The 55,365-nt window shown below is 36.5% G+C and overlaps 3 protein-coding genes across 11 annotated transcripts in view; 2 read left to right on the plus strand and 1 right to left on the minus strand.

The window, feature by feature from the left end:
* Positions 1–12,379: 12,379 nt before the first annotated feature.
* On the minus strand, positions 12,380–29,898 carry LOC124630358. 7 transcript variants are annotated; one of them, XM_047164228.1, is made up of 30 exons: positions 29,766–29,898; positions 28,033–28,178; positions 27,625–27,873; positions 27,325–27,435; positions 25,846–25,959; positions 25,075–25,311; positions 24,562–24,726; positions 23,901–24,026; positions 23,250–23,357; positions 22,521–23,140; positions 22,212–22,318; positions 21,986–22,134; positions 21,541–21,675; positions 21,353–21,455; positions 21,086–21,203; positions 20,898–21,002; positions 20,752–20,818; positions 20,557–20,679; positions 20,374–20,464; positions 16,040–16,140; positions 15,693–15,894; positions 15,184–15,415; positions 14,633–15,102; positions 14,433–14,551; positions 14,096–14,205; positions 13,861–13,911; positions 13,659–13,755; positions 13,450–13,572; positions 13,198–13,369; positions 12,380–13,119 (listed from the first exon to the last, which is right to left on the minus strand). In XM_047164228.1, the coding sequence occupies exons 2-30, from the start codon at positions 28,162–28,164 to the stop codon at positions 12,587–12,589; spliced, it is 5,070 nt and encodes a 1,689-aa protein (XP_047020184.1). In that variant the 5' UTR covers positions 28,165–28,178; positions 29,766–29,898; the 3' UTR covers positions 12,380–12,586. The 7 variants fall into 7 exon arrangements, with proteins under 7 accessions (XP_047020184.1, XP_047020187.1, XP_047020185.1 ...); XM_047164231.1 differs by having other exon boundaries at positions 25,108–25,311; positions 25,846–25,962; XM_047164229.1 differs by having other exon boundaries at positions 21,541–21,663; positions 25,846–25,962.
* Positions 29,899–30,826: 928 nt separating this feature from the next.
* On the plus strand, positions 30,827–36,948 carry LOC124630463 (coiled-coil domain-containing protein 6). 3 transcript variants are annotated; one of them, XM_047164377.1, is made up of 10 exons: positions 30,827–31,049; positions 31,129–31,258; positions 31,538–31,628; positions 31,712–31,861; positions 32,288–32,431; positions 33,619–33,758; positions 34,080–34,157; positions 34,701–34,908; positions 35,300–35,422; positions 35,822–36,948. In XM_047164377.1, exons 1-10 carry the CDS (start codon positions 31,025–31,027, stop codon positions 36,002–36,004), a joined length of 1,272 nt encoding a protein of 423 aa, XP_047020333.1. In that variant the 5' UTR covers positions 30,827–31,024; the 3' UTR covers positions 36,005–36,948. The 3 variants fall into 3 exon arrangements, with proteins under 3 accessions (XP_047020333.1, XP_047020334.1, XP_047020335.1); XM_047164378.1 differs by having other exon boundaries at positions 34,089–34,157; XM_047164379.1 differs by lacking the exon at positions 34,080–34,157.
* A 9,831-nt stretch (positions 36,949–46,779) lies between these two features.
* The window catches only part of LOC124630507 (T-related protein), a 17,930-nt gene continuing 9,344 nt past the window's right edge, over positions 46,780–55,365 (plus strand). The window contains exons 1-2 of the mRNA XM_047164445.1: positions 46,780–47,038; positions 55,334–55,365. The exon at positions 55,334–55,365 is cut by the window's right edge and continues 130 nt beyond it. Coding sequence (XP_047020401.1) covers positions 55,335–55,365 — 31 coding nt within the window. The 5' untranslated portion in view covers positions 46,780–47,038; position 55,334. The remainder of the gene's footprint in view (positions 47,039–55,333) is intronic.

Consider the following 55,365-nt stretch of genomic DNA (forward strand, 5'->3'; position numbering starts at 1 on the left):
AACATCCTGTCTGAATTTAACCATATTCTCTCCACCATTCCCAGCCCTTCGGTGGTGCTAGGCGATTTTAATTGCCGTCACACGCTCTGGGGTTCTCATACTAATGATCCCTCATCTAGCTTTCTACTAGACCTACTAGATGATATGAACCTCTGTGTCCTGAATGATGGATCTGCTACCCGTAGGGTCTCCCCTACACAAAATGCTAGTGTCCCTGACCTTTCTTTTGCCTCTCCCACTCTAGTCTCAATTCTCTCTTGGTCTGTCCTGCCTAATTCATATGGCAGTGACCATTTCCCCATCTTAATTACTTTTCATAATTCCTTCTCCCCTAACCCTCCCATTCAACCTCTCCAGAAATATCGCCTCCTTCAAGCTGACTGGGGTAAATTTTCTTCCTTGGTAGATTCAGAACTTCACACCCTTCCCCAGGTAAACTCCTCTAATTCCCATGACGTCTATGAAAATTTTGTCTCCTCTTTAAAACGTGCGGCTGACGCGTCTATCCCCCTAAAAAACTCTGCCCGGAAATTTATTTCCTCCCCTCCATGGTGGGACGCCGAGTGCACCGATAGCGTTCGAAAACGGAGAGAAGCAGAAATCCGATACGCATCCTCTATTAATATGACCAATTATCTCGATCTTAAGAAAACTTCGGCACGCACCTGCAGATTATTGGCGAAAAAGAAAAAATCTGGTTGGCATAACTTCTGCGAATCGTTGTCTCCCCGTTCACCAGTATCGATAGTCTGGAAAAGAATTAAGGCATATCGCAGAGTCTTAGACGCCCATTCCTCAGACATTTCTTCCAATGACTCCAGTTGCTGGCTAGAAGACTTCATAAGTAAGCTAGCCCCTCCCTCTGTCCCTAGTTTTGAATGCCTTTCCTTGTCAGACTCTCCTCCCCCCTCTTCTGATAAATTCGATGAACCTTTTTCTCTTTCTGAATTATCTTGTGCTTTGGACCATCTGCGGGATTCCGCCCCGGGTGTAGATGGTATCCCATATTCTTTCATCTGTAAATCCTCTTCTCTTTGTAAACAAATACTCCTCAACCTTTTCAACTCTTTCTTCCTCTCTGGGGTAGTCCCCGAGTCTTGGAAATGCCAAATTATCATTCCAATATTAAAGCCTGGTAAAAATCCAAAAGATTCCTCCTCATACAGACCCATTGCTCTGTCCTCTGTTCTGGCTAAAATCATGGAGAACCTTATCAAGAACCGGCTTGAATGGTTTTTGGAAAGTAAAGGCATCTTATCTCCTTCTCAGTTTGGCTTCCGAAGAGGAATGGGTACTCTGGACAGCCTTAGCATTTTCGTTTCGGATGTTCGAATCGCTTTTTCAAAAAATGAAAGCGTAGTTGGTGTCTTTCTTGATGTTGCATCAGCTTACGATAACGTCCAACTTCCACTACTCAGGCAGAAGATGCATCAGCTGAGTGTTCCTGTGAGGTTGGTTAACATAATCTGCAACATGCTAATGTCTCGAACGATCACTATCCGTCATCAACATTCCGTTTCCCCATCCCGTTTAGTCTGGAAAGGCCTGCCCCAGGGCTCGGTCTTAAGCCCTATCCTGTATAACTTATATACTCACGATTTAGAGTCTTCGGTTAACTGCTTCTGCAAAATTCTACAGTACGCGGATGATATTGCCCTCTATTATAGTTTCTCCTCCCCTCAAGATGCCTCTTCTCGCTTAAACTCTGCTCTATACTACCTCAATCAGTGGCTATGCGACCATGGCCTTAGCCTATCAGTGCCTAAATGCAATGCGGTTGTCTTTTCTCGCAAACGTAATATCCCCCCTATTAACCTATCTATTGATAATGTTCCCATTTCTACTCTTGACAAAATTAAATTTCTCGGTATAATTCTTGACTCTAAATTATCTGGCCTTCACCATCTAGAATACATTAGCAAAAAATGTGAAAAAGGTGTGAACGCCCTACGTGCCCTTTCTGGGGTTCGGTGGGGTGCTCACCCATCAACCCAAAGAATCCTTTATAATGCCATAATCCGGAGCCACTTTGACTACGGCAGCTTTCTGTTGGAGCCATGTAACAAAATTGCCTTAGCCAAATTGGATAAGATCCAAGCCAAATGTTTGCGAATTATTACAGGAGCTATGAAATGTTCCCCTATAAACGCTCTGCAGGTGGAATGTTTGGATCCTCCTCTTAACTTACGCAGACAATACCTCTCGGATAGATTCTTTTTCAAAGCTCTCCAAATTAAATCCCACCCCCTTCTTCCTCTTTTAAAAACACTGCATGAGCTTATTGCCTCTTCCCGTTACTGGTCACACAAACTTCCTCCTCCCCTTATTAACAGCTACAGTAAAGTCAATGATCCTCACATATCCCTAGTCCAGTCCAATACTAACCCTCTTTTTGAAGTTAGTTTCGAAACGTTACTCTTTCAACCGAAAGTCATTCTCAGCCTCGGTATTTCCAAACATGACCCTGGTGCTAATAATAAATTAAATAAGATTTTAACCGAAGACTGGCAAGACTGGCTCACTATGTACACTGATGCTTCCAAAATTTCAGAAGATGGCATTGTGGGAACTGCGGTGTGGATCCCTAAATATAAAATTATTCTGAGCAATAAAGTTTCTCCACACTCCTCTATCTATACAGGGGAATCAATAGCCCTTTTAGAAGCTGTTAAATACGTCGATTCTCATAGTCTAAACAAAACTTTAATTCTTTCTGACTCTCTAAGCTGCCTTCAAGATTTGATAAAATTTCCTTTTCGTGCTCGTCATAACTTCCCCATTATTCTTCAGATCAAGCAACTTCTGTTTAAATGTCACTCTTCAGGTATTCAAGTTACTTTGGCCTGGATCCCCAGTCACTCGGGCATCGTGGGTAACGATAATGCAGATTCACTTGCCAAGGTAGCAATTCGAAATGGAGATGATTCTTACCTCAGGACTTGTTTCCCTCGAGATCTGTGCTGCACCGCCAAACCTTCTATGATGAAGAGCTGGGATTCCCTTTGGCAGAAAACCCGTAAAGTCAAAGGTAAATTCTTCGGATCCATTCAACCTTCTATTCCTCACAAAGCTTGGTTTAGTAAACACAAGAATTTTAAGAAATTGGCTACATCGGTCATCATTCGATTGCGGCTTGGTTTTGTCTGTACTCCAGTTTTTTTGGCTAAGATCAGAGTCAGAGATCATTCTATCTGTGAATGTGGCCTGGAGGAGGGTACCCTGGAACACTTATTCTTTTCCTGCCCCCGTCTTATTACGCCCCTTTATGACCTCCTTCCTAATGACATCCCACGTCCTATTAACATTCCTTTTTTACTAACCCTAGTCCATTCTCCCATTATTAAAACGTTATATAAGTTTATTAGTATTAATCAGATATATATATAACATAATTCACCGCCTATACTCACAATAGTTATTATTGTTTCGATGTTTCGATGTTACTTTTTCGCTCTTACTTCAAATATGTATGACATTGACAATACTGACAATTAATCATTTATGTTCTAACAGCTGTGCCGTCTCGTGTTTGTCACAAATACTAACAAATGTTTTGTCCCCCTTTTTCAGCTCTACAATCGCTGTAGTCACTAGAGAATAATAAGTATTATTTTATTTTTAATTAAAAACCGATCAGTGTCATTTCCTACCTTGACGTTGGCAAAATCTTCGATACAAATGAAGGAGCCATAAACAAAAAGAAGAAGAAGGGTGAGTTTTCAAGTCTATGGCAATCTGCAATTAAATCCGAGCAATAGTACACGCACCATTTCAGCCACACACACACAACACGAACCTCCGTCACCTGCAGATTAGATTCCTAAAAAATTACGACAAAGTATTGGTGAAAATATATCATGCATGAATCTGTAGTCTGTGTAATATTGTCTTGCAAGTTGCCAGCTTATTGCGCTATAATTATTTCTATTTTTCTTTTTCATATTTTCCTAGCTGATGCCTATATAGCGCTGATCTTGGCATGTTACTGGAAGGAATGGAACGTCATATCTAGCCACGGAGTAAGAAAAGATACAAAGAGAATTCAAAAGTTAAGCGGAGACACCTCAGGATGGACACCGCACGCAGGCGGGGTAGGCCCCGGAAGAGATGGCGTGACGAACTAGACGCCTATCGTCCGGATTGGTGAACACGGTCGAAAGATCGGGAAAAGTAGAAGCGAGATGGGGAGGCCTTTACCCAGCAGTGGGAGGACACTACAGGCTAGATATGGGTGTTTTTCAGAAAACTTGACCCTAGCAAAATCGGCCTGTCCCACACCTTCAAACATTTTTATTTTGATTTTTTTATATGGCACGTGTGAAAGTGAGTTTTTGATAAATTTAGGTATATATTTTAATGTACAATTAAATCAATACGTAGCATAAAAAGTGGATAGTTATTTTTATATTTAAAATAAACCTAAAGAGGACGTATAAATATCGTGTGTCCCATGGCGCTCTTGGAGATTTCAAATACATCTTACTTCTAAAATATTCGTTTTTGGGTATGTTTAAGTTTTTGAACTTAGTCTCTGTATTTCTAAAAACGTATTTTTAATTTTTATGCCATAAATTTATTGTTATTTTAAGAAATATCATTATTTTAATGTTGTCCTACGAAAATCATTGTTCCGGAAGATCCGGTTTCATCACGGTGAATTTGATATCGTACTCAAGACAAAATCTACTAATTTGTGTTTTTTCTACCTTCTTGGCAACTTTATGACCGTATTAGGATTCCGCCTTTGCCGTTTTAAAGTCAGTTAAGGCTAAAACTGTGACGACAATGTTGGTGTCATCGGCGCGCAAAATTTTTAAAAAGTATTTAAAAGGTTAATAAATTGTTTTCTTAACTCTATAACACTGTATATAACATAAACAACTCATCATTATTAGATTAGTAAGGCTAAAAACAAGGTTTTTTAAATAAATATTAGTTATTTTCAATTTTAAGTCTCGTGAGATGAAAACGTCACCTCCTGTGCGTCACGTTACATACTACCGGAACAAAATCGTAACGATCTTGAATTGTAAAGCTTAGTGTACAATTAAATAATTTATGGGAGCGTCCTGTCCGCGTGTGTGGTAGGTATCAAACGAAAAGGCTTACATTTAATCGGTTTTGTTTAGGGTATAATTTAGGCGGTCACCAAAAATATTTTTAAAACTCTAAGCTAAGGCACCAAATAAAATAAACAACTCCAAAAAAATAAACTGACTTTATTAAAAGGGCACTAAAGTTATAATGTTATGATCCAAAAAAAATAAAATAACATCAGAAAAATCGCAAATCTCGCACAAATATTATTTTTGGTTCCCAAAATGGATTAATGGTCACCAAATTCTATCCAACTAAAAGATTAATATTACTACCAAAAATCAAAGTTAGTGACGAAAACGAATCGCTGCAAAACCGACTCCACGTAGTCTTGTCTGCCCTACTCCTAGAGTGCAATTCAAAACCGCGTAGGCGCGGAGGGGCGAGGCGGCCTGCGAGCTGAGGCGCAGGTGGTTTTAAAGCTCGCCGCTGCAGCTGAGGCTGGCCGGCGCAGCCGGCCAGCAAGCCGAAGCTGCGGTGGTGAGCGTGAAAACCATCTGCGACGATAACCTCGCATGGGACCGCCGGAGCCCCGCAGCGCCGGAGCCGTGACAGAAGCCATGCTTGCTGCATGTTGCGTGCTTACATTTTAAACGCACTGAGTTACACACAAATTCATATAACAATAAATAAGCGACGTACGTTTGGGAACCCTAGTATATTAATTGGTATTTGGGAAATATTCTAGCGATCGTTAGCTTTTTTAGTCTAACAAGAATGACCAAATTAGGAGTCATGGTATTACATAATTGGTAACATCTAAGTAGTGACAATATATAATATTTGGTCTAAAGTGTATTTTAAAGGCGTACATATATTTTTTTAGTAGTCAATAATACGAAAAAATGGTTTTATCTAATAATATTTTTGGAAACGTTATTTCGTGACCATTTATCCATTTTGGTAACCGTTTAGAATTTTTTTGGTAGTAAAATAGGTACTTTTTTGGGTGGCGCTTAAACACAAGCCTTTTGTTTATATATGTGTGTGTAAAGGTTTATATCTAAAAATTTAGTGAGTTAATACTTTATTCTTTGTAATTGTGTTTTGAAATCGGCAGTGTGGACATTGCTCAAATTATTCTTATCCATCACGAAATTTTCATAATAGTCACTGTCCCATATTCTGGATGTTACAATAAACCGGCCAAGTGCGAGTCGGACTCGCGCACCGAGGGTTCCGTACAAATGCTGTATAGATAAAAAGTGAGTTTCGCGCCAACCGTTCAGTTTAGAACAATCATAGTTATGGTAATTTCGTGAGAGTCAAAATAGTTAATATTTTTTATTTTATAATATAACTAAAATAGTAGGCCAGTACCTTGTAAAAGTTATTTTATTGAAGTTATTTATATACAACATTTTATAGTCATCATTCAGAAATCTGATTGAAAATAACTAATTATGTCTTAAAGGTCATGGGGCATATCTGACCCGCTTTGTAAAAAGTGGCGGACATGAATCAAAGTAGTTTTAAACCGTGGAGAATGGTATGACGTTTCTTTGAATATAAATATTTTATTAGAATTCCATGGAGACGAATGTCCAGGATCGTTTGAAAAATATAAAAGACAAGCAGTTTCAGAGGATTGTACAGGTTGCAATGCTAGTTTTTATTGTTAAAGACATTTCATAAAGAAGGAAGGTGCCAATCCGGATGACCAGGATCTGATGAGGATCTGGAAACCCTGAGAAATCGAGGGCAACTCTTGAATATTGTAGGCACGCATCGAGTCATAACCAGACATGTGAGTGTATTTTTGAGGGTACTGGTAAACAGTGAAGGTTTGGAGCTGATTTGATTATGGAGACTACAGAGAGTCAAGGGAACTCCCGAACGGTATGTTGCAACTACCACGTGTTTGGGCTTATTTTATTCGTATTGGCGAAAACTTTCCACAAAGATAGGTTTGACTGCCATTGTGGGATCGACAGCTAAGATCAGATAATAGTTATGGGAACTCCTTTACAATTTATAACGTAACCTTGTGTTGGAGCTTATTTTATTTTAGGTGATGAGAATTCACTACTAACTTGGGTTAAAGCAGCCATTGCAGGAATGGGATCTTTTATTTTTGAGGGATTAATCACCTAAAGAGCCCCAGTTTCAGGTTTTTTTCGAAACCGCCTGACGACTTGTAGCTGTCGAATTGTAACAACGACTTCTAGAGAGTAGGATTCGGGGCTGCTGGCTTTACGTTTCTAGAGCCTTGACAAAAGTGTAATTCTGTCCCTTTCTTTGTTTTATAAAGTCGGCATTATTTTATTTTGTAGCATTTTACAAACAAATCCAACTTCAAACATATAAAAAAGCAACAAGAAAACAAAAGCAAGAAAGAAATTAAAAAGATGTTAGGTGCATCGGTCTAGAAGTCGGTGTCTAGAGGATGCATCTATATTTATTTAACCACCGAGATCTAGACCGATGCATATAAACAGTTTTCTTGTTGTTTTAGAAGTGGTTTTTTTTTTGTAAAAAGTTTTTATTTTTAACTTTTGTGAAAAGTTCTCGTCAATACGAATAATATAAGCCCAAACACGACGTAACTAAAACATACCGAGTTCTCTCGACTTTCTCACGGCTCCATCATCAGATAAGCTCTAAACCTTCACTGTTTGATAGTATCACCAGACATACATCTGAGAATCAAGTTTTAATCCTATGGATGCCTACAATTTCTGATAGTTGCCCTCGATTTCTCAGGATTTCCATCATCAGATCCTGACCTGATGACAATGGAAATAAACGGCGAGTATACTCTTTCACTACAAAGAAATGATTTCTCAAATCCGTCAAACTTGGTCGTTTAAATTCCCCATTGAAATGAGGAAAATATTTGATGTTTACACCTGATTTTCTCTAGATTCCCATGGTTCACATTGATGCGACTAATGCCATAGTAAATCAGAGCCTTTATCATTATACTGTGCTATATTTCGTTCGTATCCGCCGTGGGTATGGTTTTCATACTAAGGTGCCCAATGACCTTTGAATGATTTAAAATTTTTCGCAGTTTAGATGCCATTATATTTAAGAAGTGTTTGATATAAATTTCACTTTTTATTCAAAACTTTAATATCTCTACGCATTCATGTGAAAAAGGGTAGGTAGTAAGTTTATAATTATTAAAAAAATATTTTATGTCATGTAAGCAAAAATAATATTTTAATATTTTATGTAACTTCAAATTTATCATTTTCGCAATTTTTCCTTTATCTGTACTATATAACGTTGCTTCGTGCCGAATTTTAAGATTCTGAGTTCACGGGAAGTACCTTGTAGGTTTTGATTCCCTAGCGTGTGACGGAAATTCGTCTAAGGTGTCGGTAAAACTGCTGTATCTTTTGATCGCGTTAACTTAGAAGTTTGATTTTTTCATTGCTTAAAGGGACAATAGACCTAGGTATTTGGTATAAATTTCAATTTGGTACCTTTATTCGTTCGTGAGAAATAAGGTAGTAAGTTTCATTTTATTAAAATATTTTTATTATATTATATAACAAAAAAAATGAGATTTTCGCAATTTTTCCTATATTTGCATTATATAACAATGCTTCATGCCAAATTTCAAGATTCTGAGTTTACGGGAAGTACCCTGTAGGTTTTGATTCCTTTGCGAGTGTCGAGAATTTGTTGAAAATATCGACATAATCGGTTGTATCTTTTGATTGGCTTGGTTTAGAAGCTTGATATTTTCACAGCCTAAAGAGACAATAGACCCGAGTATTTCATGTGAATTTCAGCTTGATACGTCCACGCGTTCTTAAGATAAAGGGTCTTGACAGACAGACAGACAGACAGACAGACAGACAGACAGACAGACAGACGGACAACAAAGTGATCCTATAAGGGTTCCGTTTTTTCCTTTAGAGGTACGGAACCCTAAAAATGGTTTAAAAATATATATTTTTCATTTTATAGCGTTTATTTTGGCATTATAGTATTTTGTTAGTATCTAAAATTTCTCACTAGGCTTGATTTTGGAAATTGTAGCGGGTATCATTAGTAATGACAACTTTTCTAGTGAGATGTGTCCAAGAAGTGACGAAAGTGAAATTATTTAGCTGATTATTTAATAATCTTATAGAATTATGCTATCGTTTTGTTTATTTTTAAAAGATTTTAAGTATATCTTTATGCCACCATAAGTTGATTTCGTTTTAATACTTGTTTGTTTTATTTCTAATTAATTATATTTTGTGACGTTCAGGAATACTATGCATCATACGCTGACAGAAAAACTTTAATATTTCTTAAAATCATATTATAATTTTAATTTAAAATGCAGATTTAGCTAGTTAACAATATATTCTTTAATATTAGAGTAAATAAAATAGAATTCACGAAATAAAAAAAAATATTTCCTGTGCGTCACAGGGTATTCTTTTCTGAAAATCACCCATATAATAATAATAAAGCGGAGACGCCCATGTAGGTAGGTCAGGCGCCTTTCATCCTCAGAGCCTGTTTCCCAAACTATGTTGGGGTCGGCTTCCAGTCTAATCGGATGTAGCTGAGTACCAGTGCTTTATAAGGAGCGATTGCACTATCTGACCCCCTCGACCCAGTTACCCGGGCAACCAAATACCCCGTGGAGACTGTTGTGAGACTTACTGGGGCCCGATTCTCCTAAGTTAATAATGTCAAAATCGAATCGCAATAGCAGTTTTAACCATATCGGGCATTCTGCTACTAATATAAGACCAATCGTATTACAACGACATTCGATTGGTTTGCGATTGAGTTGGTCAGCTATTTTGGTGATTTTGGTCTATACGGTAGTTTGTTTACAATCATAAATTATTTGCAGACAAAATGATTCATTATTGAATGACAGAAAAGGATAAAAACGGTTACTTCAAAGAAAAAATAGCGGAATGCCACATACGCTTCAATCGTAATCGAGTCGGGATTGGATCGTAGTCGAACGTGAATCGAATGTTGCTTAAGTAAAATTAGGAGAATCGGGCCCCTGTTCTAGGTACACCCAACCCATCGATATATATGTACTACGTACTAGATAGAACGTTCCGAACAAAAAGCTTACCACACTGAACTGCAGTGCAGACTATGCAGTGCCCAAAATGGCAAATCAGAGCGATTTTGACACCTGCGTCAGATGGATGTCTATGAAACGACAATTATAAAATACATATCAAGGTATAAACTTACACATATAAACTAATTCGAGAGTCAAGTTAGTAAAATTACACGCTGTTCATGCTATTACAACGCTTGTATATCATACTTTTCATTTATAATTCAATTTTACAAATATGCATTAATTTGTTCCCGCCCGCCATCTTAAATTATGGATTAAGAAAATCGTGCAGAAACAGATGTGCCATAAAACTGGCAGTAGGTAAAATATCAATGAAAACAGACTTCACTTTGTCATGGTATGTTCTTACTTTCAAGAAAAAATAATTAAATTCGCGAAAATTTGTGATAGCCCTCTTAAGAAAAAAAAACATCGTAATTAATATTAAAAACCCTAAAAATAAGTTCCTGGTTTTAATATATTACATGATTTTGCATTCAGTTAGATATAAATAAACTTTTTGATATATTACATGATTTTGAATTCACTTAGATATAAACTTTTTGAGTAATGAAAAATGTAGGCAAAATACGAGCGACACTTCTGCAATTAACATCAATGAGGATGACTACATGTCACAATACGTCATCGAGATGTCAACAGACGACATAAGCGGGTAAATTATTTGTATGGATGTTCTTGTCTATCGCTAGAATATATGTCAATGACCCAACCCAACCATTTTTTTGTAAACTATAAAATATGTTCAATACTTCAATCATGACATATATAAAGAACCCTTTTTATGGTTTGTTTACCTTTTGGCTCACGGTTCGTTGAATAGGGTATACGTTTTCTCGTCCCCCGCACACCCGCATTTTATTATATATACTTTTTTACGTGATTTTCCGCTATGGCAGCTACGCTAGTCATTTTGTTCTCCATAGTCAGACCTTACCAGCGTCATGTAATTTTGAGGACGTGTAACAAAACGTATCAACAATTAAAAAAAATAGGGAATAAGAATGGAGTAAACACAATAAAGATGTCAGTCCGATTATTATTCGAATATCTAGACAAATTTTGAAAACAATTTATCCAGAAATGTCTTTCTTGATCCAAGCCACTTGAAAAAAAGAAATTACTGCCAGCGACATTTATATAACGCCTTTTATATAATCCTAGTATAGTCTAGTGTGTAAGAGGAGTTGACTATCACTTGACTAGCGGAAAGTTTGAGACATACCGTCAGTTGCACAAACGTACATTAAAGTTAAAGCTTCATTAAATCTATTCCTAATAGATCGAGAGCCAGCGACTGCCAGACCTTCGTTATTTTATAAAGGCTGAAACTTTGTGTGTGCATCTGCCTTACAGTAAGTGTGAAACGAAAGACTACTACGGAGTTTGACTGACGGTTGCTTTAGGAGATATTCAAAAATAACCTAACCTATCCCAACTTTTATCTTTTTACTGTAATGTCTTAGTTTATATTTAAAATGACATCATTATAGACCACGTTTTTTATGCCAACAATTGTTTATTTCATGCGGGAGAAAAGATATGACCTAATCTTTAAACAGACTTTGATGTCCTAAGTCTTTTCTCTTGTACGAAATCAACGATTGCTGTCATATAAAAAGTGATCCTTATTGATGTAATCTTTAATATAAGGGAGGATACGACTGTAAAAAAAAATGCTAAGTAGGTACCTAATGTATTTTTTAATATCTTCCAAAGCAACCGTCAGTCAAACTTCGTAATAGTCTATCGTTTATACACACTGTAAGGCAGATGCACACACAAAGTTTCAGCCTTTATATAATAACGAAGGTCTGGCAGTCACTGGCTCTTGGGCTATAACTTTCTTTGTCAACAAGATAAAAAGTGACAGCAATGATTAATGTAGCTTTAACTTTTGGACGTTTGTGCAACTGATGGTTAACTGATTAGCAGTTTTAATTGAACGCACAATTTTATTTAAATTGAATTTTTCTGAGTAAAGCCATTACAAGATATTGTAGCAGGAATGACTATTTTTGCATTAAAAAAAAAAGAAAATAGTACTCGGCAGTTTTAAGACTTAAAAATTATTTACACTTAACGTAAATATGATATATGGGCACAGTACTAATAAACATGGCATCATTCAATAGATTTTTTTAATTTTTTCGTCTAAGATCTTATCAACAGCATATTTTATTTATAAACAAAATCACAAAACTAAAAATAAAGTCACAGTTAAATTTTCTTATTTTTTATTTTAAGCTAATATGATACACAAGTAAAATTTTAAATCTTTACATTTTATTTTTATAAAATAGTTAGTATTAAATACATATTGTTAATGGTTTAATTGCTAAATATTTACAACTCCATAAAACAACTATACAATTTATTAAATGAATAATAATTTAATAGACATGGTAAATGGACAGGCAACAAGTTTCAACATTCATTCTTTTTGAATTTTTTACTCGTTTCATTCATCACATCATCGAGTTTGTTTACCCTTCTCGACTTCAGGAATGAGTGACTGTCACTTTCACCAATGTTTTGCCGAATACAATTCATATTGGATACGTTCTGATTATGTACACCATGCTTTTTATCACCCAATGTTTTATTATTCTTATTAACTATTAAAGTATTTTGAATGTCTTTAACCAAGTCACTTGTGTGTAACTTAATAGGAATCAAAATTTGATTTTCGCTATCACCTTTCTTGATAAATTCCGACTTTAAGACCATAGATCTATTTTCTGCATCACTTGAAACTCTTATAGCTTTCCGCAAATGTATAGTATCAGAAGAGTCTGCATAGTTTCGCTTCACCACTATGTCACCAGTAGGCATTTGTTTGACAAATGTGAGGGTTGCTGTTTCATTGTCCTTGCCATCGGATTTTAGTAATTTGCTTGAATTGCCTTTATCACTTTCAGATCCATCTTCTTTTTGGTCTTCAGTTTCAATCAATTTACCTAATAGATCATAAAAAAATATTCAATACATTTTAAAAGAGGTATTTTTAGTAAAAGTCTATAATAAGTAATACATACCATTTAAAGTAGGGAATGTAATATCAGGCAAAGTCAAATGCGAGTCTGGGTTATATTTGTTCATCAATGATTTCAATAAAATGGAGATCTCTTCACGTTTTCTAGTCACGACTATTTCGTCGAACCAACTGGCTAGTTGTTTTATAGGCAAAGTGTAGTCTAATATAGGATCCTGCAATAAGAAATTCATGTTAAAATATGCAATTAAATTTTCTGAATTAATAACAGTCTTTGTATGGTACCAAATATTACCTTAAAGAATTGCTCAACATACTGCAGCAAATACAATCCACAGTCAGTAAAATTATTTTGCTGTGGTATTTTAGGGCAACTACCTTTAATATTATCCTTGTTGAAAATTTTATTTTGGGAGACCTGTAAACATTTGTAAGAATTAAAGTATATGACAACTAAGAATTAGATTGGATATTTATTTACATGTGTACATTTACTTTACTCACTTTAGCTTGATATTCACAAGTGAGATAATCTCTTAATGTGGCAACCACTCTAGATCGTGATGCCCCAGCTAACGAATCAAATATTAATATGCATGGTCTGAAAAGAAAAATATTATCAGTATCACTAAGTGGATAATTTAATGTTTTTTGGAGATTATATTTAGTCAACAGACTGCTATTGATGGCAGATGCATTAACACACCTAATAATAGAATCTTTCCCATGTTGGTATACAGATGTTTCCAAGGCTGATCTGGGAATGGAAGAAAACTAGACTGTAACATGTGCTTTGGGATATGAATGAAGACCATTCAATTCACAAAATGCTTCAGTACTATAGAGAAAACCACACCTGCTAGGGTTGATTAACATGCTATATTGAACATTTGTTCAAAAGATCTGAAACTGCTTAATTTCTCTAAGAGTTATGTACTTACTGTTTTATAGGTTCACTTTTTCTGTGTGGTTGAATTTCAATTTTCTTTTCAATAGGACTTTTGTCAGTTTCATCTTCATCAGAATCACATTGCATGTCCAAATCACTTTCCTAAAACAAGTTAAGTGAAAATTTACGACTTTCTAGATCTGTACTAACTTCGCAAACTACATATAAAAGTTTCTCCAACAAATCTAAAAACTTCATTACATTCAGAGATATATGTATAGTACCTAACTACTACTTTTCTCTGATAGATATCTTTATTATGTATTGTCTCTAAGAGAGCATTTATGAGACATTCAAACAGTTGAACTAAAAAAAGAACCTGGGTATACCTCAGCTTCAGCCTCATCACGCTCACTAAGATTGTCCGAGTCACAACTTAATGTAAGTTGTTCCTGCTTGTTGAGTGGTGTGATTGTCGTGTTTCCTATCTGCATAGAAGATCTACGTTCTGAAATTACAACAAACATGTTATAAAAGACACTAAAAACTTGTGTTCTTTTGAAGTTGACTATGGTAGGTTGCATGTTACCTTTTTTTCTAATCTCTTGTGGGGTAACAAGGCGGTTATCTATAGTACTCCGGCATCCATCTAAGCTTGGGTAGCAGATAATAGCAACAAACCAGTGACAATTTTCATTAATAGGAACTACAATAAAATCTTTGTCGAAAATGTTCACATTTTTTGTCCATGTCTTGACTCTCGCATGACGCTTTTGCGCCGGAGTTAAATTACTGTCCCATTCATGAGGATTCGAACTTCTGTTCACTTTACTTGGTTTAGTAGTAAGCCTTTTGTAGAAAAATGTGCTAAAAATATGAGTCTTTTCTCTCTGACTGTGTGTTAAAACATCATGAACTAAATGTTTCAAATAAAAATCTATGATGACATCATTTAAAAACTGATCTTGGGCTAGGCACATGTAGTCTTCAGTATTAATAGGTATACCACCTTTCCCAGGTGGATAAATTAGAATTTGCCTTATCTCAGCAGGATTGGAACTGTGGACATATAAACACAACAACATCAGGATGATGACAAATTTGAGGAAATACAAGTTGTAATCGTGGCTTTCTACACACCTCTTAGCTCCAGAAGAAATGGAAGCACTTCTTGTTGTCATTTTCGTTACATTATTGCTTTCTTTAGGACAGGTTCTCACTAATATATCATTGGCTTCTCGAGCAGTCAATTCATCCATTACTTTCCCAAATAAAACTTTAAGTATAATTTTAGCTTCATCTGATATTGTTTCTGGTAGCAATGTTATCCTTTTGAAAGGATCAATCTTGGACATTGGATTATAAAAAGGACCTGCAAAGATTTAACATGTAACCACATAGTTTTATAGCACAACTATGCAAGAATCTTTAGGTGAAAACCAGTCAAATTTCTGCCAAGCAAGAATTTAAAGAAAATTTATAGAATGACAAGAACAAAGGGACCACTTTATGTTGTCACAGGGCACATGATGAAACATTAATAAAAAAAAAAAACAAAACCTTGGCAAGTTATTACTGTAATCTAATGGTCTAAAGTGTAAACTGTGAAGTTGTTTGAACCACCAATTTCATCAATGTTATGACCTTACCTGACTCTTCCGTCATATCCAATACTTTCCGAATATAGTTACCACATTTGCTCATGGTGTATAAAAAAATCACAGGTAAACCTTTACCAAAGTGTACCAATATTCTAACAACTTCTTTCAATTGTATTTGTAAAGCCACATCTCGTGATTCATTTTTGAGTGAAGGTGCAACAATTTTTATGCCCTTTGATGATATGTAAACCTGATGAATGAAAACAATTACTTTATAGTTATGTTTTAAAATAAAACATAATTTGTATTACTTGCTCATAACAACCACCAGGTTATTCTATAATTTTATATAATAAAATATACTTAATTGAACCAAATATTGGTAATAATCAAACCTTTTCTTTTGGGGTGTATCTGTAGGAACCAATGCGAATGGTCCGACAGTTGAGTGATGTGACTTGTATGCAACTCTGGCTGATTTCTTCTCTGCTGCCATCTGTTATTAAAAAATATATGTTTAAACTCAGATCTATTGATACAATGGCATCTGAAGTATATCTAAGCATTTCCATCTCTAGTGATAAAAAGCGAAGTCTGATTTATTGAAAGGTGAGCTGTTGAGCCTGATTAATTAAATAATAGATAGATAATAATAATTTGTAGAAATATAAAGTGGTATTGTTACATATTTACAAGACAAATTATTGAACTTGAACAAAAATAAAACTTTTGTAAGGTAGTTATTATAAAGCAAACTTAAACTGTAACAAAGCAAACTTTTTTTGCATTAAATTAAAAGTAGAATTATATAGGATCAGACAATAGTCTAAGGTGGACTGTGCAATTACTCAGTTATGTTGCCTAAAAATGATTTACACTATTTGAATATGTTAGTAATACTAGTACCTATAAAAATTGATTTTATAGTTGTTTTGTGTTCTTTTTTATCTTTGAGACGAAGAAGTAACAACAAAGGCTAGCATGGTGTAAGAAATTATCTTTATTCTTAGCAGTGTCTTTATTTCGACAGTGTTTTTATGATTTTATACTTTCATTGCTCTGAAGAAATAGGGTGTAGTTGTGTTTCTATCTCAGTAGACATGCGATTCTTTATATTTTATAAGCTACGTTGTGTGAGAAAAGGGCGAGAAGAAATAATCACTTACAAGATTAGAAAAAGGCAAATAACAAGTATTGATCAAAAATCATAGGAGTAAATTAGTAAGGGAAAAATCGACAGTGTCCACTTGTCATGTTCGCAGTTAGCAACCGATGAGGCGAGTTTTACGTATATATAACAGAAAAGCTTTAAAATAAAGGTTTGTACCTGTATCACGTTTGAAAAAATTCCTGGACATTTTGTCAAGCCCGTGAATAATATTCACAAATAATAAAATGTATGCGCTAAACAAGACGCATTGCGACCGATCCACACCTCCACAGATTCAAAATAATTTCATTTCATTACGAAAATGGCATGCCGCTTGCACAGATAATTATCATCGACTTCACTGAATAATGTTGCCAGAGCGGAATTATTTACCGGTTTTTAATACATTACCGGTTTTTGTTACAGTTTCGGTTTTTAAGCTTAACCCCTCTGCTCGACAAGGTTTTGACATATGACTTTACCGTTGATTCGGCGGGATATTTTGAATCGCGACATGGAACTCAAAAATTTGTACTAACTTTCAACACATAAATTCTAAGTCCGTAATGCCTGATCAGAAGTATTTTAACTATAACTTTAGAGCTCACTTATTTGACAACAACGTGCGAAGGTCAAATGGGGTCAGTTAATTCAGAAATAGATAATAATTACGGTGTTTCTAAGTCTATCGAAAAGTTAGGCATTTCAAATTTGGTGAAAACTTACCAATAAATAATCGCATCACTTTCTCAAACACAACACAAACGTCATATTTATAACATTTTCAATCCGTTGCAATACATTTCGTGCACTTATTTATGATTCATAACTAAAAAATCAGCACATAAAATACACAATAAAAATGAACAATTTACAAGATCAAAGTCAAGTAGAGTTTGGAACAGAGTACATTTTTTTTTTTCAATCAGCGGTGTGCATTCGATACCTAAATCGGATGTTTATTATAAATAATCGAATACCAATTTTATATATATTTTTTAATAGAAACTTATTTCAATTTTATTTCTTAATTTTAAATTATAGGTTCAATTTGTTTTTGTTGTGAAGAAAAAATATTAAAGTTTTATGAAAGTTTTTAGCATAGGTAAAATTTTTATACTGGGTGTCCCATAAGTCCTTTGAATTTTAAATTTCGAATAAAATTCAGATGGCGCGCCGGAATGGCGCGCGGGGTGCGGGGATAGCATCAACGGTCTTTCAGGAAAGTTTTATCGGAGCAGACCGTGGTTTTTGTGTGCGTGAGTCACAACAATGATTCGGCCACCATTGCGCGGCGTAAAGGACATTGGGCGAGATGTTTGAATGTTGGTCTACTCCCCCTCTAGTAATGAGTCATACATCATTTGAAAGGTCTTTTTAAGCGTTACATTTTGTACTTACATACTACTTACCAATTCTTAGTACTTTAGATGTTAGAACATGTTTAAGGTTTTTTATCGATAGTTAGTTTCAAGTCCTTAGATTCCTTCTCTAGTAATTAATTATATGTCACTGGAAAGGCCTTTTTAAATCGAACATTTCGTACTTAAATACCTCTAACAAATTGTCAGTACCTAAGAAGCTACAGTAGATTTTAGACATAGTTATTATTTCACTAAACATGGTCCAACTCCCTAAATACTAACAAATGACAATCGCCGCCGTACAAGAAAATACTTTATATAACATAAGCTTTCTATTGATGTATTACTTAATGCTAGAGGAGAGGTAGATCAAAACGCTCATTGTCCTTTGGTGGCGAAAAAAAATTGCTTCATTCCTCTAGGCATCGACTTAATATTTTTGATCCTAATGATCCCGCAGGACTTCTGAGGATCTGAGGCGGATGACGGGGAGTAGCGACCCCGCGCTTCTTTATAGCTTGTCGGTCAAAAATAATCTTTCTTGTTCTACTAGTCAATGCAATTTATTTGATACCCGTATTGACAGATTTGTGAAAAGAAAAATAAGTCAGCGGCGGCCATCTTTCTTCCATCTTGGACCAGCTTTCGATGAACAGCGAGTAGCAGTTCCGACTACCTATTTGCCCTTTCAAACAATAAAATCGTCATAAAATTTTGCGATAACTACACCTAACTACAGCTCTCGTCAAATAGCTTTGCCGCTCAGTTAAAAAGTCGGAAGTAACGAACCGCCATTAAGTTTGGCAGGACTACAGGAATTCTGTACATAAAACACCCGAAAAAATAAATAAGTCTTCAAAATTTGCGGTCTTCAGAAATCCTAAAAACCGAAAAAAAAAAAATATTCCGGCTACAACGTATTTTCTACCACTGATTTTCTAGCATTTTTTCAAAATAAATTAAGTCATTTTACTTTTCCTAATTTATTTTCAGATTATAGTATACAAAAGTGCAATTTAGTAATATTATAATATCAAATAATATAAAATTATTAAATCGATTCTTTATTTTAACGAATCGGATCATTCGATGCAAAACTTCTATCACCGTCGCCATCTTGTCTATGCGTCTTCAAATTAAAAAAAACAACAAATGTAAACAAACATGGCGAGTTCGATCAGAATTCCCGGTAATTACGATTGGATTTTCAAAAGGTATATTACTAAAGGGATGCTAAATATGAAAGGTTTGAATGCGTCAAAATAGTTTAAATTTATTTAGTTATTTTATTTAGTACTCACAAATACGGTTTGATTGGAAAGAAAATAAATATGAGCGTAAATAATTAGGAAAGTGTATGACTCATTCGCAGACCCCGATTGGGGTCTAAACCGAGCTTACGGTGACATTGATGTTCAGACCCCAATCGGGGTCCGCTACGGATTTGACGGTTAATATTTTTCTATCAATACATTTGTCAAGTCTATATAAATATATATAAATGGAATGGTCAATCTGTTTGGTAGTATTTTTTTTTTCAAGGATGGACAATGTTTTGTATTTCTTGTAGTATAAAAAATATGAAACTGGCTATAGTGTAAATTGGGAGACGAGACGATCGGGAATACACATTTTTCTTGCAAATATCATGTGCCTTATTACCGACTATAATACTCGCGACGTTTTCTAATCTTTAATTTTCTATTTACGGTCGAATCTGGTGATAAACTGAATAGAGGAATTCCAATCAAGCTTTCTCACAGCACTCGATTATTGAAGTTGTTAAAAAGTCGCACGAGAAATCTTGTTCTCAATACCGTTTGGCATACTAGGCGCATTTTTATTCTTTGCTAGCTTTTGCCCGCGGCTTCGTTCGCGTGGAATAGTGACTTCCGGCAGATTTCTGGTTTGACCAATAGATGGCGCTGTATGTCCGGAATAAGTTTTATTTTTATTTTTTTGTTGTAATAAAAACTATCCTATGACCTTTCTCAAGTTCCAAGCTATGTCTGTACCAAATTTCACACAAATCGGTTTAGTAGTTTAGGCGTGAAGAAAAGACAGATAGTTTCTTTCGCATTTATAATATAGTTTGGATTATTTAGGGGATTTTTTATGCACACGTCAACTCTTACATAAAAATATTTTCGTTTAAGGGGCGTTCTAACGAGCCTAGTATATTTTGATTACGTTATTATAAGAAAATAACACTTACCATCCATGTGGTCTATTCCAATGCCGCTATCTGGAGTCCCCCCTTCTATTTCACTGAGTGATGGTTCCTTCATACTTATTGATTGTTCATGCTAAAACAACATTTCATGATTAGGATTCTTCTTGCTAAAGCTGTTACTTTTGCATTTTAATGATTTAGGTTGTCTTTCTATCTCAATCTTACCAGACTCATCATGGAACTATTTGAATCCTCTTCATCCGAACTTAGAGTTAATATGACGGGCTCTGGATCCGGCTGCTTGCCACGAGGCTTTCTAACTCTAGGCGGCTTTTTCTCTTGTGCAGGCTGCAAAAAGCATATAGTCACACAAGAACTCAATTTATATCATACTTGGCGAAATTGGCTATTGATACTTACAGTTTTATTATTTAGCGTCTTCATTGTAGTCTTTAATAAATTTAACTTAATTCCTTCCCCACATGTACTGTAACAAGAAAATAATTAGTTTTTGGTGCCTAGTAAAATCAATTCTGAATAAGGCTATTTTGCATTTCTGTGCTTACCTTTGTTTTTCCAAAACCGAAATTGTTTTCTCTGGTTCTTTTTTCTTTTGATCTACTTTTTTGCTTGGTACACCTTTAGGCTCCTCAGTGAATACGCGTTTACACCTAAGAAAGCATAATCATAATGTCAATGAACAATGTAAATGTGTAATGTAGCTGAGTAGCATGCAAGTTGAGACTTCTCGTACCGTTCACAGCGACTGAAGTCGTATCCAGTGTATCCACATGATTTACAAACAGCTAGCATGCCGTCTACCAACCGCGGCGGCGGCGACCGCGGCCCTGGAGATTCTGGACTGTTGTTCACTACAACATATTCAAATATAATTATTGTGTTTACCTTTTTAATTTCAATCTGACTAAAGAATTCATTGTGGAAGCTACCATATACTATTAATAATGTAGCAGATAGACGAAAAGCGCATCTGCCGTTGTGACTCTTGTCATATACATACCATTATCTGGACACTGGGATTTTTCAGGTGTAGACATTTCACTATTTTGAGGTTGGGACGTATTGGGGGAATTTCTACTACTCATATCTCCTCCTATTAAAATCTGCAACAATATGTGTCCAGTTAATACAACTGCGACTAAAGTTATTATTATTATATTACAGACAAAAACTGCATGATTAACGTACCGGGTGATTTTCTAACATTTCTTCAATTCTAGTTGTTGAGCCCACTGACACAAAATAGTCAATTTCACTACTTGTGTTTTGCATACATTGTATGTGAGTATCCGCCGAAAAAGGAATGTTAATCTGAAACAAAAGCTGTTGACCTTTAATAAATAGATAAAATGAATAAATAAGAAAGTAGCTAGAAGATAGTGCAATTCTGTCTAAACGTATTCTTGTTTCTCTGATATCCTGTTTCTACGTCTAATAACGTACATTACAGTCCACACATCGAAACCGTTCAAAAACCAGCTACCAGCGGGGTGTCAACGTCTCGAGGCCATAGCCCATAGTTTTCTGCTACGAGCTACGTCCATCCCGTTTACTGTTTGTTTCTTATAAACAATTCACCAAGCAGCATCTAAATTATTAAATTTAGGTTAGAAATATTTTAACAGCTACATACCTGTTCAAGCACTTCTTGAAGTGTGCAGCTTTCTTTTGGCACTGTGAAAGTGATTAATCTCTGTTCACCACTTTGGAGGAATATTAACATTTTTGCAGACACTGTTTCTGACATTAGCTCCGAGGGACCCGACATGTTTTCGTTGTTTTCTAGAAAATAAATTATTATTAAGTCATAGTTGCATCTAGTATTGTATTGAATGCGACATGAATAATGACCACTATACCTTGTGGAGCTATTGTCAGATTGAGTTGTTGCGCCTGCATCGGCGGAACTCTTTGCACAGGCCGCTGCTGCTCTTTACTACGTACCACGGTCTGTCTACCGGCATCCCTGTATTTCATTTCAAATTATAAACATGTAATTGACCCCTCAAACTATTCAAACTCTGACTTAGTTTATCTGAATGTTTGGTGAATTGACTACATTTGTTTGTTCTATCTGGTTAAAACTAGTTCAGAAAATCTATATTCTACCGTAATTATTTTTCGTCTACTGTATTGTTAAGGGATTCAAGACTAGCAGTAAATAATACCGTGCTTGCTGTTGTTGTTGTAGAGGCGTGCGTAGCGGCTGCTGCAGTCGCTTGTAGTCGGCGAGAGTTATCCTCTGGCCGTTGGTTAGGGTTAATACTTGTCGTTCTTCCTCCATGTCTGGTTCCATCAGCAGCTGTGTGAGGGTTTGCGGGTGTTGCTGTACATGGGGCTGCTCGTACGACAACTGCTGCGGCTGGAAGGCATGCGGCGAGTTGAAGGTGAGCTGCTGCTGCACGGTCCCGGCCACGTGGTTCGGCCGCATCGCCGGCGGCGGCGTGTGGAACTGCTGCGGCGACGGGTTCATGTTGTCATTCACAGAGTGTTTAGTGAGTATCGCGGCTGTAATACTCTCTTCGAGATCATCCATATCGCTAGCATTGTTCGGTTGAACTACCACCTTCTTAACTTGCTGCACTTGTTGAACTTGTTGTGGATGGGGTGAAGATCTTTGCGGAATGGTAGTGAGGGCGTTCTGTTGAGGTAGAGGTCCATTGTTCTGATTTGTCGGAACTACCGTATGTTGGGCCATTTGTGAAGGTAAGTTCTGCGTTACTATTGTCCCTTGCGGTGTTATTATTCGAGTTGTCTGTGAGTGAGCCTGGTTCTGTTGATTGAGGAGCTGGGAAAGACAAAACAATAGTTTAGTTACAATCATTAACATAAAGTGTATATCAGATGTGATAGCGATAGAACAAATCAATGACTTATGAGTTAAAGTGTATGCTCACTTGATGAGTGGAGATCTTGAGTTGGTTGAGTTGTTGTGGATGAACTTGCTGTCCTAAGACATGCTGTGCGAGTTGATGCTGCTGATGCTGTTGGGCGTGTTGGTGTTGCTAAAACGTCATACACATCACAAATAAGATAGATAGATAGATATTCTTTATTACGTACACCAATTTTACATTTTTGATCTTAAACTAGGTATTTAAAGTAGGTGACAATGGAATAAGCTCACAGAATTTAGGAAGGTGCGTTTCAGAAATATCAGTTTTACTACAACTACCAAAGTTTTTCCTCGAGCCTAAATCGCAACTCATTAGCGCCCCTCATGCGTACAGTTCTGACCGCGGGAAACAGCACGCGTCGTTCTATTGTACGTACGTGTAGATGTGTCGTGCAGTCCGATCTGGCATCGATGCGAGGGCATATCTCACAGTTTAATGCTCGCATCACGTGTAAACATAATTTAAAATCTTCTGGATGACCCTTTTTGTCTGTATTCCTTTACCCAGTCGTCGTTTTTTTCTTCTGTTTAAACTAACTACAAAACCAGCTAACGCGATGACCAAACAATAGTCCTTTTCTTTACACATACCCACAAACTTCCACATTTATAACATTAGTAGGAAATGTAGTGTTTATGTGATGTTAAGTACCTGTAGTGTGTGGTGTAGCGGAGTCCTGGGCCGCGGCGGGCGGTGCTGCGCGTGCTGCGCCTGCGGGTTGAGCACCCGCGGCGACGCCGCCCGCGCCACGCCGCCCGGGGGGACGGCCTGACCCTGCTAAATTGTTATACAATTATTTATACAATAAACCACAATTTACACTATTATTGAAGAAGGTTGAAGAAAGTTATGTGTGTTTGACTCTGATTATTTTGTGCTTGTAGTGAAGATATGTGATGCTTGCAATTGCAACTGTACAAAAAATATAATGTCTTCAGTGAGAGCATACAGAGAGACATACAAATTATCAGAGTTTGCTTAGCCTTCTGCAAACTATGTTTGGGGTCAGCATTCAGTCTAACCAGATGCAGCTGATTACCAGTGTTTTACAAAGAACAACCTAGTTACCCGGGTAACTCATACTTGTAAGCTTTGAGAAGCATTCAGCGCAAGAAATCAGTGTTTTTTTTATAATTTAAAGTTCTGAGGGTAGGTCATGCACCTTCTTATAGGTTAAATCCTTGTCAAATGACAATCAATCTGTCAATCTGCTAAAGGCAAAGTAAAGGTCCCCCGAACACCAGCTTTTTCGCGCGCTAGTAATTTTGTTGTTCACGGGTGGAATACTATAGAAGCTGTATTGAATACATACGGGCTGCATAGAGTTGAGCATCCGCTGGGCATGCGGCGCGGGCGCTGCTCGCTGCGCGGGGCGACGCGGCCGCACGGGCCGCACGGGCGCCCGCACCAGCGTCACGCCCGCGCCGCCCAGCGTCGGGTTCAACAGCCGCGGAGCACTTGGCCGACCACCGCCACCCTGTGTCATATTAACCGAACGTTGAATTTCTGAAGTTAGCCATTGCTGTAGTGCTGTAGTGTTTCGTTCGTACATTTTGATTTGGGAAATTGTTCATAAACTAAGTATTTATTTTATTCACACAGGTAAAATGTTCAAAATTAGAGTAATGTATGCTTTATACTGTTGAGGTATTTCCATTACACGAAATAGACAATAATGAACTACTATCAGTAAGCAAAAGGAGTTTGTTATAGAAACCGAATACTGACAATTTCATATTTTTTCTTATGTAAACGAAATAGGAACAAATCAGATAAAACCACAAAATTCATCATCAGCTACTACCAAATGAAACACCGAACTTACAGCTTGATTTATGTATGCTGCATGCATAACAACCTGCTGGTGAGAGATTTGTTGTGATTGCAAGTGTTGTTGGTGTTGTTGCTGCTGCTGCTGTTGTTGTTGCAACTGGTGCTGGTGCTGCAACTGTTGCTGTTGTTGCTGTAGCTGCTGCAGGTGAATCTGTTGTTGATGTTGTTGTTGGAAGTGCTGTATGAGTTGGGGTGACGCTCGCGACAACTGTTGCTGTTGTTGCGGGGGCTGAAATACATTATATGATGCTGTAGTTACTGTTACAGCCTTTTTGTCGTCCCACTGCTGGGCTCAGGCCTCCTCTCTCACGGAGAAGGATTGAGCATTAATCATGTTGCTATAGTTACATAGTTGCAAAATAAATGCATTATCTTATGTGAAATCTGATTTATGTATTAAATCAGTTCGTAAATAAACACTGTTTGTTGTTTTGTCAATGCTACATGCATTAAAGACCATGAAACATAAAAGCTGTTTTACAGATACTCTTTTATAATAATGGTGTCTACGGACGATTTCAGCCACGGCGGCTGTTCAGCTGCGCAGGACATATTATATTAGTGCACGAGCATTTGCGCAGACACAAGTGCACTCATTATTCCTTCTCTCTCATAGCCCGAAGGGACGGCAATCCGACACGACCGGAGAGAGATCAGGCGCAAGACCGACATTTGCGTGCTCTCCGATGCACGGGTGAATCAATCACCAACTTCCAGACTACGGGCATATTCTTTTAATGATTAAATGACTTGATTTCCATACCGTCTGTTGGGGGGCATGTTGCGGCGGCGGCGGCGGGGGCGGGGGCTGCGGCGGCGGCTGCTGCGCGGGATGTATCACAGTTGGTTGCGAGAGCACGTGCGCCGGACTGACGAGCTGCTGTCGCCAACAAACAACAGAATAACTACCCAAACTCATTACATACTCATCCCAGAAACTTTTAGCCACTGCTTCATGTTAGTCAGATAACAGGACTTGCTTTAGGTGTCATTATCATAAGCGTGAACCGTTCTGTACAGGAGTTTGAAGTATTACAGAAAGACTTCTATAAGCATTGTAGTTAGTTCTCGCAAAACTCAATGGCGGTACGTAACTGAATTCCGCGCACATGTGGCCCACTGTCGTGCCCCTGGTCTGAAATGTTAGGCATCAATGGGTTTGCCTAAGATATACAGTGCAGGGTCTCGATCATATTTCGTAACTAAAAAAAGTTTGGCGAAACCTAAAGTAGTGCTTGGACAGTTCCGTAAGTAAAGGGGGTGACATTTATACAATGGTTATATCTTTCTAATTGTAGAACAACAAAAATATAATTTTGACTTTTAATATGTTGTTATACCTCTACCGTTACCGGTGTAAATGTAAACATTAATTGAACCAATACAGTATTGTGTATCAATTAAATAATTCAGATTAAGTAATTTCAGGTTAAAGGTATCTCCCAACTAGCGCCACAGTACCTAATGTTTAGACTAAATGCTGCTCTCTGACAAAAAAAGAAATTTACAGTGTTTAAGACTTAAATCTATTTGTTATTGAAATTAAAATATTAGATGCACCATTTTAAAGATAAAGCATAGCATTCATTTTAGAGTTGTAAATGAGGACTAAATTATTTACATCTAAATAACCACATCCACATACTTATTACTATGTGTAACTAAAAAATAACTGAAATAAACTAACATAATAAGCTATTATTATGATGCCTGTTTTAATGTACGACATTGATAAATTAAAATTAAATACATAAAATTCATGAAACTTTGTTAATATTAAGACTCCCTGTTAATGATGCACATAATCAATTATGATATTTTAAGTTTCACATTTGCGTTTTGCCCATGCTCCATTATTAGTAAAATGGATCCAGAAAAAGACATTATTTACCTATGTTAGTTTCTTAACTATGTTATTTTGCTACTTATGTACAAGACATATGAATGACCTTGATGATAAAGTGACACACAAAATGGGGTAAGTTTCATCCCTCCCAGACATATAGCTGATCTATTTAGTAAGAATTACAGGTATTATCACCAACAATAATGCAGAACTAAATTAAATTATTAAACTTGTATCTTATTCTACTGTGTACTGGTTAACCAAATGAAATTAAAGTAATGTAACCAAATGAAAAGTCACATGCTAAGCATATTACACCAAGGAGTTCTAAAACCATAATGCAAGTTTTATTCAGTGCATAAATGTAATACACAATGATCTAGTCAGGAGACATACATGTTGTGGTCGCTGTGGAGATGACTGTTGCATCAAAGATGCATCAATGATCTGTTGAGCCTGTTGTAACACAACCTGAGCATCCACAGGTAAATCGGATGTGTAGTAAACCTACAAATAAATTATGTGTCACAATTATTCCACATTTGTTATCAACTAAACATATTTTGGTCACATACATTATTGTCTTTGCATAACCCAAAAAATTATATAATACATAACACTTTCATAAGTTTTGTCACTTGGGTTTCCTGAATAATCAATTGAGTAAATTAAAAAGATGATATCAACAATACCCACTTGGTGCCTGTGTAATGCCTGCTGCTGTTGCTGTTGTTGCTGCTGCTGCTGTTGTTGCTGTTGTTGTTGTTGCTGCTGCTGCTGTTGTTGTTGTTGAAAGTCGGCACGTGTCGGTGGTGGAGGGGGAGGGGGTTCATGTCGAATAATGTACTGGGGCTGATATTGCAAGCCATCACTCACAACCAGCTGAGACTGAACACCTTCACTTACTATAATATCATTAGGCTGGTCTGCTTGCTGTACCACAACCTAGCAAATAAACAAACAAAACAGTCAGTTACAACTGGAAAACATTTGCATAGTAACATGACCTTTCAGAGAAGACTTAATCATTGTTTGTGGCAAAAAAACATTGGATATGAAGAGATCAGTTGATAACATTTTTCTTTACCTTAACATACAACTTACCTGTTGTTGTGCATACTGTTGTTCATCTTGATTGACTATTATTCTGTCCAAGCATAAGTTTGGACAATATCTTTGTAGATCTTCAAGAGTCAATGACTGTCCTTGTCCAACTATTTGGTAATATTGAGCCATTGCAAATGCTTAGCCTAAAAATACATACAGTGTTTAAACCAAGTTTGTGTGGCATTACTGTGTTAAACTTTCTCATTATTATGATATTGAATTAACAGAACAAAAGTTATATAGAACAATGAGAATTTACAAGACATACTTAAAACAGTCTATAAATATACCTATTGTTACCTAAATGACCAAAAGAGGGTCAGATATCTCAATAGATTAGTGCCGGGCCAATTTAGACATAAGGAATAGTGAAAAAAGGCTGTCCCAATGAATAGCTCAAATCCTCACTTTTCAATAAAGAATCTGGATGGTGTACATATCACAAGTATCATAACCAAGTCTTGCATAGTATAAGTACAAATGAAAAGTTTCTAACTTACAAAAACCATACAATTGAATTTTATTGTCAAGTAAGTGGTTGCCAAGAGTTGTATTTTTTTGGACTGTTGTATTATTTTGTTGATTTTTTAATAAATTTTGAAAAGAAATGATGATTATGTTAATAATCCTGCAATATAAATTCACAATGTTGTAAAAGAGATATGTTGTTTTTCCTAATGATAAAGAATGGTATGGTTAATATATGAATTGGAATAAGGTTATTGTGTGATTTTTAACAAAAAAAAAACTGTTCATAAAAGTTGTGAAACATCTGGTTGAAATATGTTAAAATATACCATGTTTATACTATCCATATTCTGGCTTTTATATGCATGATGAAGTCTTTCTAAAAATCATATTAAACTTGGTCACAAGTAAGATGCCTTAAACAGTATTTAAAAAAATGCTTAAAAAAACATTAAGTTAGATTTAGGTTTTATCCCTGCTGCTGTAAATAAGACCATTGTTTTGTGGTTATCCAATTACACAATTTCGATAATTCAATAAAGATATAGGCTCAAAAGAGACTTTCAACATTTTAATTGTGTTTATCATCATTTTACACCACAGATGTGCCATATTTTAATCACCAATTTCAACAATACAATCTAAGTCAAAGTCATTGCCCAATAAAAACAAAACCTAAATGGACCATACTTTGCCATACACAGGTAAAAATATACACTGATAAATACACCAGTCTAAAATGCGAGATTAGTCTTGAGGAGTTAAGATAATTTCATTTCTCAAGACATTACAACATGCAGAGCACGATTTGTTTACAAGTAATACCTGGTAAAAAAAAACCTCAGTAGCTTGCTTTTGAACTGAAGATATAACTACATTGCACTCATATTTCTTATGATTATCACTTATATTCCAGATAGGAGATGTAAAATTGCGAGGGACACCTATTTCTCGATGACAGTTATTATGCCATACACCCTGAACACTACATACGGTGCAATAACAGCAGCAATGACTTCTGAAATCGTACCAACACCTCAACTATGGCGACGACACAGCAATCACTATTTCAACTAAACTTTTCGTCTGTCTTGTAAACATCACCACTTGCGATTATAACATTAGGAACAATAAGAAATGTATCTTGAATACCGTTTACACGAAAAGAACGAAATGGCTTCGATTCCTTTGATCCAACCTAAATACTTCGAAAGGAGAATGTTTAACACAGATTTTTGCAAAGCTATAGATTCACTTCTTACCAATAATTACTAAGGACATTTTAAATGTCTTATTTATACATTATAAAGGAATTTTTAACATCAAAATGTAATTTTTTTAACGTAAACGCCAAATCGAGAAGCAATTTACATTATGGCGTGTGTGTCATTTTTTATAAATGTTTTTTTTTCAACCAGTGTTACTACCCACTAAAAAAATCATACTTATAGGTCGGTGCCAAAGGTGGATACTCTCGTTATCCACACAGATGAACATTTATTTTTTGGCAAAAATTGCCTAAGCAAATAACATGACCTTAATTACAATAGCATTAATTAAGAATATTTATTTAACGCCGTACAATAACATAATAACAAAAAACATTATTATACGAAAAACCGTAAATATAGTCAATTTTAATTTTATCTATCCAGCACGCACATCTCTATACAAAGAGTAAAATAATACTATGGAAAAAGAGAGCCCTCTCGCGCAGTTTTTATGCAAGCAACTTTGAAGCGCCATCTGGAGTTTGCGACCAGAAGTATATGACGTGTGCTATACATACGTATACGTACCTATATATATTTATAAACATAAGCATAGTTCCCAATATACCCGTTCGCCGGTAACAAGTTATGTTTAATTTTCTTGTTGTTATGCTTTGAAATACATTACAACAGGAAAATTAAACAAAATACTTTTACTGGAAAGCGGGTCTACTAGAATCAAATATTTATTTGCTAGGAATTACACAAAAATGACCAAAATACACAGACAAGCGTACGCGCAAGTTATGATGGCGGTCATCTTGTGAAGTATATTGTGTTACTATTACCAATTAACAAAAAGGTCAGATAGGTTCTCAGATTGAGAATTTTTAAAAACAAAGTAGAATTCGTAATTTAAATCATCTTCTAATTATTGAAATACTCTCGTATTTTTGTATAAAAAGGTAAAATAATTAATTTTCAATCTACTTACAGAGACATCTATCGTGAAATAGTTAGCAATATGGCATGTTTTCACGTTTCATTTATAAGATGGCGCTACTTTCTTTACGACAACGCTCAGTCAAGGAAACTGTCCCCCCCCTGTCTCTATATTTGAGCCTGCAACAACGATACGGTTTTCGTGTTTTAATTTATTACATTGCACTTTAATTCGTTTGCTTTTGCCTTTAGACTGTAGTATTTTTATGGAAATCTAATAAAAAAAGATAATTCTTGGATAAAATTAGGAGAACGTAGTATATTTGAACTTATATGACATTTTGTTGCCGTCCTCAACACTCGTGCAAATGGATGATACAGTGATTTCACCAGGTACACTGCAGATAAAATACGTAAAAAAGTTAAATATCTTTGATATTTACTTTTCTTTACCTGTCCGTATTGATTCTAGGTAATAAGATGGGAGATTCTGCTTCTGAAAGCGACTCCAGCTCGCTGGATGGCGGAGCTATGTTGCCTCCTAGCACAGTTTCTCGTGATCAGCTTCAGAAAAGAATCGAATCTCTGCAGCAACAAAATAGGTATGTTGTGATGCAAATATGTAAGATTCTGATGAGAATCTCATAAATTGACATATACAAGTTTTGTTGCATTGGTTTATAATTTGTTTTATACTTTTTCTTCAAATGTGTTTATATTCTAGCTAACTATGCCTACATACACAATATCTATTATTGCTGTTGAATTAGGGACTAATTAATATAACTAAGTATTACTTATGACAAAGTAAAAATTTTCATGTCACATTCATAACAGCTGATGACAATAAAAATGTATTGAGATTTGTTTGTGTTTTCAAGGGTTTTGAAAGTGGAGCTAGATACATATAAACTCCGAGTAAAGGCTCTTCAAGAAGAGAATCGTGCCTTGAGACAAGCATCAGTTTCTATTGTAAGTTACATGACAAGCATATTTTTATAATATGTCCTTTTTTAGTTTATTTTGTGCTCATTTTAGTTTTTATTTATTTACAGCAAGCTAAGGCAGAGCAAGAAGAAGAATATATATCCAACACATTATTGAAAAAAATTCAAGCACTGAAAAAAGAAAAAGAAACCCTCGCACATCATTATGAACGTGAAGAAGAATGTCTTACTAATGATCTCTCCAGAAAACTGAACCAGGTACGTCAAACTAAATTGATGGCACTTTGAAGTGTATTGAATTTAATAAAAATTGATTTCCTTTATTTGTAATAGAACCTTGTTATTTAGTTATTTAAATAAAGGGTTCAGTTTATAATACTATCTTATCTCTACCATATCTTTGTTATGTGCAAAAGATACAATGAGCAAGCAAATATGTCTTGAATAAGTATTAATGGGATTAGATGACAGTTAAACAGAAACAAATATAGTTGAAATATAATCTACTAGTTTTGAAATATAATCGATTTTGATTTATAGAGGTTTTGACAACCAGATGTACCTAGGGGTATTGGGATGCCCCAGTAAGGTCAGATAGGTACTCGCATGTAAAACACTGTCACTTTTTATATTTCCTGACTGTTAAATCTTTAACTTGGTCATAATTTATCAATTCCTTTACAGTTACGCCAAGAGAAGTGTCGGCTGGAGCAAACTCTAGAGCAAGAACAGGAATGTCTGGTGAATAAATTGATGAGAAAAATAGAAAAACTAGAAGCTGAAACACTTGCCAAGCAAATGAATTTAGAAAGACTTCGCAGAGAAAAGGTAATATTGTGGCTAGCAAGTTTTTTTTTCTAAGTTCAAAGGACCATGAGTCAAATTGGGCTCATTGTCCAACAGAGTTATAGCATATGCCGTTGTGAAGGTTTTTGTTTGTACTAAAATTGTTACTATGGGCACTACCTTCAATTCCATGGCAAAAAAAAGATATACACCTAAATAGGTTTACATATTACGTAGGTATACATTCTGGTTAACAGAAACGAAATGGGTCGAGATGCCATCGCTCAGTATTACTGCTCGTATCTAACAGGTAGACGCTCAGTAGGAAGTTGTGCTCATATCATTTCAATAATATGGTATCTAGGGTTAGGCAGGCACTCACAATTTAATCCACCGGCAGGATACTTAGACGACATTATTATTGATATTGATTGAAATGTTAACAAAAATAATTTTAACTGTTAGCAGCTGTTTTATTTTTTATGTATACATTAAACCTGGAATTAAAACTAGTTAAAGGTGTTCAATAACAAAACCTACACTGCCATAACAGCACTACTTTTTGCAGAATATTAGTTTATTTATGGTCGGAGAAAAATATTTATAGCAAAATAACCCAATGGATTCTTCGCAAAAATGAGTTTAAATCTTTATATTTAGTGCTTTACAAGTATATTCAAAGTGGTCTCATCTCTGTTGGTGGGTGAGCCCAGGCTTCATACATTTTTGCCCATGGTCCTTTTAGCAACCTTACGTTATTTAACCTGCATTATTTCACAAACTGTAAATTCAAATTGCTATATTGAAAAAGCTTTGGTTTAATCAGACCTTGTACTTGACCTACTGACCTATTTCTTCTGTTCAGTGTATCTGACAAGACAACCCTGACCTACCGTTCCTTTGCTTTTCTTACTGGAACAGAAAAGCAACATGCTCAATTCTGCTTATTTTACTTAAGCCACATATGGTTGATATCCAACTGAGATTCGATCACTACTCAATTACTTTAACTCAGTATGATTGTAGAGCACAATACCCTGTATACCAATGACAGTTCAATATTTCTAAGATCTTGTAGTATTAACAGAATGCCCACTAAGGTTGAAACTGCTATTGAGATTCAATTGATATCCAATTGACATATTACATTCGCAGAATTGAGCCCCTGGTAAGAAATAAACTGTAGGTCAGCCTAAATCTGAAATGAAAATTCAACTGTAAATTTTCAGGTGGAACTAGAGAACACATTGGAACAAGAGCAAGAGGCTCTAGTAAACAGACTGTGGAAGCGTATGGACAAATTGGAGGCAGAAAAGAGATCACTGCAAATTAGGCTCGACCAACCAGTGTCCGATCCAGCCAGTCCTAGGTGAAAATCATATTTTTTCACACAAATACAATATTGTGTTGTTTTGAAATTGGTTTATTTATTCATCTAATCTTTTTTACTTTTTTGGGGACCATAACATATTGTTGCTTTTGTTTTACTTGGTGCATAGTAATTTGAAACTCCTTTAGTAAGATATTTTAATTCCAGGATCGAAATTTAAATCCTAAAATTGTATCATACTGCCCAGTAAATGCATGATTAACATTGTAAGGCATGTAACTCACCTAATTAAGTAATAATTTTGAATGCATCTTGCTATATTTTCATTGTTTTATTATTAATGGAGTTTTTTCTTGCTAGGGACATTAGTAATGGTGATACAGCATCCAATTTAAGCAATCACATTCAGACCCTGCGTTCTGAGGTCGTAAAGTTAAGGTGAGTATAAATATTATTTTTTAAATACGTATATCCTGGGGCAGTTACAGCAGTGTTGTTTGTGAAGATTTTGTGATCACTAAGATTGCTGCTTAAAAAACTGACCATCATCAACTTCTAAACTCAGTAAGGATAACTAGGATTGGTTGCACACTTTCATGTTTTTAATCTGCATAATGATACATTAAAGTGATCTTGATTTCCAGGGCATAAACAATGTGCAGGTATAAATATTAAATTCTTTTGTATCGTTCATGTAGGCCTTGAATATGGATCACTTTAATATCAAGATACAGCAGGCTTCTACATACTAATTTTGCTTTAACTAAAAATGTTTTGTGTGATTTTAAAAATCTAATAAAAAAAGTAAAAATGTCAGTAAAGATTACGTCTCATATCCTTGTAGGTACGAAAAATAATTTTTATTATAGTTACAACAACATTCCAATGCACTTTTGTTGTTGGAGAAGAAGTAAAAGTAAGCCCAGATTTTTTAAGAAAGAATTTTATGCAAAATAGTAAATGTTGTTATGTTTGCAATAGAAATCAGCTAGCAGTCTCTCAGAACGAGAACAAGGAGAAGATGCATCGTTTTGCACTTGAAGAGAAGCACATTAGGGAAGAGAATGTTCGTCTGCAGCGGAAACTGCAACAAGAGGTGGAACGTCGCGAAGCTCTCTGCCGACATCTGTCCGAGAGCGAGTCCTCGCTCGAAATGGAGGAAGAAAGGCAATTCAATGAGGCTTTGAGCGTGAGTTTGTTAAATATTTAGCTTTTTTATTATCTTGTTTAAATCTATTGTTAATTTAGCAATGCAATCATTAGGCCCAGTGTAAGCAGCGTCTGCCTATCCTTTTGTCAACTATGTTGAGGTCGGCTTCCAGTCGAACTAGAGCGATTGCTCATCTGACCTTCACCCAGTTACTTGGGCAAGCCGATATTTTTTGTAGGACCGGTTGTCAGACTTAAAAAATGAGAAAATATTAAAATAATGTTATGTTAAAAAAGTTTTAACTACGTAAAATTATTAAACAATATAATTGTGCTGTAATAGATGTTGATATAAAATGTATTGTGCTAGAAATGAGTAGGTATGTACGTACGTAGCAATACTGAAATGCTAAGTAACGGTATATTCACAGGCGCGGTCGCGGAGCGTGTCGTCGCCGGGCGGCTCGCGGCCTCTCTCGCCGTACGCGTCGCCGCTGTTGCCTAACGCCGCCGGGATACCGCTGTCAAGGCCCTCACTTCATCTCAATTCTCAGGTAAATCAACAATACTATTGCAATTGGACATTGATTTTTGTTTTACAGACCTATGTATTGTTTGTTTTGTTTGAATCAGAATCTCGAGTGCAATTACTGAAGTTTTCATTAATGTGGATATGACTGACCCTGACGATACCGCCCCTGATCTCGCTCCAGTCTTGATAGATGGCTATCCTATCTGACTATGAGTGTGAAGGAACAGCGAGTCTGTGCGCAAGATTGTGCATTATAATATGACCAGTGCATATGCCCAGAAAGACAAAGCCATTCGGCCACCGCGACCGAATATAGCTCTCAACCCAGATATTAATAATACTGATATTATTACTAATCGATTGGTACATAGTACCAAATTCCGTGCTGGTTGCATCATGTTAATATGTATTTTTTGTCCAGACGCGGCGCACAAGCGACAGGTTCGTGAAGCCGGCCATCCCGGGCGGCGCGGGGCTGCGCGTGGGCCCGCTGGAGCCGCCGCTGGCCCCGCTGGCGCCGCCCGCCGCGCCGCAGCCGCACCCCGCGCCCTCGCCCGCGCTCATGCAGCCCGCCAGCCCCATGGACACCTCCTCCAAGGACTAAGTCCTGCGTCCGTCCCTCGACCGCACCGCCATGTAAGAGCAGCTTACGATTAGAGCACCCAATAGTAGTGAGCCCGCATTTCGATATAATATTTGGAAATTCAAAAGGGCGAAACATATTTATTGTGTACGGCTCCGCAATATGTATAGTGTGCTGTAGCCGCGACCGCATCGATTCAGTGTGGGACACCGTCAATTTGCTCTTACGTCGGTGCATTCGAAGCTGTAAGATTAAATAATAACTGTCTGCGTACGGTTATGCTATTGTGACGGCAGGCTGTCCACGATTCGATCTGTTATTGATGTGCAAACGATTTGAATCGGCTGCTTCGGGCAATGTTATTGTTTAATCTTATACTTGGTACTGTGCACTGTGCTCACTGCCCTGTCGACTCGGCACGCTCCTAGAATTACATCATTATTTCTGCTCGGTCGTGATTCATTTACTGATATGATTAGTAATGAACGAGATTATGGAATACAGTAGTATTCATATAGATATGTTTATCGAAAATGTAAGAGAGGAAAGGCAGAGATTGCGAAGACGTTGTATCTTTCGATTAGGATAGTAATAGCTAGTTCTGATTAAAAATCAATTTTGGAAATATATCCGGGCTTAAATTATGCGGCAGTGGGTTTTATTTTATCATAAGGCTGTGTATAAAATTCACTTGTGAGTAAAGTTAATAAAGGAGAAGGAGATAAAGATTGTAAGCTATTTGATATATCACTCTCGGGGTTTTAGCAATACTACTCCTACGCAATGTGTTTGTGGAGGAATGTAATATATGTTAGGAATGTTGTGTTGTGCCCTCAGGGCAAATTGTTGTGTTCGATATGTGCTCGTAGGAGTAGTCAGTTATTGTCCTCGGACTTAATTCAATTATGCAAATTGTCACATTTTTTTTCATGTTATAATAAAACAAAATATATGCATTACTATTATGAAGCCTTTTATTTGTATCAACTGTCTACCGCCTACCCTAACTGAGTGCGACATTTGGATTACAAGAAGCCACAAGTTTTATCACTATTGAAGATGGAAGCTACATAGGACAAGCATACAAAAAAAATACATGAGCATAACAACAATTACACAATATCTCCATATAGACCTTACTGACATTAAAGGTTATTTTGTTTAAATTTGTTTGTTACGCTAAAACGGCTGTAACTTCTGAATCGATTGAGACGTTTACGAAATAGGCTATCTCTATTAATACAGGTGCCCATTTCCTGGGGTTGCTGATAAAATAGTGGTTGAAATCTGGTCCATGGAGTCCATGTTTATTTTTACGCACAAAAAATACCTATAAGTTGGACTGGTCTTTGCGTAAATTACGAGTTCCTTCAAAACGGCTTTCCTAATTTTGATGCAATTTTTTTTGATAGTTCATATAGTCTGAAAGGTTGTTGGCGAATACCAATACTTCATTGCTAAATGAAATAGTTGTTTGGATTCATAGGAATTTTGAATACGCATGCATCGCCATACGCAATAGAAAAGTGAAAATAATACAATTTTCCGTCCTTAAACCAAAAAGAAGTCTTTTAAGATTCTTGCCTTGTCCAGTCTTGTAAGATTAAATGGATCGCAAGGACAAGTGTGGGCGAACGATTTGTTCCTGCCGACAAGAGCAAGAGAAATTACTAAAGACTTGCCTATGTAGCTAGTTTGCGGGCCGCGCGCACATAGTGACGTCACTCGGCGCGTCGGCTTGTTTGTGAGGGTCCTCCCACTTTGTGCAGCTTGAGATTGTCAGACTGTTACTGACTAAGACCCTTCATGTTTCTTCTTTAGCCCTTTGTGTACCAGGGCCACGTTACCCCTTTCGAAAAATTCCCACAGCCGTGTGTCGGCATTGCGACTTTGCTTATCATGCATTTGTACCACGATTTGTACCTTCAGGGGCACGATTCTGCTAATTTTACTTGAGTGTCATACGATTCACATCCGACTGAAATCCAATCACGACTCAATTACGATTGAAGCCTATGTTGCATTCCTCTATTTTTTCTTTTAAATAAACGTTTTTATCCGTTTCTGTGATTTAGTAATGAATCATACTGTCTCTGCAGGGGCCCGATTCTCCTAATTTTACTTAAGCAACATTCGATTGACGTTCGACTCGATTCGACTGAGATCCGATCCCGACTCGATTACGATTGAAGCGTATGTGGCATTCCGCTATTTTTTCTTTGAAATAAACGTTTTTATCCTTTTCTGTCATTCAATAATGAATCATTTTGTCTGCAAATTAAAATAATAATAAATTAAAATTAAATGATTTACGATTGCAAAATGATTGTACAGCAAACTACCGTATAGACCAAAATTACCAAAATAGCAGACCAATCGCACACCAATCAAATGTCAATCGAATACGATTGGTCTTTTATTAGTAGCAGAATGCCCGATATGGTTAAAACTGCTATTGCGATCATATTGCGATTCGATTTCTATTCGATTTTGACATTATTAACTTAGGAGAATCGGGCCCCAGATTATTATTTACTACTAGCTTCTGCCCGCGACTTCGTACGCGGATCCTGTCCCTTATGCCAGCGACTACGGGGTCAGCAAAATCAAAGATCTGAATAGTCGCAATAGACGTGAACATAGGGATAAAAGTAGTAATTCTAATTAGTCCGCATTTAAGTTGTGTGTGGCAAAAATATTACGTAAAAAAACATTAAATAGATGACAAAGTCGTGGTGACTTAGTGGAATTCGTGGTGGTTTAGTAGGTAGAGAACCAATCTCTTAAGTATGAGCGTGCGTCTTTAATTCCAGGTCTGGCAAGTGCCTGCCAATGCAACTTTTCTAAGTTCGTATGTACTTTCTACGTGTATTTTGGATACCAACGACCGTTATTTGGAGGGGATGTTAAACTGTAGGTTCCGACTGTCATTGAACATTCCATTCTTGGCAGACGTTATGGGTAGTCAGAAGCCAGTAAGTCTTACCAAGGGGTGTTGGGTTGAGCGGGTAACCGGGTTGTGGAGGTCAGATAGGCAGTCGCTCCTTGTAAAACACTGATACTCAGTTGCATCGTGACTGGAAGTCGACCATAACATAATTAGGACAAAGGCTCTTGAGATAATAACGACAATAATAATGAGATATAGGCACCGCAGGACATCTGAGGCTGATGACGGGGAGTAGCGACCCCGCGGGGCTATATATACTGAGTTCTCCAGGGAGTGTATACTGTCCCCCATCTCCGGCCGGTCGGAGTGAACCATGACGGGGGTAGGTCTCACGCCTCTGGCTTGGCTTGACCGTCCAGAGTGGAGTCGCTAAAGCAGGATTAGTAGCCCTGCTCGGAGGATAGGTGCCTCATGGTAAGCACAGGGAGCGCGTAATCTGCGTTTAAAGTCCGCCGAGGTATTCTCACCCTTCAGCCGCTCATGTCCCTGTTGCCCTCTTGTTGCTATTCAGTGACTGGTTCCCGGGGGCCCAGTAAGTGAGGTGGCGAGTCTCCACCTGCCGTTTTTACATGTACCTAATACATTGTCATCCACTAACATCCCATCACAATAGCCCAAGTAGTTTTCCTCCATAGTTAGCAATAGTTTAGCACAGAACCGGGGATTGTCTTTTTTTTAACGACGTCCACCGGGGATTGTCCTTGGATTCATTTCTATAGTGTATAAAGGGATAATCGTCGGTTTTGTGTCACCATTTCATTAAAGTTGTCTCAAAAGGACTTCAGCGTGTTGGCTTCGGCCCCACGTTTACCTCCCAAAAATTCGGAACTCTGTAGTCCCGAGGTCTGGAAGAGACATACAAAATAATAATGAGATATAATGCAACAAAGTTAGAGAGTGGGGGCTCGTGACGCCACGTCTAGGTATGTAAAATTTGTACTAAGCAGTGACTTAACCCGAAAATCAAGCGTTGTTGTATCTTCGTTATTATTTGTTTGTGTGAGAGAGAAAAGAAAAATGCGTCAATAGAGAGTGCTTATCAGATTGAACCACTTTTGCTAAAACGTCATATCTTCATATGCTTCATATAGTCTAGCAGGGCTCCTGGAGTTCCACATCAGGTGTTTTACATCTTCAATTTTTATAAGTCAACAGAGAGTGCTTATCAGATTGAACAACTTTTGCTAAAACGTCATACCTCTATATGCTATAGTCTGGCTGGGCCCTGGAGTTCCACATCAGATGTTTTAGATCTTCAATTTGTATAAGTCAATAGAAAGTGCTTATCAAATTGAACAACTTTTGCTAAAACGTCATACCTGTATATGGTACAGAGAAGCTGGGCTCTTGGGGTTCCACATCAGGTGTTCCAGATCTTAAAATTTATTATCTCAGCTGAAAATGCTCATCAAATGAAACAATTTTTGCCACGGCACCATATTTGTATCTCTTATAGTTTTATTGGTCTGTTGGAGTTCTGTATCAGGTCTTCAAGTTTCGAAGATAAATTATAGCCTATATGTTGACCAGGCTTAATACTAATACAACAAAGAAAAAATCATTGAAATCCGTTCAGTAGTTCGGAAGATTAGCGTGTACAAACAAACAGACATACAGACATACAGACAGAATTTTTTTTTTGGATTTGTGCTCCATTACTGTTCCTAAACCCTACCCAATTATTATTTTTTTAATATATTCAATGTACAGACACAGTTTTTTTACAGATTTATTATATGTATAGATTGTATTTTTGTGAGCTGACTCAAAAAAACTACTGTTGTATCTATACCGGCTGTCTATTGTTCTATCCAGTGCTGATTGCGATTTAGGATATTTGGGCACCTCATTCTGAAAGACTTGCCTGTTGCCTAGCTTCCGTTTAGTTTTAGAACTCAATGTGGAGCCTACACTGTAACTATAGAGCCAACTAATTTGCATCTTGTTTTTAAAATGTCGCGTAAACCACAGGGAGGTGATTATTTAATTCAAAAATTAGGTAAACAAGAGTTGTCGGCATGGTCGCAGTAAGCTTTGGTCATTCGGCACAAAATGGTCAAAGAAATAATAGCGTTTTACACACGCATCGTAAACCTAAGCAAACCAGGATAAGGCGTATTTCTATTTGTCTTGGACGAGCTAGGGTTACAGGTAAAATAATTTGCATAATGCCTCCCACGGTGATTTTTTTTCGCTTTAATAAAATTATATTTGGCCAAAGTGGGAAAAACTAAAGTGTCTATTTATTTTACCCGGCTGTTTACTACGAATTTCACATTAGTGCTATCATTAGTCTGGTTTTCGCCCCAAGGTGATGCCTTAGGTAAGATTTCAGGTTTCTTACACAGGCCCATCATAAAGATAAATAAGTATCTACATCAGTACGCAAATTAATCAATTTACTGTGCTTACAAGAGAACTAAGTATCTACTTACAATAATAATAATTTCCGAGAACAGTAGAGCTTACTTTGCACGCTATCTTTTGTTTGCTACCTCTGTGGTTTGCCGGCGGTAAGAAGGTAGTTTGAAGAAACTACTGAAACTATTAAACGTACTGAAATTAAATTGCTGAACTTAGATTTTCGTTTTCAGGAAATTTTAGGTACGTGAGAATTTATCAGCTTAAACTATTCCGTCCTCATCAAGTAAATATTATTGAGAATGAGTTAGTTAAAATAAACCAACTTTGAAATGAACATTCAAATAGAAACGTAGGTCTAGCGTCCGACTCGCTCATAAAACATGTTGACAGAGAGACGAATACTTGCGTAGCGTTATTGATCCTTCCAATAATTATCGAACACGTTTCATGTCACCACGAACAAACAGTAAAGTGGACGAGTATGGCGGATACTCGGTGCGACGTTGTTTGTAAGTTTACGTACGGAATCGTAAAGTAGAGGCAGGCAGTAGGTAGAACTAACAGAAAATCTGAGACAGTGAGAGCGACGTGTTTGGTTCAATAAACTTAGCGAATGGTGGATTCTTGTAAGGGCCTGTAGCTGCTTATTTATTTTATCCATAAATTTTTGTTCACAAAATACAAACAGGAAAGAATAAAAGGAAAACAGAAGTGTTATACAAAATCTCTCCCAGATTAACAGCCTTTTGAAATAGATTCGATTCTGTTACCGTCCCTGCTTCTTTGTTAACACCAAGTTCATATAATTGTAGAGTCATTAAAGTGCTGTTAACTTATGTAGGTAATACACAATTGCACGATTATTTAAATTTAATTGTAGATTGTTAGGATTGTGGAACTGTTGTAAAAACCAACCGCGCTACTGGTAGGTTCATGAAGGGTGCATATATTATTAAGAACTCATAAATGATTAAGATAGATAATCTCAAACAATGCTACAGGCTTTTCAAACTATTTTGTACCTTCATCTAACTGCCATAAGGCAAGAACCATGTATCATAAAGATCTGACTACATTTCTACGGAACCCTAAGTATCGACTGTATGTATCTATGTGTTGTAGACACATCTGGGAAGTTGAAGAATTCAAAATGGAGGTATGTAAATGTTGATTTTCTATCATGACAGTCCGAAACTGCTATCTTTAGCGTTTTGTTAACGCTTTAAATGACATTAAAATATTAGGTGTTTCTAGCGTTAAACGAGCAAATATAAAAAATATTTTATTGCGTTTTTAAATTGTATTTATATAACTGAAGTGACTTGCATACATTATTTGAACATATTAAACTAACGGATTTCTAATATGCTGATTGTAGGCACCAGACCACCGTGAAAAACAGTTTTCTTGGTAACAGGAGATATTTTCAAAGAACGTCACAGATTTTGACGGTTTTTATCTAAACATGACCACGATTTTGTTTTACTTAGCAAGCATAACTAACTCATTTTCATCGGGTGTCATTTTCACAAGGGAGAAGGGTCTTTTAAGAACTTTTAGGTATATGAGGATTAGCAGTTTATCTACTCTATTACTTTAGTTTCGGTCAATTTGGCCAACAATGAAAGGTAAATACTTGGTAGCACATAACATATAATATGTTAGTTGATGATGATATTTTCCGGGCGGGCTCTTCGAAGAGATTTTACCACAATATAGTAGCTACAACTAAAAATAAAAACAAACAAGTTTATTACATTAATTAATTAAAAAACCCATAATGATACAGAACGACAACAAAATAATAAAGTAGCTCGCGCGGTCACAGCTACGCTTGTCGAATAGGTGTCTAATTGGCCTTATACGTATTTGCTGGCAATTAAACACGACTACCAACGTAATCTCGTGAACCATAAATGATACGGCCATTCAACAATCCTCAGAAGACAGACATGGCACGAGATGACGAGACTAAATAGTATTTACGCCAAGGTGTTAATTTCAGGAGGTTAGAGTAGCGTGAATTTTATTTATATGAAAAGTTAATTCATGCCCTCCTAGCGCACAGTGTTTAAACGGTGGAGTTAGCATGGGGCTCCGAATAAACACTGCGCTTGAGTTGCGTGTAGCTGCGGCGTGCGCGCGCGCCTTCTTGCACTGATTTCCACGAGTATCCTTCGGCAATCTTGTTTGTTTACCATTTATTGATAGCGTCAAATATTTATAGTCAATATATATTTATTGGCTTGTATCATATATCCGCGTAGCAATATATCACTGACTAAAATCGTCAGTCAATGACAGTAGGAAGAGCAATCGTGAATACATAATAAGGTTTTTCTTAACTATATAAACTTCTTAATTATTAAATTTCTTAATGAAGCAGCTATAAAGTTGACGAAAATAGAAAATATTTGTACAGACTAAGCTTAGAAAAAAGCTTTTCTTTATATTCTAAGCTGAAGCTCAGATTACCAGCTGAAGTTTTATTTAAAAGCACAAACGTCCTTTCAGCATATGAAAGAAAGAAAAACATTTTATTTACGAGTGTGACACATGGACTAAAACAATCACAACATATCAGTAATAAGCATTGCTTTATCTTTACCAAAAGCGTAGTAAGATTTTTGGCCTACCGCTGATATTCCAAGATTGTCGAGTTTGTAGGACCTATCACTGTGTAAACAAACGTTCCAAAGAGTTTTGGTTCAGTAGTTTCTGAGAAGGGACGGGGTTGAACTTGACCACAGCCAGTTTTTAGGAACAGTTTTTTTCTGCATATATACAGTCGTCCATTTTGGTGCCTAACTTTGTACTGTTGGTGATATAATCTGAAAATCATGAAAATTATTTTCAAATCATAATAAAAAGTTCTCCTGAAAATCCTTTACCAAAAATGTATTTTACGAGCTTTTTGGGATCTGAGCCTAGATGTTGAAACAAAGAAAATTTAGAATGCCTGTAAAATAAAGAAAATTTTGGATTTAGATACATATATACTTAACTACTAACAGGTACGACTATCTAAACATCTATTTATTAAACTACAGACAGTTTTTTTATAGAATGCCGACTGCTGATTAGAAACACAAACTCTTTCTCCTAACTAACCTAGATCAGGCATGAGTACTGAGACTGACCGGCCAGCCACCTCTGAGAACTGCAATGAGTTCCTATCTATCGGTTATAACACTTATAACGGTCGAAGATGTTTAAAAATGAAACATTTCTGTGGAGAGCATTGAGCTGGCTCGTTGTTTGAGGTTTCCTTTTCCAATTAGCACTTGGTCGGCCGGCAGACCGTAACTGGGTGAGGCGGGCTCGGTGCATTGGAATGCTGACTAGGTGTCTACGGCAGTTCCTCGCGGGAGGTACATTTTATCTACGTACACATGACTCGCAACTATAGTCTTGTGAAAGCTGGTTTATATTTCATCGATCGCTTTGTACCTATAATGAAGCTTCTGAGTCTGTAAGTTTGGAGCGATTTTGAGAGAAAAATTAAAATGAATGAATATTTTTCTTCTAAATCGCTAAGAGCCGGGGAGGCTCCGGAATATTGAACATTTATGTAGGTGTCTGTAAAATTATGAAAAATTACCTGATTAGTGACGATTAGAAACACATAAAAAATGGATGCCTATTTATTTAATTAGTCGTTGTCGGAAGTCACGATCACTAAACTAACTAAATCACTAAACGTAAAACTTAGATCGAAATAACTCGTGAAAGTTTTCGCAACTTCATAACTTTACTTAGGTACTTTCCTTTTACAGTTGTATTTTTGACGAGCGAGGTAACAACTCTGGTAAAAAAACATATGATATACAAAAATGGTAAATTAATTGGTTGGGGATGGATTTTTAAATTTATTGTAAGTTTGTGTTCCTCTAGATAAGCTTCTGAAAGTTTTGTTCATAGTAAAAGGTAAGTCTTGTTACCACCATTTGCCAAAGTGGTGCTACTTGAAGACATTTCGCAAACAGTTCCAAAATCTCGTTCCTGTAAAAGAAACTTGTCCTGTCCTCGGTAAAATAAAACCCTATATATACTTACCAGATTTATACCTACATCTATCATAATGATGACTAATGGGTTTTTACGATGACTAATTGTTCGAATCTAAGAATAGACTTTGAATAGTGATAGGTATGCCTATGTAGATCGTTGCCTTTTCTACCTATAGATACCTATGTCACCTTTACAATAGACGGATTAATTTTGGATTGGATAAATCAAAGAACAGTTTGTCTATTTAAAAAGGTCATAAGTATCAAGGGTGTAAACTGAAAATTAGTAAAGCCATATTGACGAACAAAAGCATCAATTTCATAGTTGAAACTGATTTGTTTGAAACGTTAATGTACCTATGAGTAGAGTTTTCACTTAAATTGACGTTGTTTTTCAATTTTGAATCGCTAAATAGTAAACCATGTTCCTCATGGTTCCATCACCATAAGTTGTTGTTGGAATAAGGTTTACTGAAAACGTTACGTAGGATATAATCAATGTTGCCGCTGTCGCAGTTGTTAGGGTACTAGAAAGTTTCCTACCGAACTATGTCTTTCATTGCTTTTCATAGACTGTTTATCAATAACCATTTACCTCAGTCTTGGACCATATGTATTATATGACATACCTATGTATGTAGGTACTATAAGAACTTTTATTTAATTTTGTATTTCTCAATTAAATAGAAATCCATCGTGCCACCTTTCTGAAAAGAGCTTTTTTGTATAGGAAGTGATTGAATTTATGTTGTTCTGTCGCTAGAGATAGGGGTAGGAGGACTATGATGATTTGGCGGAACTCTGTTAGCTTCATTGTTACACAGTTTTTGAATGATTTAAGTTTTCCCAGAGCGTTGATATCTATCAAATTAAGCTATAATATAGAGCTAAAACCAAGCCTGTACAACAGTTTGAGAAATGTAATAAATACGAAATGTATGCCTACAGGAAAGAACCTACGACGATATTACGCTGAAAAAAATTATAGTGCCTGTAAAAGTTGGTCCTGCATTACAGACCATAACATAACAATGTAGTTAAATTAAATGCAGTATAAAGTTTTTAGTTCGAATACGTCTTTCAAAAATGTAATTGGTGGTAAAGTTTATGGAAATACAAGTATTATCTAAGTGACCGCCTCAATGTTGCGCAGGATTGCCTCGCTAGCGCGCGCGCCTCGCCGCCAATCGTTTTGTTTGTCAATACGTCAGAGGCGGGGCTTCGCGCAGTAAGCCTGTTGAAGTCATCTAGTCAGCTACAACGTAAAACAGCCTTTATTGTAAGGCTAAAAGGTGCTTTTTCGCTTGTCATGTATAATGAGAGGTTCTAAACATTTTACAGGAAAAGATGTTCTACAGTAAGGCTGTATGATTGGTTTTTGTATGGTGTGGTAAGATTGTAGTGGGTATGTTGTGCTGTGTATGCGCTAATGAAGTGTAGTGCGGGCGAGTTTGCGGTAGTGGCTCATGCAGTTGGCACGCCACCACTGATTTGTGATTTGTGACAAATAAAGGAACTAATTTCAGCACATACGTTACTGAAAGATCTGTTTCAGTGACTAAATTATCCCGTGATTTATTAAAGCGCTTTAGTTACAATGTATATTGTACGAGTTTAATGTGAATAAGACGTGGATTGTGAACTGAAGTGGTTAAAAGGATTATTTATTATTTTGTTTAAATGTGGTTTATGAACCGCCGAAATTGAGGACAAAATTGCAGGGGAAGAAAGGTAAGAAAACATAATTTAAATAAAAATATTAATTTAACTTTCAGCAATGAAGGAATGAATATACATATTTCTTAGTTATTAATTTCTATAAATACATACATCGATGAACATGTTTCCTATATACTTGTCATATTTGAACACCTTTTTTAAGCCTCCTCAGCTTCACCAAAATATGTAGCAATACGAGTATATTAGTCTGTGTTCGATGCCTGGCGGTGCAGTTTTTATTTTGTCATGGACGTTTCATGGTTAGAGCTGTCATTGCGATATCTTTACAGGAGCGTAGATTACTGTCAATCTTGTATTGAAATGTAAAAAGACTATACATCCACTGCTTTTATAATCATCACGATGAGCACCGAGAAAAAGAGAAGCAGAAGTATTGTTGTATTTATCTATAGGTACTAAAATTATAAAGAGGAAAACTTTGTTTGTTTGGTTGTAATGGATAAACTCAAAAACTACCGGACTGATTTTAAATATTCTTTCACCATTAGAAAGCTATATTATCTGCGAGTAATATAGGCTATGTTAAATCCCGGTGCCGGCAGTAGCTCCCACGGGACGCAGGTGAAACCGCGGGAAAACGGCTAGTTTATCTATATAACCACTTATGTACACATAAAACACACCCGAGAAAGAAGAAGTAATAAAATAAAAGAGTGCATAGGTGTTGCTTATATCCATAGAAATTTCTTAAAGCAGACCCGTAGTAGGAGAGTTAATACATTTAGATCCTGCCTTTTAAAAATTCTGAGCAAAAAGCTGAAATAGACCAGTCTATTTGTTAATGCTGCAGGACTTGTGGTGATTTACGAAGAGATAAAGTGCAGTGAAACATAGCTTTGATTCTCATAGACAGATTTCTAGTGGTAGGTATGGTACGTACCTATAGGAATATCTTCACAAATTCTCTGTATTCCAGTAGTCTGTGTTCCTTTTATCATGGTCTTTGTAAACATTTTATCCTTTTTACAGTAGTTCTAGCTTGGTATTTTCCAACATCGTGTAGGTATATAAGTATTTGTCAATCGGTCTCTAGAAATTCAGAGAGTCTCCTCCTATGTATGATTATTAACCAAAATCAAAAAACCCCATCATCATCCTCCGAGCCTTTTTCCCAATCATGTTGGGGTCGGCTTCCAGTCTAACCGGATTCAGCTGAGTACCAGTGCTTTACAAGAAGCGACTGCCTATCTGACCTCCTCAACCCAGTTACCCGGGCAACCCGATACCCCTTGGTTAGACTGGTGTCAGACTTACTGGCTTCTGACTACCCGTAACGACTGCCAAGGATGTTCAATGACAGCCGGGACCTACAGTTTAACGTGCCATCCGAAACACAGCCAATGGTGTCTAAGATATACTTAGAAAGTACATACAGACTTAGAAAAGTTGCATTGGTACTTGCCAGACCTGGGATCGAACCCGCGCCCTCATACTTGAGAGATTGGTCCTTTACCCACTAGGCCACCACGACAAAATCAAAAAACCCCATTTAACAGAATATTTTGAACAATGCAAATTATTTGGGTCGTTATTGAGTTTGTGCCTCTCCTCTCAGAAAGAATTGTTTCATAAATATGAGGCTCCTTTGTTGACTTGACCTGCCCATACCACAAGAATAAGAAAATAAAAGAAAACTGTACAGCATACCACAAGAAAACATCTAAAGTTTCCTCAGACGAAATTAGCTTAAACATTGTTTTCTTTTCGCGTCCTGTTCCTAAGTTATTTGGGGTCGGAAATATATGGATTTCGCTTCCATTTCTCTCCATCAGCGTCTATATTAACATCCACTCCCTTCTTATGCATGTCCTTCTTCTAGGCAGTTAATCAATGTTTTTCTTGGTCTACCTCAGCCTCTCCATCCATCAACACTCATACTTGCTTGATACATTCTTTCTTTTTAACATGCGTTTCACAATTTCTCATCGCATGTCCAATTGTCCATATCACAACAAACTCTGACATCTAGCTTTATCAAATTAAGTATTTAAGCAGTTAATCTCTACAAGCTCCTCAATCTGATAATAGCAGAAACTCGAATAGATGACTACTCGTGAATAAACTAACAAGCTTCCTCCTTTTATTCATGCAATGGAATAAATATATTGTTCAACAGCATTTTGGCTAAACGGGAATGATTTATCAATTCAGATTTGACACTAAATCGAAGTCCAGAATACAGTATTCCTCCAGCACCTCAAGATTTGTTACAATATATTCGTAAAAGTAAGATGCGTCGGCTATCGGCAATATAGACGTGTGATACTAAAATTTTCTCTTAATTGCTGAAGTCCGTAAACCTCATTTTTAATACCCAGCTGATGACGATTTACTGTAAACATTAAACACTCATATTACTCACTTTGAACGTTGTCTTCCAATTGAGATAGACACTACTTTCATTATTTTCATTTATTGTTGGAGTTATTTTACAAATCCAAACGACACAATAGCGGTTAGTTGTGCCAACTTGATCTGCATAAGTAATTAATTAAAGGGATAGCCCAAGGCGGCTATTGATTGATGTTTTCATGATGAACTAACAAAATCAGAATTTGTTTTCTATTTTGCATCAGTTCATGTAAGTGATGTGCATTCCAAATTTATTAACATTTGAGAATATATCCTGAATAAAGATACTGGTGATCCAGTAGAGCGAATTATAAAACCTCATATAAGTGAAGCGCAAAGTGATATAGAGGGTGTTGACGTATAATAAAATATTGTAATCGCGTCAATTTATATGACCTAGGCAATTTCTTCCTCTCTTATTTTATGGTAGAGATTCGCAACTTAATTACATTGCCGCCATCTCGTGCGAGTGGTGTTCGTGTCCAGTTTTGGTTTTAGTTGGAGCTGTAAAAGGTGCAGTATGGGGCGTTAGGTAGCACCTGACGTCGGGTTTATAGAGTGAAGACGCGTGCGGTATTGTGGCGGCGAGGCGCGGGCGCACGCACAAAGGCGGTGCGGCGTCGGCGGAGGTTCCGTCATCGGCTGCGAGGCCTATCGGCGCGTCCGGCTCGCCACAAAGCCCTACAATAAACTTTTACAACGCGCATAAAACCCTGACTTTTTAACCCGAGTTATTTGAATTAATATCAATTCGGAGTTCCTCAATGGGCTTTACTCGTCAAACTTTAAAGTTTTATGACAACCACAGAATTGAGGAATAAAATTTAATTGAAATGTAGCCCGAAAAAAAGTTTGATTGCGGTTATCAGCTTCCGAATTTGAATATTTACACTTAACTCAAACAAAAGAAGACGAAGCAATTGTCTATAATAGGAGAAAAGAGGAGACGTTAAGATTTTTAGTCTTGCCTACTTAAGACAAGTCACTATGATATGGATTATTTATGTTATTTGCTAATGTAAACCTTTGTCGGTACATATAATGATTTATATACCAGAGTTCTATATAAAACTTGTTCTTTCTCATAATTATGGTATTAAACAAATAACATTTTAACGAAATGTCAACTACAATAAACTGAATAAATCAAATTGCTGTCAAACAAGCTTTCATTAGCAAATCAAAATGTGGAATAATAATTTATGAAATCTGTGGAAAAATAATAAAATTTCGGTTTCATTACATGTTCATGTATAATCCAATTTAAAATTCGTTTAAAGTATCTTCTATTTGAATATTATAAACATGAGATAATTATAATGTTGTGTTACTGTAAGTGCAAATGTTGACAATAAGGAAAATACCTAGGGTACGTACCTGTTAACTACATTAGACTGTATACATACACAATGATCGTATTTGAAGGAACACATTATGTTCGTGTTTAGTTATGTACACAGGCATGTACTATACCTGCGTATGTCAGGGAGGTGTCTCTTCAAACTTGTCGCATATCGTGTCAACAGAAGAAAAATATATTTTATTTGTAAGGTCGAATGTTATTGATCATGTGTTGCGGCTATTTGATTTCTGTCTATTGTTTGATTAACATATCAAGGCTGGTGGTAGTAGGTATACACGTAAAGTGATAATGAAAATTCAAGTTTGAAACACCGATGACGCAAGACCATTAAAATACTTACTTGAGTTTTCGGCATCGTTCCATTTGCATAGCCTTCTCGGCCTTCATTACACAGCCATTCCGCAAACTTTGAAATTGGAAAAGACAACACGAGATGTATTGTTTCAATGGTTTCAATATCGGTTTGGTCGGTCTTGCATTTGATAATTAGCACCTCTGAGTTGGGCCGAGGTGCGCGGGCTGGCGGGACAATTGTGCCTCGACATCGGCCGCACACATAATACGTACATTTATCGAAGCGAATGCCATAAACGTCCAATCACCGGAGCCTGGTTCCTTTCGAAACAGCCTTCAGAGCCACTCGTTGTTATCTTTGATATTTTATAGGATCTGTAAAACGTCGGCGTTGCGACGCGATTAAGCGACATTCCACGCGCCCAGCGGCCGGCGGTGCCGCGGCCGCGAGGGATGAAGCGACGCATAGATAAAAACGGTATTGCACGTAATTAAAAGGCGATAACTATTCACATTGTTCGGCACGCTCCGAGCACAGTTTGTTGCTCTACGAGGCACCGAAACCGGGGCCGACATTCGCATCGCGCATCATATTATTTAACCTCGCCATTAAAAAGAAAATGTTCGCAGTACATCTATACGACTAAGTTTAATATTTATAACTCATGGAGTCGTAAAACGATGAATAATGACGCTGCAGTCGAGTGGGCTAACGCTGTAATTACTTCGCCTTTATACATACCCGTTGGTTGCTTTCTTGTTGTTTAATGCTTAAATGTTGTAGGAATACGATCCGAACCTTCGGATCTATTCTCTGATGTGGACATAAAACATATTACGAGTTCTTTCTTCTTCGCAGAGTCTTTATGATAAATATATAATTTTCAATAAACCGTGTACTTTAACTTCGGCAACAAGAAACGGCTCTTCAATATTTGCAATAGGTACTAGTTTGTTGCACAGTGTAGCTATGTAAGTACAAAAGGCAACTGATTGAAGTACCAAAAGGTACATTTAGAATGAATGATGATGATAAAGCTGCTCTCTGTCACAGACTAAACTGAACTCAGAAACTTAGCCAACATTCTAGGCTATCCCTCGATTATCATTTATTATTTACCAATTTGATAATGAAGCGAAAGTTTCTTATATGGAACAACATCTGCCGTCATCAGCTCACAAGTAATATTGTTTCTGGCCATCTCAATTTTCACACAGACTGGATGGACTGTGGGCATATCTTTAACTTTAAATATTTTATCAAATTGATAAAATGAATGTTACCAACGTCCAAATTGTACCAAATATGAGCGCGTTGATGTCTTTTGTAGGGGGATTAGATTAAAGGATTAGCTTGGAGTCCCAGAAATTATTTCAGTCGGTATCTCTGTAAATAACTGAAGAAAATGTTTGATACAAGTCATTGTTCGTAGCAATATGATGCTCCAATTAAAGAATAAGTAATTATGGTGATTCCTTGTGGTTATTGCGGGCCTAGTCTTTTGCGGGCGAATATGAGATCCTTGTAAGCGCGGCACGATTTTTATGACTGTCTGTGGTATAGTTGCAAGTAGGTACTAAAGATACACAGATCAAGCTTAAACGTTAAGGTTAGGTAGACACATTATACGTATAAACCATGTTATAGGTAATAGTTTCAGTTATTTCGATAAATTCTGGATGACGTTGTTTTGTTTAAAAGATTTCATACTTTTTTGGCATTTTTTGGTATTTAAACATTGTAAGAGCGAAAATTGTGCACTGATCAATCTAATCTGAGATACCTTTGATTTAGCACTAATTTCCAGTCCATCCATGTATCGAAATTGTTTATTCCCGAATAGGACCCCGGAGACTTTGTAATTGCTTATTTCTGAATATCCCTACAAGAACCTATAGACTTGTCCATAATAAAAATATAGATATATACAGTTTTTAAAAACGTTTCGATTTGAAATCTTATTCTAATGAAGTAAGTTTGTTTGTTTTTCTTCAGCTCGGCAACTTTTCTCAGTAACTCCGACTCTACAACATACACCAATGTACTGCAATATTCAGGCGCGATGACTTCGACCGCTTAACAACCGACATTAACTTTGATGTTTGTTTTAATACCAATGAATATTTAGGATTACTACAATGTTTGAACATAAAACAGACATAAAGCAGGCTGTGTTTTGTGATATCTATTGGACAGAATCTACCTCTATGTAATATGTATGCAATTTTTGCAAAGGTTACCAGGTGATGAATGTCGAGAGTTGTGAATTTAAAAAGGTACGGTTTGTACTTTATCAGACGCTTGCAGTATATAATTATATAGTACCTAATCCTAATTGAGGTACTTATGAGGAGTCTTTCTATCTATTTGAGTTCCTCGTCTTCTTTTCGATTAAAGAATTTTAGATATATAGACATAAGTATTAATTATACATCCAGAGGCCAGGGTTGTGGTTATAGTCTTGATCAAAAGCGAAACATACCTGACAAATGACTACCAGTTACAGTGGAAGTGGCATTTACGAAGTCGTCACTACTACAACAAAGGACACATATCAATTACTTTTAACAGACATTCTGGGCTACACCTACACTGGAGACTATACTTAGCCTCTCAATACAAAATTACTACCAAGCGTTACTAACAACGAGCGCTTCCAGAAAACTCAACAAGGAACTCTAGAACTCCAATTTAGAAATCGAAACTCGTCAACCCAAAATTAGATAACGATTAACGCGTAACAAGGCACAAGACATTTTGAGCACAAAAGTGTAAAATTCAACATAATCTAACGAGAAGCTGAATTTGTCAAAAATACCAGTCAGAAGGAATGGGACGTTGAACCGACGTAGCCGGTGATAATAGGTACTATAAACATTGGACCAAGATCGTGCTCGAGCCAAACTCATAATAAAATATCCGGCTTATTTGCCACTGGCGACGGATTTCGTGATGTCTTGATGCCTTCCTGAGAAACCCAAGTGTTGTGTTTGGGAATAGGTTTTTTGTACTTTTCATGTTGTCTAAATGTTGAGTATGAAGGTACCGATGCTCTTTGAAATGCTGACCATTCGTTCATTCTTGCTTCTGTCCTTATCCCAATTTTATTCAGGACAACGTCTGCCGTCATCAGCTCACAAGTAATATTGTTTCTGGCCATTTCAATTTTCACACAGTCCATCCATCATTTCTTTGGTACAGGTCTGAAATTTTTTTGAGGCTATATCAAGGAGGGAGTCTCACTAATAAATTGTACATAGAGGTAGATTGTTTTCTAAAAAAAAACATGATTCTAACGTCGAAATTTATCAGTATTTCATACATTTTTAGACCTTATAGGTACAATTGCTTATTGCTTACATAAAGAGTATGTTGCCAATTTGTTTGCCATCAAATAACATCGATGGCGTAATAGGGTAGCTCGGTAATGTTCGGTAGGTAATTGAATTTATACGTGTCTCTAAAATCAATATTTGTTTCATGACACCTTTTGAGAATCATTGCGATGTGACATTTAAAAACAAAGTAGTATTTCACGATTTTAATCCGGTGTGGAAAACTTCAAAATTTGCCTTCGTTGCACTGTTTTCAGGCATGAATCGTTAGTTAATTATTTGAATAAATAATAGGCCCTTTCCTGGTGTAAAAAAATATAAGAAAATCTTGGGTGTAGCTTTTATTTTATTTATTTATTGGTTTACCAACAATTGAATACACTAGTATGGACATAAAAAAACAATCAAAACAGATAAACAATAGTGCACAACCAGTTACAGGTAAACTCAGCATTCATATGGTAGTTGTACGTATGCAAAAAGTAACGATGAATTATATAGGAACTACTACTAAGTTACATATTACATAAAAAAAGAATAGTAAAACTAGGTACGTGTTTAACAATATACAAAAAAAAAAATGAGCACAGAAAAGTATGCATAATCAATCCTTTTCTAGACTTAACAAGTCTTTGACTTCAGAGTGCACAGAGAGTCAAAGTGTAGGTCAATAAGATCGCTACAGTCATTAATGGTCTTGCTTAACCTCGCAACAGGGGAATCAATGAATTAAACTTCGACATCATCTTTATCGGTCGTTACCGACGGCAGGTCAGAAGCTAGGAAGCCTGACAATCTGTCTCAACTATACTTCTATGCTTTAGTTTTTTATTTTTATGTACTTATTATCGTCTGAAATAAATTGATGTTACATATTATAATTACATATTATATTATAATAAGGATATTTTTTTAATAAACGATGTACATTTGTTTATCAGGATGGCAGCTTCGCACATCCTGAGCGCAGTGG

Source organism: Helicoverpa zea, chromosome 5 (genome assembly GCF_022581195.2).
Source record: "Helicoverpa zea isolate HzStark_Cry1AcR chromosome 5, ilHelZeax1.1, whole genome shotgun sequence".
In the NCBI taxonomy this organism is placed as follows: domain Eukaryota; kingdom Metazoa; phylum Arthropoda; class Insecta; order Lepidoptera; family Noctuidae; genus Helicoverpa; species Helicoverpa zea.

Coding starts and splice junctions, on each gene's coding strand:
- LOC124630463 (XM_047164377.1), top strand. CDS start 31,025: ATGGATGATACAGTGATTTCACCAG. Junction 31,259..31,537: donor TCTCTGCAGCAACAAAATAG/GTATGTTGTGAT, acceptor TGTGTTTTCAAG/GGTTTTGAAAGTGGAGCTAG. Junction 32,432..33,618: donor AAAGACTTCGCAGAGAAAAG/GTAATATTGTGG, acceptor GTAAATTTTCAG/GTGGAACTAGAGAACACATT.
- LOC124630358 (XM_047164227.1), bottom strand. CDS start 28,164: ATGGCTCAATATTACCAAATAGTTGGACAAGGACAGTCATTGACTCTT. Junction 14,552..14,632: donor ACAAGAGATTAGAAAAAAAG/GTAACATGCAAC, acceptor TTGTAATTTCAG/AACGTAGATCTTCTATGCAG. Junction 13,912..14,095: donor AAAAGTGAACCTATAAAACA/GTAAGTACATAA, acceptor TTCCATTCCCAG/ATCAGCCTTGGAAACATCTG.